This window comes from Miscanthus floridulus, chromosome 5, assembly GCF_019320115.1.
Source record: "Miscanthus floridulus cultivar M001 chromosome 5, ASM1932011v1, whole genome shotgun sequence".
Lineage (NCBI taxonomy): Eukaryota > Viridiplantae > Streptophyta > Magnoliopsida > Poales > Poaceae > Miscanthus > Miscanthus floridulus.
Window position 1 is genome coordinate 78,119,955 of NC_089584.1, and position 72,089 is coordinate 78,192,043.

The following is a 72,089-nucleotide window of genomic DNA, read 5'->3' on the forward strand; positions in this document are numbered from 1 at the left end:
ACTGGCCCACTCTAGCGCCTCGCGCGTGCGCACACTCGACCCACCAGCGCGGCCCACGCGACGCGGCCCAACTGTGCGTCGATGGCCCACGACAGGAATACCCACGCGCGCTGGACATTTTGCGAAAACGCCCTCAGCCTACCTGGTAATAGCACGAGCACTAAGCGCACTATTCCTTCAGTCTGCGATTACTCAAAACGGCCCCTAAAACAACCTGTCTTCACATCGAGCACCGACGGCCCCCACCGGGCACTCAGGACCCTCCTCATCCTATCTAAGGAGCCGATACCTGCCTAGGCATGAACGCGAAACACTGGGCGATAAAAGCATGAGCCAGGACATCATAGTAAAGCTAGACCATGGTGGCAAAGCTCTTGTAGCAAAACGTTGCCATTCTGGTTAGCCACAATGATGCCAGAGCAATAGGGGTAGCACATGAGCTCAAGGTACTCACCATGGACCCAGATGAGGTGGTGGTTCGACCAGAGGCGGCCTGAGCCAAGCTAGCCGCGTGCGCACAGACGGTGCGGTGGTGCACCATGGTGTCAAGACTACGTCAGGGGTGGCTAGGAGGTGATAGCAACTTGGTAAGGGTGTGTCAGGTGATGAGTAGGTGGAGGCAAAGCGGGTGATGCAACGGATCGAGCGCAAGCATCTCTAGAGAGAGGGCCTTGTCGCCAACGCATGCCGACATGGTCTTATTGACCCGACAGGAAGGAAACTCCAAATTGGAGTATGGCACGACAAGAATCACTGCAAGCTAGGGTTGGGTGGCTGGCTGACTACACAACGAAGCAGCGGGCAAGGTTAATTAGACCAAGGTGACTCCACCAAGCCGAATTAAAGGCGTGGGTCCAGTGACCATGGCGATAGAGGAAACAGGGGAAGGGCCGGCATGGCTTGGCTCAATGTTGCCATGTAAGGACATGGTAGTCAACTCAGAGTTCAAGCGCACATGTGCTACAGGCCATTGGGGAATCAACCAAACATGCTCAGGGACAGTTGGCCACAATTTCATAACTAGCAAGCCAACGGCAGCTAGGCCCTTTTCGCTGCAGTGGCTGGCACCGGTCAGGGAAGAGGCAGCAGCGCAGCGTCGCATCGAGCGTGGATGTGATGGCAAAGGCAGGTGGGGCAAGCCCATGCATGTGTAGCTGTGAAGGGTCAGCAGCAGCAGTGGACGCACGGCAGCAGCAGTCGAAGCACAACATGACGGGGGACGCAGCACGACGCGATGGCGAGCAACTGTGGCACCACATGATAGCAGTCCGGACTAGCCAAGTGTGACCACACATGCATGGTACCGCATAGGTGAGCAACTATGGCACCGCATGATAGCAGTCCAGACTGGCCAAGTGCGACCACACACGCGTGGTCCCGCACAGGCGAGCATGAGGTGGCAGAGTGGCCCGGCTCACCGGGCCCCAGCGTGCCGCTGAGCGCGGCGTGCGTGTGAGCGTGTGCGTGAATGTGGCAATGGTGGGGTGAAGCCCATGTGGCGGTGCACATGGGTGCACGCATGGGTGAGCGGTGATGCCAGCCGAGGCACGGTGACCGCGCCCAGACATTGCAACCCTCCGAAAATGTGTCATGCACGCTTTTTAAAGTGTCCCAAAAATCCAACTCAATGCTTCAATTGTTAAACCACCTATTCCATACTCAAGAAGGCATGTTAGGCTATCAAAACCCACCATGAAACCCTACCACTACTTAATCCAATTTGCCTACAAAAATTGCCAAACTTGGCATTTTCAAACCGCTTCCCGACTTAGGAAATTCGACTAAGTCTCGATCGGATTCACGTCGAATTCGGTTTCCAAGCTATTCAATACGCTAGCTAGTGAATTTCCTTCGCGACCTCAAGTATTTCATCATCACCTATGAAGCTTATACTACAAACTTTATTGAAGTGTTGTATATGCATTCTATAGTATTTTTGTTCAATAAAAATTCATTTAAAACCCTAAGTGATATAACGCGACATTGAATGTATCTTTTGTTTCGTGTTTCCATTGATCGTTTCAAGTTATGTACATTGCTTTACACCCTATATTACACACATTTACACATAAATATGATGCTCATGCAATGTTTTAGCAAAAAATTATACAATGTAACACCGAGGGTGTTACATCCACTCAGTTGCACACTTGATTTCATCATCTTGAGTGAGATTGGAGAGCCTCTAGTGCATTGCTTAGTGTTCTAGAATCCTGTGGCACTAGTTGGGCGTTTTGGGCTGGTGGAGTTCTTATTACTCTTGGTGTTTGCCGACACCTAGACGGCCTAATGATTGGTGGATCGTTGAGCGAAGGAAGGTGATTGTCTCTGGCTCCAATCATTGTGATTATGAGGGGTTTTGTGCCTTCCCCGGCGGAGCGCTAAAGGCAACTCTAGTGGATTACACGTGGCTTGTGGATCCTCATCTTGTGTTGGTTGTGTAGCACCCGATTGCGGGTTAGGCGTGTGATGCCTATTAATGCGTGAACCATCAAGTGTGTGAATCGCCACAACGGGTACTAGCTTGCCGGCAAGCAAGTGAACCTCGGAGGAAAAATCATTGTGTCTTGATTATCTCCTCGGTAATCATTGATATTCATCGATCGATCACTTGCCACAGTGGTATATCACTTCTACCCTTCTTCCTCATTACTTTGTAATCACCTTGTGTAGTGCTTGTAGCTTGTGTATCTCTTTAGTTGTAGTTATCGAGCTAGCTTTGTTCACCTAGGTGTAATTTAGCGACATAGTTGTATGACATACTAGGGATCATAGAAATTAGAATTGGGTAGGTGGCTTGCAACCCCAAGTGTAGTACTAGCGGAAAATTTGCTTCAACATCTTATTGACTAATCACTTGCTTTAGTGTTGTTGTAGAAATTTTTAATAGGCTATTCACCCCCCTCTAGCCATTAGAACTTTTTAGGGGCTCATGACATTCTCTTGCTTTCTTCTCGCGTCATGCCAGATCTACGATCATCCTTTGTCGTCCTATCGATCCAATGAATCACGCACATTTTACCCTTGTAGGCCAGCCCTTAGGCTAAGATATGCATTCGCAGGCATAGACTCAGGGGGGTGAGGCACATTCCAATTCGAACGGAGAGTAAGTAAAAGAACAGCTAATGGCAAGCAAATACGCCAACCACACTCTATGTGCAAAGACCCCAAGCACCATTTGTCATAGAATGAGGGACCTGCTTCAGGCTTCTCCACGTGTACTCGTGGTGGGATGGAACAAGAACTGTTTCCCAAACTCCTTACCTCAACAAGACGCCTCTTAGACCAAGCCTCCTGAACCAGCTCCAGGGTGAAGTCAGGCACTCACGTGGATAGAGAGCAAAACAAAACGAAGCGCTGCTCTGCCCAAGCGGGTGAAACGGGCAAAATCAAAGCTAACGCCTCGACCACAGTGTTGGGCCGCATAACGTCTAGCTTTGTGGGCCAGCCCCCAGGCCAGAACATGCACCCGCGCTCGCAAGGCTAATGGAGAAGGAGCACATTCCAACATGAACAAGAGGAACATAGTCGACAACGTGACGAGATGGGATCACATGCCCCAAGAAGCATGACCCGCTTGAGAACGCTGGGTGCCTCGGCACACACTCGAACGGCATATCAGGGCCATTCCACCAGGGTCCGTGGCAATCGCTCCCCTAGAGGGAGGCCAAGCGGGGAGCGACAAGCATGACGCCCCTCTAGATTGTGGCAGAGCACACCATGGCGCACAGGCACAAATCCCCACAACCCAATAATGGCTCAATAATGAGCCAAGCCAAACAAAATGATTCACGAAGGTTGACAACACGGAGATTAAATAGCTTAGGCAAAAAACCCTTCATGCTAGGGATCATCGAGACAAGTTGGTCAAACAACTAACATTTGCAATGCCAAAGGGGAAATCAGAAAGGGAAACGCATATATCACAGCCTCGGGGGCTTACGCATTTGCTGATTACAACATTGTCCTAATCATTAGGATCATTGGCTTCTAAAGTTGTGAACAAAAACATCTAGTCTAGTGCGTTATAGGACTAGATGGACCTGAGGTTACAATAATTGTCGGATCCCCCCTACTTGCAATGGGCATCTCATGAAGTGGAGAAACCGGTACAAGGTGTCTCTAACCTTCAAAGCTACACCATAAGCAGAAGAGGACTGTAGAAAGAAGCCTTGGGGACTACCGCCTCATAGAGCTTCCTCTAACATCTGAGGAAGAGGAGCCCACTAGAAACCACCCTGACGCTACTTTGGGTAGAGCAGGAGAGGTATGCCTAGCGACGAGCTAGTGAGCGAGCCACCAAGTCAATGCTCAAATGCTCCTAGACCTAGAGCTAGGAGCAGTGTGCCCGCCAGCCATGGGGAAGCCTAGTGGCCTAAGCCTCCCATGGCATCGTTCCTCCCCATCTTCATGGAACTTCCTCTAACACCTGTGGTGGACAAACGCCGGCAAGGTGTAGCGGAGCCTGATCTCCGAAGGTCCCTCCCAGCAGCGATGAAGCCATCGAGACAGACCGTGAACCATGACACCTAATGGAGACAGTCGTTCTCTCACTCGGATTGGATGTCGGGGAAAACTTGGAAGACGGGAAAGAAGTGGGGATGAGGCGCACTCCCCTCATCTCCCTTGACTTAAATAGACAGCACAAAGATGAAGGCGGAGAAGACGGTGGTCGACGTTCAAGATGGGCGCAAACCCCAAGATGCACTTGCAATCAAAAGGCAAAAGACGTGGTGGTTCAATTTCCTAGATGACACAAGACCTAGCAACGGTCATAGGAGGTACATCAAACGCATGCGTACACTTTGCCATTTACTAACCACCTTCTCATAGCATAAGGGAGGCAGAGGCGGCCGAGCGAAAGATTGAGCAGTGGGTGCCAGTGCAGCAACATATCCTAAGTAAGCCTCATAACCATTTACAAGAGGGCACCACCGAGACACAACATGGCTAGGGGAGGTCGACAACCCCTAGGTTCACACGTCGCGCGACCCTCCGCATCCACGACACACGTCGTGCTTAGTAAATCTTCTCTTGGGCTAGCCCTTAGAAGGGCTTGAGGCCACAAAAGGGATAGGGGCAGGGAGGAGATGGGCCCCTATAGCTCTAATCGGTGGTGCTAAACCACATGACCATCTCTCCCTATGTTCGAGTCGTTTGCTTCGAAGTCTCTAGGGTTGACCCCCTCTAGGGGAGGCATCTTGCCCTCTGACCACTACGAAGGCAGTTGGGGACCAATGGGATTGATGGCCAATGATTTATGGGATGTCCCACTCGAATTACCCTAGACTCTAACAAGGTGCACCACTCCGACCACGTGGTTATGGTGGACAAGCCTCTCCCCGCATGCGGTGAAACCAAACTCGCCTGTAACAAGGCAACATGACCTCCTAGGGTTGACAAGGGCGCTAGGGAAAAACGGAGTCGAGTCCCCGTGACCCCAAAAAAGGTCAGGGCTAAGCCCCAACCAACTCTACCCTGTGACCCAGGTTTCTAACCTAAGGCCTGCACCGAAGACTCATAAACCATTAGGGGTCCACGACCTCTCTAGGAGAGATCAAGGAAGCAAAAGGCCGGGGTGATGTGCAATGCGAAACCCAAAAGCGTGATCATGGCTCGGTCACGTGGAAGAGACAGAAGGTCCATGACCTATGAGCCAACACACAATCGCAGAAAACCTCACAACCATGAACGAAGAGGTCGAGAAAACACTTTCTCGCGTCAAACCAAAAACCATGACCCTAACCTCATGACCTGGGGGCTCACCACGGGCACCAAGGGAGCATACAGAAAAGGGTCATTCTTTTTGCCCAACTTCGGGCAGTATAAAAGCGGTCGAGCCACTTGAGACGCACTGAACCACGACACCATTGCCAAGGCAGCACTATCGGGGGCCCAGGAGGCACCTGCTATAGGTGCGGGATGGAAAGAGGCGAGAAATCGCCTCCCGCTCCTCCCCGTAACACCGCAGCCCTACAGGAAGGGGCGCACAGGGACGAAAGAATGGGGCGAGAACAAGCCCTTAGGCCACCACCATCATGCTTCGAAAAGCATGAAGGGGACACCATGGGACGGCAACGCCTCCCCCAAACTTAAGGTGGCTTTCCAAAGTTGTCTACAAGTATGGGGAGAAATTGGAAGTTTTCCTTAGTGCTCGTGCTTTAGCAATTCGAGACCTGCGGGTTTGGGTAAGCGCTTGAATCACGAGACCCCATGGTTAGCCTGAGCACCACCCCGGTCCTTCCCTATTCACAAAGTCTCTTCTAGCACCAGTTGTTGGAAGGACAACGCCAGCTCCGGCCACCATAGGAGACCCCAAAAGGAACACTCAACGGGAGCCACGTGATCCCCCCCTAAGCTCTTCTCTCCCATTTCCTCTCTCACAACAGGAAGGTGGGAGACGATGTGTAGACATAGCGACATGTGATTCAAACGGTGGGGGACTAGTACTTATAGGCCTAGGAGGGATAGAGCAGCTTGAGACCCCCTTGCCGCATGGTGAACCATGAAAGGTCATGAACAAGTAGCAAATACCCACATAAGGCCGAGAAAATCGAGACCCTCGCGAAAGCAGGACTAGTACAATGTCGACGAGACCGGTCGATCCTGCCTAGGTCACGGGTGCGTACTCCACCGTTAGGATGACCTAACAAAGCAGGACAAGGCACAACATCGACCTACCGCATTGAATGTACCAGCCCACAAGGGGTTGAGCGCGCGAAGCTCAGAAAGGTCGTTACTACGAACCTGCACTCTAGCACACACATGCATCAGCGCTTTCACGATCACTTCATGATCGCAAAAACGCTCAGGGGCTACTGTCGGGGTTGTAACCCTAGGGTGTCTCAAGGCACCAATTAGTTAGTAGGCCGCGTGGCCCATAACACAATGGCTAATAAAGGCCTGAACGATCAAGGCCCATTGAAAAGCCGAGCGAAGTGGGAAAGGCACCAAGGCCAGGGTCATCCCTGACCTCTTCCACCCGCCTTAGCACACAGTGCTTGCAAGAAGCACGACCTCTCCCCGTCACAACCCCTAGGAGGGATGGGGGAAGGTCGAGCACGACTAGGCGCGCGTACTCTAAAAAGAGCAAGCATGCCGCACTGACCCCGCAAGGACCAAGGGAACAACAGTGATGAGGACATCGCCACGCTGGACACACCGACGCCATGGTCTTCCCCAAGTTGCAATTCATTTCCAACTCAGCTGCCACGTCGTCCTCGGATTCAGCAGACACGTCGTCACTGTTTCGGTCATAACTTCCTCATACGACATCAAAACGGGCCGTTCTTGGATGCGTTGGAAAGGGGACGACGATGCCGTCGTTTTGGATCTGGTCCCAGCTCCAGAAGGTCTGTGGATCATTCTGTGTGACCACGGCAAGGTGCTGCGTCACCTATTTGGGCCAACTTGGCCATATATCATGTCGGGCCTTAAGCCCAAGTTGTGGGCGCCCAACCCCTGGCCGTCCCCAGCCCTAGGTCGAGTCTTAGACTATAAACACAGCCGCCGCTGCTGCTACACAATTGGGTTTTGTTTAGAGTTTAGTTTTCCATCGAGAAACTAAATCGTTCATTGTAACTGTGGTGACAAATCCTTTTACAGTGATCCAGGGCCCCCGTTCTTGATCTCCTCCACTGTGTCGATTAGTCCTTTGGAACCGAGTTCTTGAACCCTCTATTGATATTCGTGTCATTCATATTTGCAATTTCAGATTGCGTGTTTTACCTTCTTGCTTGTGCTCTTCGATTCGCTTGCAGGAAAAGCCTTCTTGGCGAGGTCAATCAAGTTGTGCTTGGTTGATAACCAACGGAGCAGTGGTGTAACGGTTGCAGGGTTCGAATCGTGTCTGATTTGAAGCCGGATCGCCAACATTGAGATCTCCACAAATCGAACTTACCGGCTACCTCTCGGAAGATCGGGCCTGTACTCATCAATTGGTATCAGATATTTCAGGTTTACCGCGAGGTATAATCTCGTTTGCCTTAGATTCATATTTGTTCATTACCTAGAGTCCACAAAAAGCCCAAAAATATTTCAATTTCCGCTGTCCTATCGCCCTTTGTGCCTTTGCAATTTCGTTTCAGATTCGTGTTGTTGAGTTTGTGTCCGTGGTCGAGTCTTGTTGCTGGTTTAGGATTGTGTTCGTGGTCGTAGTTCAATCGTCCGTTGCTGTGATTTTGTTTTCCGCCGCTATCCCATCCACCGTTCCCAAACAACAAGTCGAAGCCACCACATTACTCGACTTGCCCCGCTAGCCGCCTTGTGTAACTTCTCGCCGTCGCGCAAACCCTAGATAGGTTGCCAGCCGCTCTTATTTTGCCTGCATCGCAGCTCTCCTTACATCATCAGGCGAATACCTACTGCTGTGATCGGTGTTAGAGTTTAGGGACGCTTTGCCCTAACTGCCGCCGCTGTGTTGTGCCTCCTGGAAAACATACCTTGAGATACCTTCGGTAAAACAGGCATAACTTTTCGCTCGTTTATTAGAAAAATCTAAAATTTTTTGTGCAGCTTCTTGACACCATTTGGACCCGACCCAAACTCGGCTTCGCCCTGTTTGGTTTCATCAAAATTGCCAAAAAAATTCAGGAAAATATAGAAAAAAAATTGTCAAAGTTTTTGCACGCTTTTCAGAGAACGTGCTGAATTTCTGTAGACCACATCCCACCTCAGTTGTAGGTGCCAATTTTTGTGGTTGCATCTTTTGTGATCCTTGTTCAGAGAAAAGTATAAAAAAATAGTAAAAAAAAAGTTTGTTTCCTACTAGTGCCTTTTGGAAAAATCCGGAAAAAATTCAGGAAAAATGAGAAATCCGGGCTATTTGCTTGTTCTGTGAGTTCTTTCGATCGTCCTTTGTTTTCACCTTGTTGCGCTACGTCTCGACACGTCTTAGCCAGCACCTGTGATTTGTACTTTGGATCCAGATTGAACAATCGCTACTCTGCACTCGTTAATTGCTAATCCTTGCTGTCATATTGTGTGCCTACCCATAGCTCCACATATTCTTCTGTCAGCATAGGTTCATCTTGCAACTGTTACCCACGCTCAACAACAGATTGCTTCGCCACTTTGGTTTTGCTCCTGTTTGGCGTTGGTAAGAATACAGGCAAGACGGTGGTAAGCCGCTTGTGATTTTGCATTCCACTTTCACCACCACCACTTGTTTCCTTTTAGTTGATAGGGATAATACTTTGGTGTTGTCTTTTTCTATCTTCTAACCATGGCAGGAACTCCGACGGACTTCAATGAGTGCGTGTCCAAGGGCGAGCTTGCAACGTTCATGACTGAACAACGCAATCTTATGACCGAGTTGACGCGCAACGTAAACAATCTGGTCACCCGCATTGAACAGCTTGAGCAACGCCCTCCACCTTATCGTGCTGATGATGAAGATGCTGGTGATGAAGATGCGTATGCTGACGTTGGTGCCCGTCGCCGCCTCAACTTCAATCGTCGTGGTATGGCAGGTAATAATCATGGTAATAATGATCCTTTTGCTAAAATTAAATTTAGTCTACCACCTTTTGCTGGTAATGTTGATCCAGAGGCATATTTAGATTGGGAGCTTGCTGTTCAACAAAAATTTGATTCTCATAATGTTCCTGCTGAGCATAGAGTTAGACTTGCTACTAGTGAGTTTACTAATTTTGCTTTGTTCTGGTGGAGTGATCTTTGCAATGCCAATAATGCTGCTGTTGTGCCTCAAACTTGGAATGTTTTAAAGCAACGTATGAAATCTCGTTTTGTTCCTCCTTATTACCAACGTGATTTACGTTTGAAACTACAAACTTTAAAACAAGGTGATAAAGGAGTAGAAGCATACTATCAAGAATTGCTTATTGGTTTAGCACGTTGTGGTATAAATGAAGATGATGATGATGCTAGTGCTAGATTTTTTTGGTGGTTTAAACCATGATATACATAACATACTTGATTACAAAGAATGGCGCAATTTTTCCCAATTGTATCATCTTGCTATTAAGGCCGAACGAGAAGTACAGGGACGCAAACAACACCAGCCTTTTAGGTCTAACAATGGGAGGAATTTTCAGCAGCGTTCCGAGCCGGAGACGCCCAAGCTTCCTGTTGCACCACAGCCATCTACACCTCCATTTTCTTCCGGGGTAAGTAAATTGTCTAATGTGCAGTTTCCACAGCTGAAGAAAGGTGGCACTCCGGGTGCTTCTACTAGCTCCTCTTCGTCTAGCTCTAAAATCATTTGCCACCGATGCAAAGGCATGGGACATGTCATGAAGGAATGCCCCAGTCGTCGCGCTTTCATTGCTACCGAGGATGGATATGTAAGTGCTAGTGATGTTGATGATGATTTAGCCCTTGCTGCTAACATTGATGCAGATCCCACCGAGGGCGATCATGACAAGGAGGCCATCACCATTGACTCTGTGGCTGCTGCCACGGACTACCCTAGCCTTCTTGTGCAGCGTGTGTTGAGTATACGTGTGGGTCATGGAGAAGAGATGAAGATCCAACGCCACAATTTGTTCCACATGTATCTCATTGTGCAGGGTTGTCGTGTTCTCACTATCATTGATAGCGGGAGTTGCAACAACTTGGTGAGTTCAGATTTGGTTGACAAGCTTGGCTTGACCACACGACAACATTCGTATCCATATAAACTTCAATGGTTCAATAATAGTGGTAAGACTAAGGTAACTAAATCAGCACGCATTAGCTTTTTCACAGGCTCTTATCATGATACTGCTGATTTTGATGTTGTCCCTATGCAAGCTTGTTCCATTTTGTTAGGTCGCCCATGGGAATTTGATAATGATGCCTTACACCATGGTAGAACTAATACATACATTATCATACATAAGGACAAGAAAATTACATTGCTGCCTTTGTCTCCTACGGATATTATTAAACATGCTAATGAGATCAAAAATAAACCTCCAACAGACATTGCTAAAAATAATGGGATTAAGTTAAAAGGAGGTGCTTTTCTTGCTACAACTCCTGCTACTGCTGAGTTATGTGATAATCCTGATGCACCATGTTATACTATGTTTTGTCAACCTTTTATGTCTGGTGCATTGCCTGCTGTCACTAACCTTTTGCAGGAGTTCGCTGATGATGGGATGGAGTCGAGGACGACTCCAATTCTACAAGGAGGGGATAATGAGGACATCGCCAAGATGGAGTCGAGGACGACTCCAATTCGAGAAGGGGAGGATGATGAGGACATCGCCACGCTGGACACACCGACGCCATGGTCTTCCCCAAGTTACAATTCGTTTCCAACTCAGCTGCCACGTCGTCCTCGGATTCAGCAGACACGTCGTCACTGTTTCGGTCATAACTTCCTCATACGACATCAAAACGGGCCATTCTTGGATGTGTTGGAAAGGGGACGACGATGCCGTCGTTTTGGATCTGGTCCCAGCTCCAGAAGGTCCGTGGATCATTCTGTGTGACCACGGCAAGGTGCTGCGTCACCTATTTGGGCCAACTTGGCCATGTATCGTGTCGGGCCTTAAGCCCAAGTTGTGGGCGCCCAACCCCTGGCCGTCCCCAGCCCTAGGTCGAGTCTTAGACTATAAACACAGCCGCCGCCGCTGCTACACAATTGGGTTTTGTTTAGAGTTTAGTTTTCCATCGAGAAACTAAATCGTTCATTGTAACTGTGGTGACAAATCCTTTTACAGTGATCCAGGGCCCCCGTTCTTGATCTCCTCCACTGTGTCGATTAGTCCTTTGGAACCGAGTTCTTGAACCCTTTATTGATATTCGCGTCATTCATATTTGCAATTTCAGATTGCGTGTTTTACCTTCTTGCTTGTGCTCTTCGATTCGCTTGCAGGAAAAGCCTTCTTGGCGAGGTCAATCAAGTTGTGCTTGGTTGATAACCAACGGAGCAGTGGTGTAACGATTGCAGGGTTCGAATCGTGTCTGATTTGAAGCCGGATCGCCAACGTCGAGATCTCCACAAATCGAACTTACCGGCTACCTCTCGGAAGATCGGGCCTGTACTCATCAAACAGTCACCTTGGCCCAGTCAAAACACCGTCACTATGCCATGCCGCACCGACAAGACAACACCGTACTATGGTGGCAATGGGTACGACACCCACCGTCCATATATGAACCGACTAGACGCTTGTACGATCCACCCACTATGGGACCCACTGTGCCCCCCGCCTGCTGCCACACACACGCACCCCCACTGCCCCAATCCGCTCACCCCTCGCATGCGATGCCCTAGTCCGCTCACCCCTCACACGCCGATCGCCCCCCTTCTGCGAGCGCACGATGCTCCACCGTTCGCCCCTCATGCGGCACCCCCTTCTACGACCGTGCGCATTGCTGCTCCATTCACACACGGAGGAGGAACACCAGTGTGTGGTGGCGCACGACAGCGCCTCCCAGATCCGCAGCGTATGTTATCCCACATCTACATCCTTTGATTCTTCCCCACTCCCGACTCTAATCCTAGAAGTTAGGGTGCTCTGAGCCGCTCAGGCATGCATTAGCAGGGAGGAGACGGCAACACGACCATAGCCAGGCAGGCTGCAACACCCAGAGATGACACCACAGTAAGCAAGTAGCGCACAGGACTGCAGCACCAGCAAAGCAGCAGGTAGTCATTCCCCATCTAGGTAATTCTTATTATAGGATCTGAGTTAGGCTCCAGGCCTAAAGCAGTCCAGTCAGTAGGAGATCTTGGCAGAAATTAGGCTCAGACTTATGTGAAATAGAGATGTTTTATTACGTGCATATTGCCACAATGCACTTTACTGGTTTTATTTTATCTAACCTTATAAATCTCTGTTGTTCTATTATCTTTTTTGCCAATCAACTGTATCGAGCTAGAAATATAGATATCTAGATTTCTAGGAGCTACGAATATATATATAGATTTCTAGGTTGGCTAAATACTATGGAAGAAGTCAGGTTACCCACATCCTTTTCCGTTGGTTAATTGTGCATTGCTCAATGTCCGTAGGGATCTTAAGCTAGGAAATTTACTATTAAATGAGGAACCTTTTGGATTAAGTTCTAATCCTTGAATTTCCTTTATGTCAGTAGGATTAAGTTCTACTCCTTGATTGTTCAATTCTCTTTTTGTAAGTCAAAATCTTTAGCCATAGTTATAACAATGTTTCCAGAGTTGTATTATGCATGTAACATATTTATTTTTCATACCTGATAAATGCTCTTCACAGGTGACAGGTTGAGGAGTGAATCTATGAATGCTTGGCTGAAGACAAAGTGAAGTTCAAATAGCTTCTGATCTCGATTGATGCAGACTTTACTAATCTCAGCCTTAAAACCTCTGATTACTCATCTAGGCACGTCCTGCGTATGCTCCACTGCTCCTCCAATGCCAGAGGCAGATCTAGGCACATCTCCTTCACATCCCCCTCCATCCCCATCTCCTTCCCCTCCCCTTCCCATTCTTGATACGATTCAATTGCAAGCTGCTACTCGGCGGCGCCATGGTGCTCCAGCTCCCCACTCCCCTGATCTCATCCGCATCACCCCATTACTCTTTTCTCGTTGCTAGTTCTTCCTCTGTGGTTGCATCTGGAAAGGTCCTTCACTTTTGGTATTAGGCAACTTTGAATAGATTATAAAGAATAAGATTGCTGCTTCTTGAAGTAAACTATGTTTTGTTTACTAGGTGAAGCATGGATCCAAGGAGCTGGTATATGTGGAAGTGGTCATCATTGTAGAGGTTACCCCTGGTACAAAAATATCTAATAATCTCACGTACTAGCCTTTTAGATAGCCTTTCAGTTTTAGATCTGCTTTAGGTCCTCAGGTACAAAAATATACTAATTATTGTCATAGATTAAAAAATTCAAGCAAAAATGTACTGTGTGAAAAAACTGCTTTACCTGTATTAGTTTGCAATTTATACTATCACACTTCCTGTCCAATATATTGCCTCCACCCATCAAAGTTAGTTGAACTAAAAATTATGTGGTTCTATTTTCTTTCAACAGTATTAGTCTATGACACACCGATTTACTTTTACAGACTTGCTTGTACGAGTATCAGACTTTTCTATCAAGGTTGGTTTTATGTGGGAGTTAGTTGATTACTTGATGACAATGGTACCTACCAGATTGTTTTGGTCATATTCAATTAGTTGATTACTTTTCTCTCAAAGGCTGCAGCCGGTGATTCAATCATAGATCCGAGACAGCCAATTTCAGGCAAGTGCTACTCCTTTGCCGCCTCAATCCTTTGTTGTGCAAATCAAATTTGTTGATCTACAAGTTGTGCAAATTTGTACAATCAACTAGTGAAGTCTGAAATATTGAAACTTAAACACACAAACACCTTAGGGTCTGTCTGGCTACTTTGTGATTTTTTACACCTATAAGTAGCTTCCACTTCTATTTTTATGTGCACAGTAATACCACTGATTTCTTTTGCACCTGAAAATGGTGTTTGTATGAAAAATTTGCACCGCTGCTGTTAGTGCTTACATCTACCGGAAAAATGAACACATCTATTGGACCTAACTCAGATCAGGCAAACTAGAGCACAAACAACATATCATCTTATCAAGCATGAGCCCATATGATAGATCAAAATTTTTAATCTATTGTTCAAATGAAATGTCTGGATTAGATAGATGATAGCTTATTAGCTTGTCTTGTCTTGTCATCATCTTTCTTGGCTGCTCTAAGACTGTCATTGAATTGAAACACTAAAATATCTGAGAAACAATCAACTCAAGTAGTGAAATCTAAAATACTGGAACTAAAACACACAAACAACTAAGGGATAAGCACTGGATGTTTCATTTCTGGAGGCCAACTGAATTTGTGATTTATATTTGTGAAACTGTCTCATCTCACTCTCCTTGTAAGTTGTACATTAGAACCTGTAACTTTGTTAGATTACTCATTCCATCACTTTTTTCAGGAACTTCTGGGTGCTGCTGGACAGCAGCTTGTCAACAGCAAGCTAGTCATAGTGCTAATAGATGTAAAACCAAACATTCCATTTTGAGCTTTTGCCCAAGATGACTGCCATGGACAACATGTGCTTTGTTAAGCTAGGATTAACTTTATGTTCATTAGCTAGGATTAGCGACAATCATCAGCCATATGTTCAAACAAGGACCGGTACGATGTTAAGTGACATTGCATATATATATGTACTTGTTAAATATGTGCACATAATTTCAATATTGCATTGGTCTTGAATGTTTGATCCAATGTACATGAGTTTTAGATATACAAGGTTTTATTTTTTATCTTGTTTAATTGCTAAAAGTTCTTATTGTGATGAACTGTCGGTTGCTAAAAGCTCTAACATGTTGTTGGTCACTAAAAGTTGGACCGTTGAACTATCTGTCGCTAAAGATAATGTCCATCGCTAAAGATAATGTCCATCGCTGTATACATATAACGACGGCTTCATTAGCAACTGCAGGGGCCCAACGCTATAATCTTTAACAACTGATTGTCAATCCTGTATACCCCTCTCAACTCCAAATCAGTCAGCTGTGGTGAAGCAAAAATCGATGGTTTCTTCACGCCTTGAAGCAAGGGACGACCGTTTATGCTATTATTTTGTCTTTCTTCATTAATTTTGTGGACACGTCATCCATGTCATTCGATTCTATACTACGGAGTACTATAGTATAAAGTAGAAGCGACTAGAGCAACCGCGTTGGGACTGCCTTAGCATGTGTTTGGTTTGGAGACCAACTGGGTTGGGTTGGGTCCAACCTAGTTTTCTGGGTTGTGTCGAACCCATCTTGCGTTTGGATAGAGGGATGGAGCCATTCCAGTTTGTTGTTTGGTACAAGGAATTGGATGGGTTGGAATGGATGTCATTGTAAACACCGTGTGCTGATGTTAGACGTGGGACCTAGCTGTCAGCCAACCTTCCATCTTCTTCCCCCTCTCTTCCAACAGAGCACCACCGCACAACAGAGCACCGGCGCTGCCCATCCCCACGCCGCCACATAGCTCGCCCAGCACAGGCCGGCCTCGCGCCGCCGCTAGCTTGCCCGAGCCCGTGCTCTCCCGCTGTGGCCGCAACCTCCCTGAGCTCGAGCTCGCCTGCCATGGCCGCCACCTTCCCGACCTCGCGGTCACCTGCCATGGCCGCTGCTTGCCCAAGCCCAAGCTCGCCCGCCATGGCTGCCACCTCCCCGAGCACCGCCCTGGCCACGCCGTTGCTCCGTCGTGGCCTGGGGTCGCCGCGCCGGAGGAGGTCCTCCCGTGCCGCTGCTCGCCCAGATCCGGAGGAGCGCTACGGCCGGGGACCAGGGCAGGGCCGGCATGGGCGCCACCCTCCTTACTGCTCCCGGCCATCGTCCTCCCCGCAGCTTCTTGTTGCTGTCTCCCTCTCTATTTGTGCTGCCGCCCGCCCCTCCCTTCTCCCTGATGCCGGCCGCTACCCTCCTCCCCGCCGGCCTCCACCAGCCCCTGCCTCTCCCCATGCGCGGCTCGCCATGGCCGAAGCAGCCTCATGCGGTGCCGGAGGCCGAGGCCCGCGCCCCTCGCGCCAGCTCCTCCTCTCGCGCAGGAAACGGAGGACGCTGCCGTGCATGTGGGTTGGATGCGTCCGCTCGTTTTGAACGGATGCATCCAACCCGCATCTAAGGAGAATATTTCTTTACTGGGATAAACCCAACCCACTACCTTTTCAACCTAACACCTCTTCAACTGAGTCCAACCCATTCCACCCCTTCAAACCCTCAAACCAACGCACCCTTAGTAACCGCATCCCAGCCACGCCGTTGTCTCCCGACAGGACCACGACGCCACGCCCACCAAAATGCCGAATCCCAGCCGTCCATCCCGGCCAAAACCACGTAGAACCAACGGCCCAGATCGAACCAACAACCCCCTTCTCGTCCCCTTCGCGACGAAGCATCATCCTCCATTCCTCCCCTCGCTCGCGGTCTCACACGAGCTGCTTCTCCCCTGGAAAAACCGATTAAAAACAAAAATAAAAAAAATAAAAACACACCCGTAAAGTAATTAAACCAAACACGCGTTGCCACCGACCGATCAGGCGACCCCCCTCCTCGACGAAATCCACCACCGCGGCCGGGGCCTCCCAGATCTCGCCGGAGGCAGCGGCAGCGGCGGCGGTGGGGGCCGATGGCGCTCAACATGAAGACCCTGACGCAGGCGCTGGCGAAGGCGTCGGCGGTGATCGAGAAGACGGTGTCCACGACGGTGCAGGAGGTGACGGGCCCGCGCCCGCTGCAGGACTACGAGCTGCTGGACCAGGCCGGGTCCGGCGGGCCGGGGCTCGCGTGGCGGATCTACACGGCGCGGCCGCGGGACGGCGCCCCCTCGGCGCCCTACCCCGTCGTCTCCGTCTGGGTGCTCGACAAGCGCGCCCTCGCCGAGGCGCGGGCGCGGGCGGGGCTGTCGAAGGCGGCCGAGGACGCCTTCCTCGACCTCGTCCGCGCCGACGCGGCGCGGCTCGTCCGCCTGCGCCACCCGGGCGTGCTCCACGTCGTGCAGGCGCTAGACGAGACCAAGGCCGCCATGGCCATGGCCACCGAACCTGTCTTCGCCTCCGTAGCTAACGCGCTTGGGTGCCTTGACAACGTCGGCAAGGTGCCCAAGGAGCTCAAGGGCATGGTACGACTTTGACATCTCGTGTTTTTGTTTTAACTCTGCCTGTCAGTGTATATACTACCTAGCATCGACCTTAGGCAATTTAATTTACTGCTAGGAAGGCTACAAGACTGAAGGATAAAAGTTTTTTCATGTTTTCTTGTTACTTGTTGCTACTGCATTCAAAACTGGCTAACAAGTTTAAGGTGATTAGTGTTGGTATGGGAGTGGAAAACTGGCGATTGTTTCTAGTTTTAGCTGTTCATGCCATTATTGATTAGCAAATGTCATAGAATTACAGAGGCATGATCTAAGAAGATATCGTTTATGTTTCTAATGCAGCATTTGGCAGTGTCACATCCATAAAACCTGCAAAATGAGTATAGTTTTTGTACTTCTAAAATTTTGCAACTAACCTTCCTTAAAAAATGGCATCCTTGTTGGACCGATGTATCAAAACTTGTAATTTTTCCTGGGAGTTTACATGGTTCTTTTGCTTCCTAAGTTATACACCACTGATTTGTAAAAATCTTCTGAGATTATCTAATCTCACTTGTTACCTACTGGCGTTTGGTAGGACTTGAGATAATCAGAATTGTATCCAAACATGAGGTTTGACTGAGATTCTTGCGATTTTCGACTGTAAAACTTCTATTTTACTATCTGGTATCCTGTGGAGTTGGAACTTCTCAGGTCATATAAGTGGTTAATGGGGCCTGTAGATTATATGTTCCTTGTATTTCTGTGTATCAAGTGGTGCCTTAGTCATGACAATTGTTTGTATAGCCAAATTATGATCACATCTTTCAATCCAGCAATTTGCTAATTTCTTTTTTGCGTTTCAGGAAATGGGGCTACTTGAGATTAAACATGGACTGCTACAAGTTGCGGAGACGTTGGATTTTCTTCATAACAATGCTCATCTTGCCCATCGAGCTATATCGCCTGAGGTTACTATGCATGACCATTCTTCTGCCTTATAATTTTCTGCTTGTTCTTTTTCTGTTATTGATATAATTGATTTGCTCTGTCCTTTTCCTATTACAATCCTAAAGTTTTTGTGTTCTCTTGTGATTTTAACGTAGTTATTCTGCCTTGCCGCCGTCCCCCTTGGTGATCCTAAGGTCACTCTGTGATTTAGGCTTGCTATGTAGTATATGATGCTTTTTTTTTGTACTTGCACTTAGTTGCTGAAAAACTCAATGCTTTGTTGGAGATAATTTTTTTCCTTGAATTGCAATTTCGTTTGTTCACTATATATGGAGCCTTGTAATGTATGTTGCTCTCTGAACTGATGGTTTAGCACCACATGGTATCTAATATATCTGCAAATGAATCTGCATAATACCTAATGAGTTCGATGTTACTTGCTTGTTATCCATTACGCCAACATTTGAGTTCTACACTAGTGTACTGTACTGATCTTACTTCTTTTTCAGACGGTCTTTATAACTTCTAATGGATCTTGGAAGCTTGGTGGGTTTGGTTTTGCTCTTTCGGTTGATCAAGCCACAGGTGGTTTGACTTCATCACAGCTATTCCATTATTCGGTTAGTAAGTAATCTACATTTAGTTTGTCATTTTGGTGGCTTTAATTTGCAGATTCTTTTACCATATTTTGAGAACATTGACTAATCTGTATTGTCCCTTTGAAGCTTGCTGTAGCAGAAAATATTCCACCGAATTTATATGGTTCAAATTTATTTCTAAACTGTCAGGTAGTTCTGCATGATAAATATTTTTTCTGGCATAGAGTTTCTTCTAGACATGAACTGATCTTTTCGTATCAACTTTAAAAATATACCACTACTGTCATGTGGCGATTGCGTGTAGCACATTGCTACTGCTGGGATTTTTAACTGCATATACAATGTGCACCACAAACCTATGCTAGTCATTATTAGACCGCTCCATGGTTAAGTTATTAATGGACAACTAAGCATATTTAGTGCTTCATTATACCCATGGCTCAGTGCTTTAGTGACATCTTCTGTGATTGGTGACTTTATGATCTGTTTCGTGAACCCTGCTTGTTTTTGCATTCCAATGCTCTGAACTGTTGCCAATTTATCTGCTTGGTTTCTTTCTAGGACTATGATGTCGAGGATACAGCTTTACCTCTTCAACCATCGTTGAACTATACTGCACCAGAATTGGTCCGAAGTGGAGATTCTAAAGTTGGCTCTGCTTGCGACATGTTTAGCTTTGGATGTCTAGCTTACCATCTGGTTGCTCGTAGACCACTTCTGGACTGCCATAACAATGTTAAAATGGTATGTTTTAAAATCTGATCGATGGCATTTACCCAATATAGATTTGTTCTTTTAGCATCAATGGTCTGAACTGTATATTTTACACTTTCTCCACTTCAGTTTTGCAAGTAGACCATCTTGTTCGGGTTGTATCCACATTCTACAGCACCTATTCTGATGTTTCCCCCTATTCTTGCAGTACATGAATGCCTTGACATATTTAACAAGTGAAGCCTTTTCTAATATTCCTTCTGATTTGGTATCGGATTTGCAAAGGATGCTATCGATGGATGCAGTATCGCGTCCTAGTGCTATGGCCTTTACAGGTGTGTTAACACCTTTCTTTCCCTCATTTAAGGGAAAATCAACGGAGATTTTGTGTCGCCCACTGGTGGGGTAAATCATGACCACCACTGATAAGTTTCACGAAATGATTTTTAAAATGCTACCTTTTCTGCAGGTTCTCCTTTCTTCCGGGATGATACGAGGTTGCGCGCTCTTCGTTTCCTTGATCATTTGCTTGTATGTATTTGTTATTCCCCTTTAGTTTATTTTCCTGGATAAGTCCAAAGGTTGCAATCTGGTGTGCTTCTTTGCTGTCTGAAAATCACCTTTGACTAGATTGTTGAGTTATAGCTGTCAACACAGCAGCAAGAATCTTGCCTTCTTGACTAGAGAATGAAACGACACAATTTGGTACCTAAAAATGGTTCTAATTTTTAATATACCATTCCTTTCAGGAGAGAGATAATATGCAGAAGACAGAGTTTTTGAAGGCATTATCAGATATGTGGAAGGATTTCGATTCCCGAGTTCTTCGATATAAAGTATGTTCAGTACTGAAATCCATTCTGTCTTCTTCCGATCAATGCTACCCCCATGTGTCTACTCTCTGTGAGCATCATTTTGTTATGTATCACTTCATTGAAGCTACTGAAACCTGCATATGTCAAATTAAACTGATACAGCTACCCAGATCCCATAATGTTTGGTTGCTATCGCCATCAGCATGTGGTACTCCCTGTATGGAGAGTTGGAAATAAATAAAAGAATATCTAAACCTCAATTTCTAGATCTTAAATTTGTCACAAATATGAATCAATTCTCTGGTTGACCCATTCTGACATTGTGATTCTGTTTTTTTCCTGTTTGTTCCTTTCAAATTGTTTTGTCTAGGAAAAAGAACAGCCTTGTATTTATTTGATCCATTGGTTATTTCAAAGCTGACTCACACTTTGCAACCAGGTTCTTCCTCCTCTTTGTGCTGAGTTACGCAACATGGTTATGCAGCCAATGATTTTGCCTATGGTTCTAACGATAGCAGAATCTCAGGTTATTTCTGCTGTTTCTCATTTGTACCATTTTAATGCATGAATAGAGTTTCTGTCCATTCAAAGAGTATTATGGAATCCCATCCTTGTATCTGTTTTTGAAGGGCAGGCCTGGTGCAGTGGTGAGAGCTGTCTCACTGAGTCACCAGGTCATGGGTTCGAAGCAGCCTCTCCGCAGATTTGCGGGGGGAAGGCTTGCCTCGGTTTTTCCCTTCCCCAGACCCCACTCATGTGGGAGCCTCCGGCACTGGGTCTGCCCCTTTTTTTTATCCTTGTATCTGTTTTTAACGCTAGTGCTTTCCATGTCAAATATGCATCACTGTAGTAAAGTTCTAAGTCCTAACTACATGTGGTTTATGTCATTCTATGTGCAAGATCCACAAGTAGAATTGAATACTAGGGTTTTTTTTTAAGCAAATGCATTTCAGGATATTTTATGTACTGACCTTTTTTATGTGACTATTCTGAAAAGGCGGTTACTTTTGGCTCTTTTACAGGATAAAGGGGATTTTGAACTCGCAACACTGCCTGCGCTTGTTCCAGTGTTTACTTCAGCATCAGGTGAAACTCTACTTCTGCTTGTGAAGCATGCAGATCTCATCATTAACAAGGTAATTAGGGTTACTTGTGAAATATCGATAGACTACATTATTCCTTTGTGTTATCTATGGGGCCGTTTGGGAGAGCTCCAGCTCCAGCTTCTTCGAAGAGAATCACTCCCAACCAGCCAAACGCTCAAAATGCCAACTGATTCAGGTGGGCATCGGCAAAGAATCACTTCTCCATTTACACTACGAGTTGGGAGCTAAAAAAAACTGCTTCACCCTGCTCCCTGTTATATTCTAGTGGGGATCAGCAAAGAATCAATTCTCATCAGCTCCACACCCTGCTCCCTCCAAGGAATCCAATGGAATCACTCCATCGAAAAATCAAGGAGCGGAGCTGAAGAATCAGGGAGCAGAGCTCTCCCAAATGGGGCCTATGTGACTGAATGGAATGGTGCCCTTAATCCACAAATGATTATTATTAACATGTAGTTTAATTAGTTTTTTTTTTTTTGCATGGTGCTTTGTGACCAGGATATTTGTCTTCTGCAGGCCACACAGGAACATTTGATATCACATGTTCTTCCAATGTTGGTCCGGGCTTATGATGACAATGATCCCCGGTTACAGGAAGAAGTTCTGCGTCGAACAGTAGCACTGTCTCGTCAACTTGACACCAAGGTTACTGTTTTGCTATACTAAAGAATGAAGATTAATCATTTGATTGACCAGTACAAAAATGATAGCCCTTTTTTTAAGACTGTTTGAACTCACTTGACCAATGGGTTACAGTGTATGTGCAAGGCATGCATGTTATGTGATCATGTAATAAATTTTTTCTTGTGCAGCTAGTCAAACAGGCTGTGTTTCCTCGTGTGCATGGATTAGCTCTAAAGACCACAGTTGCTGCGGTATGCACAGTATATACTATAGTCTATTATATTTGGCAATGTACTTATTATCTGTAATCATATGAACACACATTAAAGCATTGGAATACCGCAAACTTTTATAAAATGGAATGCTACTGCCTCTTTTGTGTTCTAGCAGGCTCATACGAGAAAAGCAAAGGATAGGAACCCTTTAACACTGAATGCTTGTTTTCTTATGTTATTATGAACTTTCATGCTGTTTGTTACTTTCCTGTGTCTCTGGTCTGCTCTTATACCAATATATCTTACTGATGGCCGGTGGCCCTAAGTTTAGTAATGCTGCATAATAGGTGTTTATTGAAGTAGTAGTGCTTTACATTTTGTTTTTTCTCAAGTAATATTAGCAACATGTAGTTTACCAATGCATAGTGATGTTTTAGTTGACCTTAATTATAATTCATTCTTGTTGAACAAGATTGACATTTTAGAATTCCATTGTTGCATTGTTCTCTCTCTCACACACACACGTTTTCTCTATCTACTCGTTTTGCAAATATTTGATGTTTTTTTCTTATGTAGTGCTGTACTTGTGAGCTCCTGCCTCACTGTTAGAAATACATCATTCTGTACTTTGTACTGTAACTTATCTTATGTTCTTAATTGTTCCTGCATTATAGGTGCGTGTGAATGCATTGCGCTGTTTAGGAGATCTTGTGCCATCCCTGGACAAAGAAGGTATACTGGGTATCTTGGAGACTGTTAGGCGTTGCACAGCTGTTGACCATACAGCGCCAACTCTTATGTGCACACTTGGTGTTGCTAATGCAATCTATAAACAAGTTAGTCTTGTCTTCTTGACATGTTCTTTTTTACCATTGCTTAATTATGAGCGGTTTTTTCCCATGCCATTTACCTCAGTAATACTCAATTTACTCTCTTGTCATTGATCCAGTGCGGTGTTGAGTTTGCTGCGGAATATGTGATTCCTCTCATCTTCCCATTGCTAACAGCACATCAACTGAATGTACAACAATTTGCCAAGTATATGCTTTTTGTCAAGGACATTACAAGGTATCATTTATCCTTGCATCGCTCTCCACATGTCCATCAATATGTCAACTAAACTACTACCTATTTCTACAGCAAGATTGAAGAGAAGCGTGGTGTGACTGTTACAGATAATGGGAACACAGAGGTAAAAGCGTCACCTTCATTGGCAAATGGGTTCCATTCTGAACCTATGTCAGGACAAATACCAGCTGCAAAGAGCAGCCCTGCATGGGATGAAGACTGGGGTCCTAGTAAGAAAACCGGTGTTCCATCTCTCTCAGTTGATTCTAGTGCACAAACAAAGCAACCCTCAGTAGACCCTTTTGACTTCAGTACTCAAACAAAGCAATCCACAACACTCCCCTTTGATTTGAGCACCCAAGCAAAGCAGCCATCATTAGTTTCTCAGGTTACAGCGGCTACAATCCCACCTGCGCAACCACAACCATCACTACAATCTCTTGTGCCCAGTTCAGGACCTCAAACTTCTGGCTCATGTGTCCCTGTTGACATTGAGTGGCCTCCTCGAAGAAGCTCGTCATCCGACTTCAATGCACCCTTGTCTATTAGCAAGGAGAATGATTCTGGAAGGTTGTCTAGCGATGGACTTGATGATATTGATCCTTTTGCTGATTGGCCCCCAAAACCTAGCAACGTTACTAGCATTTCAGCAACCGAGCATCGACCAAGCACAAATCAAAATATTTCTGGATTTGGCTCAGGTAACATAGGGTTTGGTGGCAGCGGGAATTCTATAGGGCAAATGAAAAGCAACCAAATGAGCTGGTCAAACACGTCTAATCTAATGGGCATGAACTCAACTGGCAGCTATTTGAATCAGGGTAATGCAGCTCTAGGTTTTGGAAATCCAATTGGAGGATTGAGCACAGGTCTCTCCAATCCAAGTAGTTCCAGTACAGGTCTGAGCATGATGCAACCAAAATCTGATTTTGGATCACTGTCCATGTCGGCCAACAATGCCGCACATGGCCCACCCAGACTTGCCCCTCCTCCATCCACTTCAGTTGGAAGAGGGCGTGGTAGAAATCAGGGACAGTCAGCACTCTCCCGAGCATCAAGGCCGCCTCATTCCAACTCGTCATCAGGACAACAACCTATCCTGGATTTACTTTAGTAACAGAGGCTTGCCGCTGTTTTTTCTGTTCCGATTGTCAATGTGTACATCTTCAAACCTTTGTAAGGTGAGCGTCATACTGTTCTTTTGGACATGCATGTGGCGAAAGCATATCTATTTTGTTCATTTTGAAGCTGGATGACCTTGGTTTATAGTCTGAAGGAATTCTACTTCGGGGAAATCGGGATCTTGCAGAGGTTACCTTTTCACATGCTCCCACTTAGGGTTTTGATTTGAGCATTGAGGCCATCTTCATATTGGTGACAGAAGAAATGTTGTGTATATTTCTGTCCAAACTCGGCTGTAGCTTGTAGAGTTGATGAATATAGTTGACATGTTTATCTGGGCTGTGAAGTTTTGAATGTTTACATTGTACCACAATGTTTATAATGGGCCTTATAGGTGCACCTTGCTCATGTACTCTATGCTCCCCCAACATCATGTAATTCATTAGTCAAGGCCCGTGTTGTGTACGTAGTCTGTTGAATTAAGGCCTATCTGCTATTCTGCTTCTATTTTGTTTGGAGAAACCGTTGCTGGTACAAGCACATCTGTTATGAATGATATCCCACAACTGTTTGAAGTTGATCTTCATCCTTGGCCTTTTCCCTTCACCATTTCTAGCTGATTAAACAAACTTGGTCCCGTTTGCCTTTATCCAGCATGATATATTTGGTAATGCTGACAAAAGCCATATATATTCCTATCCTTGGTTGGATTCTTGTGTCCCAAATCTCTGATGTTGACCTTGTAAAGAGCTGGGGTCCAACTGCAGTGGTCATAACACCCGTGCATGCGCTGGACAACACCGATCGAGCATTTTGGATTCGATACACGGTCCTACAGCCCTGTGTGTGTACCACTAGCTCGCTTGCAGTGTACCATGATGGATGATGCGTTTCTGCTTGGATGGCGCATGCATAGCAGGAACATTTGCAGTTGATGAGCGCCAGATCAGTTGCTCAGGGAAAATTGAATGGCGACCTGGACATCATCACTCACCGGAGTACGTATGCGTACGTATCATCAGACGAAGTCAGAAGCATGCGGGTAGTGTCCCTGTTTTGTCTACCCTTCTCTCATCAACATGGGATGGCCAGAAGAACCAGCTGGTGCTTGGTTGGTCAGCTGAGCGTGCGGTCAGGCTGCCCACCGGCTTGGAGAGCTGATACTCGCTCAGGTGCCTCACCTGCGGGATTTATTCTATGTTAATTTCGGTTGCCTTGCACAGATGAGTATCACTGTCATATCTCTCAGCCGTGTACTTTTAACTTTAGATATAAGTTGTAGATCTAGCTTACGCATTAGAGGTGTGAGTGTGTTAGGGCGTGTGTGTCTATAGTGTGAGTTAGTGCGTGTGTTCAGATACTACAACTTGTATTCGAAGGTTAAGGCAATAAAAAACATGGGATGGCCATATATGCATAGTACGAGTACTTGGAGCTATCCTCTCTTATCTCGCTCCTCATGAGTTATGATCTCTCCCTTGCAAAGCCTTGGCTTTGGCAGGGGGACAAGTGGATGTGGAACTTTGTGATTTTTTACACCTATAAGTAGCTTCCACTTCTATTTTTATGTGCACAGTAATACCACTGATTTCTTTTGCACCTGAAAATGGTGTTTGTATGAAAAATTTGCACCGCTGCTGTTAGTGCTTACATCTACCGGAAAAATGAACACATCTATTGGACCTAACTCAGATCAGGCAAACTAGAGCACAAACAACATATCATCTTATCAAGCATGAGCCCATATGATAGATCAAAATTTTTAATCTATTGTTCAAATGAAATGTCTGGATTAGATAGATGATAGCTTATTAGCTTGTCTTGTCTTGTCATCATCTTTCTTGGCTGCTCTAAGACTGTCATTGAATTGAAACACTAAAATATCTGAGAAACAATCAACTCAAGTAGTGAAATCTAAAATACTGGAACTAAAACACACAAACAACTAAGGGATAAGCACTGGATGTTTCATTTCTGGAGGCCAACTGAATTTGTGATTTATATTTGTGAAACTGTCTCATCTCACTCTCCTTGTAAGTTGTACATTAGAACCTGTAACTTTGTTAGATTACTCATTCCATCACTTTTTTCAGGAACTTCTGGGTGCTGCTGGACAGCAGCTTGTCAACAGCAAGCTAGTCATAGTGCTAATAGATGTAAAACCAAACATTCCATTTTGAGCTTTTGCCCAAGATGACTGCCATGGACAACATGTGCTTTGTTAAGCTAGGATTAACTTTATGTTCATTAGCTAGGATTAGCGACAATCATCAGCCATATGTTCAAACAAGGACCGGTACGATGTTAAGTGACATTGCATATATATATGTACTTGTTAAATATGTGCACATAATTTCAATATTGCATTGGTCTTGAATGTTTGATCCAATGTACATGAGTTTTAGATATACAAGGTTTTATTTTTTATCTTGTTTAATTGCTAAAAGTTCTTATTGTGATGAACTGTCGGTTGCTAAAGCTCTAACATGTTGTTGGTCACTAAAAGTTGGACCGTTGAACTATCTGTCGCTAAAGATAATGTCCATCGCTAAAGATAATGTCCATCGCTGTATACATATAACGACGGCTTCATTAGCAACTGCAGGGGCCCAACGCTATAATCTTTAACAACTGATTGTCAATCCTGTATACCCCTCTCAACTCCAAATCAGTCAGCTGTGGTGAAGCAAAAATCGATGGTTTCTTCACGCCTTGAAGCAAGGGACGACCGTTTATGCTATTATTTTGTCTTTCTTCATTAATTTTGTGGACACGTCATCCATGTCATTCGATTCTATACTACGGAGTACTATAGTATAAAGTAGAAGCGACTAGAGCAACCGCGTTGGGACTGCCTTAGCATGTGTTTGGTTTGGAGACCAACTGGGTTGGGTTGGGTCCAACCTAGTTTTCTGGGTTGTGTCGAACCCATCTTGCGTTTGGATAGAGGGATGGAGCCATTCCAGTTTGTTGTTTGGTACAAGGAATTGGATGGGTTGGAATGGATGTCATTGTAAACACCGTGTGCTGATGTTAGACGTGGGACCTAGCTGTCAGCCAACCTTCCATCTTCTTCCCCCTCTCTTCCAACAGAGCACCACCGCACAACAGAGCACCGGCGCTGCCCATCCCCACGCCGCCACATAGCTCGCCCAGCACAGGCCGGCCTCGCGCCGCCGCTAGCTTGCCCGAGCCCGTGCTCTCCCGCTGTGGCCGCAACCTCCCTGAGCTCGAGCTCGCCTGCCATGGCCGCCACCTTCCCGACCTCGCGGTCACCTGCCATGGCCGCTGCTTGCCCAAGCCCAAGCTCGCCCGCCATGGCTGCCACCTCCCCGAGCACCGCCCTGGCCACGCCGTTGCTCCGTCGTGGCCTGGGGTCGCCGCGCCGGAGGAGGTCCTCCCGTGCCGCTGCTCGCCCAGATCCGGAGGAGCGCTACGGCCGGGGACCAGGGCAGGGCCGGCATGGGCGCCACCCTCCTTACTGCTCCCGGCCATCGTCCTCCCCGCAGCTTCTTGTTGCTGTCTCCCTCTCTATTTGTGCTGCCGCCCGCCCCTCCCTTCTCCCTGATGCCGGCCGCTACCCTCCTCCCCGCCGGCCTCCACCAGCCCCTGCCTCTCCCCATGCGCGGCTCGCCATGGCCGAAGCAGCCTCATGCGGTGCCGGAGGCCGAGGCCCGCGCCCCTCGCGCCAGCTCCTCCTCTCGCGCAGGAAACGGAGGACGCTGCCGTGCATGTGGGTTGGATGCGTCCGCTCGTTTTGAACGGATGCATCCAACCCGCATCTAAGGAGAATATTTCTTTACTGGGATAAACCCAACCCACTACCTTTTCAACCTAACACCTCTTCAACTGAGTCCAACCCATTCCACCCCTTCAAACCCTCAAACCAACGCACCCTTAGTAACCGCATCCCAGCCACGCCGTTGTCTCCCGACAGGACCACGACGCCACGCCTACCAAAATGCCGCATCCCAGCCGTCCATCCCGGCCAAAAACACGTAGAACATACGGCCCAGATCGAACCAAGAATCCCCTTCTCGTCCCCTTCGCGACGAAGCATCATCCTCCATTCCTCCCCTCGCTCGCGGCGGTCTCACATGGCACATGGCACACGAGCTGCTTCTCCCCTAGAAAACCTATTAAAAACAAAATAAAAATAAAAACACACCCGTAAAGTAATTAAACCAAACACGCGCTGCCACCGACCGATCAGGCGACCCCCCTCCAAGAGGAAAATCCACCACCGCGGCCGGGGACCTCCCAGATCTCGCCGGAGGCAGCGGCTAGCGGCGGCAGGATTGGGGGCGATGGCGCTCAACATGAAGACCCTGACGCAGGCGCTGGCGAAGGCGTCGGCGGTGATCGAGAAGACGGTGTCCACGACGGTGCAGGAGGTGACGGGCCCGCGCCCGCTGCAGGACTACGAGCTGCTGGACCAGGCCGGGTCCGGCGGACCGGGGCTCGCGTGGCGGATCTACACGGCGCGGCCTCGGGACTGGCGCCCCCTCGGCGCCCTACCCCGTCGTCTCCGTCTGGGTGCTCGACAAGCGCGCCCTCGCCGAGGCGCGGGCGCGGACGGGGCTGTCGAAGGCGGCCGAGGACGCCTTCCTCGACCTCGTCCGCGCCGACGCGGCGCGGCTCGTGCGCCTGCGCCACCCGGGCGTGCTCCACGTCGTGCAGGCGCTCGACGAGACCAAGGCCGCCATGGCCATGGCCACCGAGCCCGTCTTCGCCTCCGTAGCTAACGCGCTCGGGTGCCTTGACAACGTCGGCAAGGTGCCCAAGGAGCTCAAGGGCATGGTACGACTTTGACATCTCGTGTTTTTGTTTTAACTCTGCCTGTCAGTGTATATACTACCTAGCATCGACCTTAGGCAATTTAATTTACTGCTAGGAAGGCTACAAGACTGAAGGATAAAAGTTTGTCATGTTTTCTTGTTACTTGTTGCTACTGCATTCAAAACTGGCTAACAAGTTAAGGTGATTAGTGTTGGTATGGGAGTGGAAAACTGGCGATTGTTTCTAGTTTTAGCTGTTCATGCCATTATTGATTAGCAAATGTCAGAGAATTACAGAGGCATGATCTAAGAAGATATCGTTTACGTTTCTAATGCAGCATTTGGCAGTGTCACAGTCCATAAAACCTGCAAAATGAGTATAGTTTTTGTACTTCTAAAATTTTGCAACAAACCTTCCTTAAAAAATGGCATCCTTGTTGGACCGATGTATCAAAACTTGTAATTTTTCCTGGGAGTTTACATGGTTCTTTTGCTTCCTAAGTTATACACCACTGACTTGTAAAAATCTTCTGAGATTATCTAATCTCACTTGTTACACTAACCCTGCTACTGGCGTTTGGTAGGACTTTAGATAATCAGAATTGTATCCAAACATGAGGTTTGACTGAGATTCTTGCGATTTTCGACTGTAAAATTTCTATTTTACTATCTGGTATCCTGTGGAGTTGGAACTTCTCAGGTCATATAAGTGGTGAATGGTGCCTGTAGATTATATGTTCCTTGTATTTCTGTGTATCAAGTGGTGCCTTAGTCATGACAATTGTTTGGATAGCCAAATTATGATCACATCTTTCAATCCAGCAATTTGCTAATTTCTTTTTTGCGTTTCAGGAAATGGGGCTACTTGAGATCAAACATGGACTGCTACAAGTTGCGGAGACATTGGATTTTCTTCATAACAATGCTCATCTTGCCCATCGAGCTATATCGCCTGAGGTTACTATGCATGACCATTCTTCTGCCTTATAATTTTCTGCTTGTTCTTTTTCTGTTATTGATATAATTGATTTGCTCTGTCCTTTTCCTATTACAATCCCAAAGTTTTTGTGTTCTCTTGTCATTTTAACATAGTTATTCTGCCTTGCCGCCGTCCCCCTTGGTGATCCTAAGGTCACTCTGTGATTTAGGCTTGCTATGTAGTATATGATGCTTTTTTTTGTACTTGCACTTAGTTGCTGAAAAACTCAATGCTTGTTGGACATAATTATTTTCCTCGAATTGCAATTTCGTTTGTTCACATTGTTCTCTATATATGGAGCCTTGTAATGTATGTTGCTCTCTGAACTGATGGTTTAGCACCACATGGTATCTAATATATCTGCAAATGAATCTGCATAATACCTAATGAGTTCGATGTTACTTGCTTGTTATCCATTACGCCAACATTGAGTTCTACACTAGTGTACTGTACTGATCTTACTTCTTTTTCAGACGGTCTTTATAACTTCTAATGGATCTTGGAAGCTTGGTGGGTTTGGTTTTGCTCTTTCGGTTGATCAAGCCACAGGTGGTTTGACTTCATCACAGCTATTCCATTATTCGGTTAGTAAGTAATCTACATTTAGTTTGTCATTTTGGTGGCTTTAATTTGCAGATTCTTTTACCATATTTGGAGAACATTGACTAATCCTGTATTGTCCCTTTGAAGCTTGCTGTAGCAGAAAATATTCCACCGAATTTATATGGTTCAAATTAATTTCTAAACTGTCATGTAGTTCTGCATGATAAATATTTTTCTGGCATAGAGTTTCTTCTAGACATGAACTGATCTTTTCGTATCAACTTTAAAAATATACCACTACTGTCATGTGGCGATTGCGTGTAGCACATTGCTACTGCTGGGATTTTTAACTGCATATACAATGTGCACCACAAACCTATGCTAGTCATTATTAGACCGCTCCATGGTTAAGTTATTAATAGACAACTAAGCATATTTAGTGCTTCATTATTACCCATGGCTCAGTGCTTTAGTGACATCTTCTGTGATTGGTGACTTTATGATCTGTTTCGTGAACCCTGCTTGTTTTTGCATTCCAATGCTCTGAACTGTTGCCAATTTATCTGCTTGGTTTCTTTCTAGGACTATGATGTCGAGGATACAGCTTTACCTCTTCAACCATCGTTGAACTATACTGCACCAGAATTGGTCCGAAGTGGAGATTCTAAAGTTGGCTCTGCTTGCGACATGTTTAGCTTTGGATGTCTAGCTTACCATCTGGTTGCTCGTAGACCACTTCTGGACTGCCATAACAATGTTAAAATGGTATGTTTTAAAATCTGATCGATGGCATTTACCCAATATAGATTTGTTCTTTTAGCATTAATGGTCTGAACTGTATATTTTACACTCCACTTCAGTTTTGCAAGTAGACCATCTTGTTCGGGTTGTATCCACGTTTGACAGCTCCTATTCTGATGTTTCCCCCTATTCTTGCAGTACATGAATGCCTTGACATATTTAACAAGTGAAGCCTTTTCTAATATTCCTTCTGATTTGGTATCGCATTTGCAAAGGATGCTATCGATGGATGCAGTATCGCGTCCTAGTGCTATGGCCTCTACAGGTGTGTAACACCTTTCTTTCCCTCATTTAAGGGAAAATCAACGGAGATTTTGTGTCGCCCACTGGTGGGGTAAATCATGACCACCACTGATAAGTTTCACGAAATGATTTTTAAAATGCTACCGTTTCTGCAGGTTCTCCTTTCTTCCGGGATGATACGAGGTTGCGCGCTCTTCGTTTCCTTGATCATTTGCTTGTATGTATTTGTTATTCCCCTTTAGTTTATTTTCCTGGATAAGTTCAAAGGTTGCTTCTTTGCTTCCTTGATCATTTGCTTATTTTCCTTGATCAACGGAGATTTTGTGTCGCCCACTGGTGTGCTTCTTTGCTGTCTGAAAGTCACCTTTGACTAGATTGTTTGAGTTATACCTGTCAACACAGCAGCAAGAATCTTGCCTTCTTGACTAGAGAATGAAACGACACAATTTGGTACCTAAAAATGGTTCTAATTTTTAAGATACCATTCCTTTCAGGAGAGAGATAATATGCAGAAGACAGAGTTTTTGAAGGCATTATCAGATATGTGGAAGGATTTCGATTCCCGAGTTCTTCGATATAAAGTATGTTCAGTACTGAAATCCATTCTGTCTTCTTCCGATCAATGCTACCCCCCATGTGTCTACTCTCTGTGAGCATCATTTTGTTATGTATCACTTCATTGAAGCTACTGAAACCTGCATATGTCAAATTAAACTGATACATCTACCCAGATCCCATAATGTTTGGTTGCTATTGCTATCAGCATGTGGTACTCCCTGTATGGAGAGTTGGAAATAAATAAAAGAATATCTAAACCTCAATTTCTAGATCTTAAATTTGTCACAAATATGAATCAATTCTCTGGTTGACCCATTCTGACATTGTGATTCTGTTTTTTTCCTGTTTGTTCCTTTCAAATTGTTTTGTCTAGGAAAAAGAACAGCCTTATATTTATTTGATCCATTGGTTATTTCAAAGCTGACTCACACTTTGCAACCAGGTTCTTCCTCCTCTTTGTGCTGAGTTACGCAACATGGTTATGCAGCCAATGATTTTGCCTATGGTTCTAACGATAGCAGAATCTCAGGTTATTTCTGCTGTTTCTCATTTGTACCATTTTAATGCATGAATAGAGTTTCTGTCCATTCAAAGAGTATTATGGAATCCCATCCTTGTATCTATTTTTAACGCTAGTGCTTTCCATGTCAAATATGCATCACTGTAGTAAAATCCTAAGTCCTAACTACATGTGGTTTATGTCATTCTATGTGCAAGATCCACAAGTAGAATTGAATACTAGGTTTTTTTTTGAAGCAAATGCATTTCAGGATATTTTATGTACTGACCTTTTTGATGTGACTATTCTGAAAATGCGGTTACTTTTGGCTCTTTTACAGGATAAAGGGGATTTTGAACTCGCAACACTGCCTGCGCTTGTTCCAGTGTTTACTTCAGCATCAGGTGAAACTCTACTTCTGCTTGTGAAGCATGCAGATCTCATCATTAACAAGGTAATCAGGGTTACTTGTGAAATATCGATAGACTACATTATTCCTTTGTGTTATCTATGTGACTGAATGGAATGGTGCCCTTAATCCACAAATGATTGTTATTAACATGTAGTTTAATTAGTTCTTTTTTTTTGCATGGTGCTTTGTGACCAGGATATTTGTCTTCTGCAGGCCACACAGGAACATTTGATATCACATGTTCTTCCAATGCTGGTCCGAGCTTATGATGACAATGATCCCCGGTTACAGGAAGAAGTTCTGCGTCGAACAGTACCACTGTCTCGTCAACTTGACACCAAGGTTACTGTTTTGCTATACTAAAGAATGAAGATTAATCATTTGATTGACCAGTACAAAAATGATACCCCTTTTTTTAAGACTGTTTGAACTCACTTGACCAGTGGGTTACAGTGTATGTGCAAGGCATGCATGTTATGTGATCATGTAATAAATTTTTTCTTGTGCAGCTAGTCAAACAGGCTGTGCTTCCTCGTGTGCATGGATTAGCTCTAAAGACCACAGTTGCTGCGGTATGCACAGTATATACTATAGTCTATTATATTTGGCAATGTACTTATTATCTGTAATCATATGAACACACATTAAAGCATTGGAATACCGCAAACTTTTATAAAATGGAATGCTACTGCCTCTTTTGTGTTCTAGCAGGCTCATACGAGAAAAGCAAAGGATAGGAACCCTTTAACACTGAATGCTTGTTTTCTTATGTTATTATGAACTTTCATGCTGCTTGTTACTTTCCTGTGTCTCTGGTCTGCTCTTATACCAATATATCTTACTGATGGCCGGTGGCCCTAAGTTTAGTAATGCTGCATAATATGTTTATTGAAGTCGTAGTGCTTTACATTTTGTTTTTTCTCAAGTAATATTAGCAACAAGTAGAAGGGCGGGCCTGGTGCAAGCGGTAGAGTCTTACCGTCTGTGACCGGAAGGTCCCGGGTTCGAGTCGCGGTCTCCTCGCATTGCACAGGCGAGGGTAAGGCTTGCCACTAACACCCTTCCCCAGACCCCGCACAGAGCGGGAGCTCTCTGCACTGGGTACGCCCCTAATATTAGCAACATGTAGTTTACCAATGTATAGTGATGTTTTAGTTGACCTTAATTCTAATTCATTCTTGTTGAACAAGATTGACATTTTAGAATTCCATTGTTGCATTGTTCTCTCTCTCTCACACACACGTTTTCTCTATCTACTCGTTTTGCGAATATTTGATGTTTTTTCTTATGTAGTGCTGTACTTGTGCGCTCCTGCCTCACTGTTAGGAATACATCATTCTGTACTTTGTACTGTAACTTATCTTATGTTCTTAATTGTTCCTACATTATAGGTGCGTGTGAATGCGCTGCGGTGTTTAGGAGATCTTATGCCATCCCTGGACAAAGAAGGTATACTGGGTATCTTGGAGACTGTTAGGCGTTGCACAGCTGTTGACCATACTGCGCCAACTCTTATGTGCACACTTGGTGTTGCTAATGCAATCTATAAACAAGTTAGTCTTGTCTTCTTGACATGTTCTTTTTTACCATTGCTTTATTATGAGCGGTTTTTTCCCATGCCATTTACCTCAGTAATACTCAATTTACTCTCATTCATTGATCCAGTGCGGTGTTGAGTTTGCTGCGGAATATGTGATTCCTCTCATCTTCCCATTGCTCACAGCACATCAACTGAATGTACAACAATTTGCCAAGTATATGCTTTTTGTCATGGACATTACAAGGTATCATTTATCCTGCATCGCTCTCCACATGTCCATCAATATGTCAACTAAACTACTACCTATTTCTACAGCAAGATTGAAGAGAAGCGTGGTGTGACTGTTACAGATAATGGGAACACAGAGGTAAAAGCATCACCTTCATTGGCAAATGGGATCCATTCTGAACCTATGTCAGGACAAATACCAGCTGCAAAGAGCAGCCCTGCATGGGATGAAGGACTGGGGTCCTAGTAAGAAAACCGGTGTTCCATCTCTCTCAGTTGATTCTAGTGCACAAACAATGCAACCCTCAGTAGACCCTTTTGACTTCAGTACTCAAACAAAGCAATCCACAACACTCCCCTTTGATTTGAGCACCCAAGCAAAGCAGCCATCATTAGTTTCTCAGGTTACAGCGGCTACAATCCCACCTGCGCAACCACAACCATCACTACAATCTCTTGTGCCCAGTTCAGGACCTCAAACTTCTGGCTCATGTGTCCCTGTTGACATTGAGTGGCCTCCTCGAAGAAGCTCGTCATCTGACTTCAATGCACCCTTGTCTATTAGCAAGGAGAATGATTCTGGAAGGTTGTCTTGCGATGGACTTGATGATATTGATCCTTTTGCTGATTGGCCCCCAAAACCTAGCAACGATACTAGCATTTCAGCAACCGAGCATCGACCGAGCACAAATCAAAATATTTCTGGATTTAGCTCAGGTAACATAGGGTTTGGTGGCAGCGGGAATTCTATAGGGCAAACGAAAAGCAACCAAATGAGCTGGTCAAACACGTCTAATCTAATGGGCATGAACTCAACTGACAGCTATTTGAATCAGGGCAATGCAGCTCTAGGTTTTGGAAATCCAATTGGAGGATTGAGCACAGGTCTCTCCAATCCAAGTAGTTCCAGTACATGTCTAAGCATGATGCAACCAAAATCTGATTTTGGATCACTGTCCATGTCGGCCAACAATGCCGCACATGGCCCACCCAGACTTGCCCCTCCTCCATCCACTTCAGTTGGAAGAGGGCGTGGTAGAAATCAGGGACAGTCAGCACTCTCCCGAGCATCAAGGCCGCCTCATTCCAACTCGTCATCAGGACAACAACCTATCCTGGATTTACTTTAGTAACAGAGGCTTGCCGCTGTTTTTCCTGTTCCGATTGTCAATGTGTACATCTTCAAACCTTTGTAAGGTGAGCGTCATACTGTTCTTTTGGACATGCATGTGGCGAAAGCATATCTTTTTTGTTCATTTGAAGCTGGATGGCCTTGGCTTATAGTCTGAAGGAATTCTACTTCGTGGAAATCGGGATCTTGCAGAGGTTACCTTTTCACATGCTCCCATGCTTAGGGTTTTGATTTGGGCATTGAGGCGATCTTCATATTGGTGACAGAAGAAATGTTGTTGTGTATATTTCTGTCCAAACTCGGCTGTAGCTTGTAGAGTTGATGAATATAGTTGACATGTTTATCTGGGCTGTGAAGTTTTGAATGTTTACATTGTACCACAATGTTTATAATGGGCCTTATAGGTGCACCTTGCTCATGTACTCTATGCTCCCCCAACATCATGTAATTCATTAGTCAAGGCCCGTGCTGTGTACGTAGTCTGTTGAATTAAGGCCTATCTGCTATTCTGCTTCTATTTTGTTTGGAGAAACCGTTGCTGGTACAAGCACATCTGTTATGAATGATATCCCACAACTGTTTAAAGTTGATCTTCATTCTTGCCTTTTCCCTTTACCATTTCTAGCTGATTAAACAAACTTGGTGCCGTTTGCCTTTTATCCAGCATGATATATTTGGTAATGCAGACAAAAGCCATATATATCCCTATCCTTGCGCCATGTTTAGTTCCCTGGAATCGGCGCCGCCGAAATCACTTACTGTAGCATTTCGTTTGTATTTGGTAATAATTGTCCAATTGTTGACTAATTAGACTCAACGTTCGTCTCGTAAAGTACAACCAAACTGTGCAATTAGTTTTTTAATTTCGTCAACATTTAGTACTTCATGCATATACCACAAGTTCAATGTGACGAGGAATCTTCTTTTTTTATAGTGCCAAAGTTTGGATTTTGGTGGAACTAAACATGCCCTTGGTTGGATTTTTGTGTCCCAAATCTCTGATGTTGACCTTGTACAGAGCTGGGGTCCAACTGCAGTGGTGTTATGACCCGTGCATGCGCTGGACAACACCGACCGAGCATTTTGGATTCGATACACGGTCCTACAGCCCTGTGTGTGTACCACTAGCTCGCTTGCTGAGTGTACCATGATGGATGATGCGTTTCTGGTTGGATGGCGCATGCATAGCAGGAACATTTGCAGTTGATGAGCGCCAGATCAGTTGCTCAGCGAAAATTGAATGGCGACTTGGACATCACTCACCGGAGTACGTATGCGTACGTATCATCAGACGAAGTCAGAAGGGTAGTGTCCCTGTTTTGTCTACCCTTCTCTCATCAACATGGGATGGCCAGAGAACCAGCTGGTGCTTGGTTGGTCAGCTGAGCGTGCGGTCAGGCTGCCCACCGGGTTCGAGTGCTGATACTCGCTGGGGGATTTATTCTCTGTTAATTTCGGTTGCCTCGCACGGATGAGCTACTACTGTCATATCTCTCGGCCGTATACTTTTAGCTTTAGATATAAGTTGTAGATCTAGCTTACGCACTAGAGGTGTGAGTGTGTTAGAGCGTGTGTGTCTGTAGTGTGAGTTAGTGCGTGGGTTCAGATAGACGTGTGTGTCTATAGTGTGAGTTAGTGCGTGAGTTTAGATACAACTTGTATTCAAAGGTTAAGGCAATAAAAAACATGGGATGGCCATATATGCATAGTACGAGTACTTGGAGCTATCCTCTCTTATCTCGCTCCTCATGAGTTATGATCTCTCCCTTGCAAAGCCTTGGCTTTGGCAGGGGGACAAGTGGATGTGGATGTGGATGTGGGTTCATGCATGATGTGGCCGTTGATCGATTGGGAAACGAACACTGTGGGAGCGTACACGCAACGGCCATCTGTAGGCTCTGGATCAGGAATGCAGGGCTGGCTACAAAGGCGACGGAGGAATGGATGAATGGGGTGCCACGTGATCACATTCACGGTGGCGGGCATGTAGAGAGAGAACTCTGTCAGTGGCCCCGTTCGCTGGTTTGAAACTTGGCTGAAACTGGCTGAAAAACACTGTTTCTGCTGAATTGTTGTGAGAGAAAAATATTATTCCGATCTAAAAAAGAAACCAAACAAACCGAATATAGGATAATCCAAACAGAGCCACTGGAACCATGGGTTGGATTGGATGAGTGACACATCTTGCAATGGACTGAGCTGCATTGCAACCTCCTCCTCTCTCTCTCCAATACTGAAACATCATTACGACTGTATCATGTTTGTTGTCTTGGCACGGATCAGGAGCAGTGCAAACACAATACTGAGCTCATCAATCACTTGTCGCAGCCAGATGCATTCGATACTAAGGCCTTGTTTAGATCCTAAGGTTTTCAATGTCACATTAGATGTTATATGAGGTTGTCGTATGTGGTGTTCGGATACTGATAAAAAAATAAAGGGTTAAGTCCAATTTACACCCTCCAACTTGCAGCAAAGTTCGGATTTCAACCTCGAACTTCAAAACCAGACAACTTTGGCCCTCCAACTCTCGAAAAAGTTCAACTTTCAACCTTCTGGGCGGTTTTGCGGGTGAACAGTAACTTTTGATATTTTCGGGAGCGCCGAAATTTTATATTATTTTTTTGAGCATCTTAACGTCCTCAAATGAAAAAGCTCAAAACTACAAAGTTGTAAATCTCATCGAGGTCTACAATTTACATAAAAAATTATCTTCATCCAACATCGTATTGAAGAGTTTTTTATTTTTTGAAATTTGAGTCTCATCACGCGATAAAATATGGTGCTGAAATTTTATATTATTTTTTCGAGCATCTTACTGTCCTCAAATGAAAAAACTCAAAACTACAAGTTGTAGATCTCATCGAGGTGTACAATTTACATATAAAACTTATCTTCATCCGACATTGTATCGAAGAGTTTTCTATTTTTTAAAATTTGAGTCTCATCACGCGTGAAACAATTTTGTCGCGTGATGAGACTCAAATTTCAAAAAATAGAAAACCCTTCAATACGATGTCGGATGAAGATAATTTTTATATGTAAATTGTATACCTCGATGAGATCTATAACTTTGTAGTTTTGAGTTTTTCCATTTGAGGAGAGTAAGATGCTCGAAAAAATAATATAAAATTTCAGCACCATATTTTATCGCGTGATGAGACTCAAATTTCAAAAAATAGAAAACCCTTCAATACGATGTCGGATGAAGATAATTTTTATATGTAAATTGTAGACCTCGATGAGATTTACAACTTTGTAGTTTTAAGTTTTTTCATTTGAGGACGTTAAGATGCTCGAAAAAATAATATAAAATTTTGGCGCTCTCGAAAATATCAAAAGTTACTGTTCACTCGCAAAAACGCCAAGGACGTTGAAAGTTGAACTTTTTCGAGAGTTGGAGGACCAAAGTTGTCCAGCTTTGAAGTTTGAGGTTGAAATCCGAACTTTGCTGCAAGTTGGAGGGTGTAAATTGGACTTAACCCAAAAATAAATTACAGAATCCGTAAGTAAACTACGAAACGAATTTATTAAGTCTAATTAATCCGTCATGAGCACACGTGTACGGTAGCACTTTGTTGTCAAATTATGGACTAACTAGGCTTAAAAAAATTCGTCTCATAAATTAATCGTAAACTGTATAATTAATTATTTTTTAGTATATATCTAATACTTTATACATATGTCTAAACATTCGATGCGAGACCTAAACGAGGGCTAAGTCAGGGGCCACCGGGCCTGCGGCGATCGAGGACGTACTGCGGCCGGGCTCTGGCTAGTGCCCCCGCCGCAGCTTCAGCTTGCGCGTCGCGCGCCGGGACTTGTACAGTACAGGGGCACATGGGTCTTGTTTACATGACCTCCAAATTTCAAGTTTTTTCACTCTCTCTATCACATCGTTTTTTAGCCGCTTGCATGGAGCATTAAATATAGGTAAAAAAATAACTAATTGCACAGTTTAGTTGGAAATCACGAGATGAATCTTTTAAGCTTAGTTGGTCTACGATTGGACAATATTTATCAAATAAGACGAAAGCGCTACTATTCATCGGGTTGTAATTTTTTGCAATCTAAACGTGGCCATGGCATAAGTGTACTGCTGTGTGATGGCAATGCAAGTACTCGTACGTCGTCGTCGCACAGTAGATTCGGGGGTATATTTTGTGAGCCCGGCCCGTGCACCCGTCAAATTCCAAGGCACTGTGCAGGCGTCGCCTACAGCAGCTACAGCCTACAGGGGGGACTTCCGTGTGTCTGCATACGTATGCGTTTCCGTGTGTTACGTGAGGCAGTAATTGTAGTTACCGGCAGGAGCGGTGGCCAATTAAGTTTGTACAGGACCACCACGGCATGCCATGAACGGATAACTCCAGGTTGACGTGGCGCTGGAACTTTCTCGTGCATGCTCTACAGCTCTCGGGAATCCACCCAGTCTGTGAAGTCACTGAAGAGAGAGAGAGAGCGCGCCACAACAACGGTCACTCACCATTCAAGTTGCGTTATTATTCCAGTATGCAGATTATGGGCAGGCAGGTAGAGGTGTGTACTCTTTAGTAGCAGCGTGTACTCCCCTAAATGTTTGTCGTCTTCTCTTCCTAATAAATAACTTTGATTATATATATATATATATATATATATATATATATATATATATATATATATATATATATATATATATATATATATATATATATAATATTATAATACATAATTAATATTATTGATAGATATTTAAATCTACTTTTTTAATAAATTTATTTAGATATAAAAATATTACATATATTTTTTATAAATTAAATTAAAAATTATCGGTACGTAAATCATGACGATAAACGTTTAGAGACGAGGGAGTAATGCCCTGACATGAATGCTGTACCCTCCCTAGTGCGTCTATTGCCCTTGCCATGGCCGCCGTGCATGTGCGTGGTTCTGTGTGTGCGTGTGTGATGTGAGACTGTGAGATATCTAGAGCAGGACATGAGAGAAAGTAGATTTTTTTAGAGGAACAAGGGAGAGTAGATAAGAACTGGATAGGGCCCACGTGTAGAGAATCCGATGCAAGCAAGTCAGCCTGGGCATTCAGTTTTAACTGACATTTCGATTCGGTTTAATCGGTTTATAAAAAATTCGGTTTTCAGAAAGTAACACCCAATCAGTTTTTCAGAGCAGCTAAAACCGACAACTTCAGTTTCGGTTTGTTGGTTTTAACCAAAAAAACCGATGCAAACAGAAGCACAGTGCACGAGCGCTTGAACCTCCATCTCCATGGCCGCGTGGCCGTCCTGCTCGCGCCCCGCGTTGCTCCCACTCGCCCTTGCTCGCGCCGGCTGAGCGACGCCGCCCCGCGCGCGCTTATCTGCTCGCGCCGGTGTCACCGCTGCAGCCCTACCCCGGCCGCCCGCAACGTTCGCTAGCCTTCGTGCCCCTAAGCCGCTGCGCGCGCTGCTCTAGGGTTTGGGGAAATCGGGGATAGGGACTGTGGTCTGGGGCTGGGCGCTAGGGGCAGCCTGGGCTTCTCGAGGTGGTGGGTTGGGGGTGCCTGGTTGCGCTAAATGGGCCACCAAGGTGGGCTTTGTGCTGCAGGGCCGAGGGGAAGCGGGGAGGGAAGACGATACGAAGAGAAACTTCGGTATTATATCGGTTCTCCATTCGATTAGCACTAGAAAACCGAAGCCGTCACCGAAAACCGTAGTTCGCAGAAATGAAAACCGAAACCGAACCGAACCGAAAAACCGATATTTCGGTTCGGTTCGGTTCGGTGTTCGGTTTTCGACTAAAATGTGCCTAGCCTGACAAGCAAGGGACCCTGTTCTAAACTCCAAATCCATGTGTTACTGTTACGCGTCGTCTGCCTCTCCCTAACTATAAATTACAGCGTGTGTGATCAAATCAGTTAATGGATGCTAGTATCTCAACTATCCAACCACCTACTGGATGTGCTGGATCAAATGGTCCTAACAACAAGCAAGCAAAAGCAAAGCAAAGTGCAGGTCACCGCAGTCCTTGACCATCGGCATCCCCGGCATCGAGGAGGAGAAATTCCAAAAGCTCACGTCACCGTGTGGCGCCGCACGTGCCGCGACGCCACACTCACGTGGCGACTGGCGAGCGAACCGGGCCGCCCGACGGCCGGGAGACCGGGAACCGGTGCGGGAGGGGAGGGGACCCCGCGCGCCTACGGGCTAGGGCCGTAGGGCGTCATGGTGCGGGCTGCTGCGGCCGCGACCCCGACCCCGCCGCCGGCCTTTTCAGCGCCGGTGCCGTAGGTGGTGACGTCACTGGCACCCGCTCAAGCAAAGCAACCTCGGCCCGCGTAACTACCCCGCCCATCGTCATGCAGCCACGGCCTGCTGTTATGTGCTGGAGTATCTTCGCGGCCGCTTCTGAGATGCTCGACACTCGTCAGTCTCCAGGGAAAAAAAACATGTACAGTAGGGTAGGAGTATATATATTGTTTTAGGGATGTACTTCCCTCCATTTGTGTTTACTTATATGTAAAAACTTGATGTATCTAAAAAAATCTTTTGTAGAAAAAAACGTATGATTAAAATTGCTACAGTAAAAATTCGGTGGCAAGTAAACGAAAACGGAGGTAGTAAAGTTTAGCCAAGGTACAGCATATATCCAGGCATTGTGGCATGCTCTTTATTCCAGCCTCGCTCCTGTAATGGGCGCAAAAGAATCCATGGAACCAGTGTTAGATCAGGTAGCAGCACAACGACTGCAGCAGCTCAGGCAGTTTTTTCTTTTTCATTTCCTTTTTCTTTTTTCTTGACTAGGGTTCGTGCTCGTACGTTGCTACGGAACAGCTAAACTTTTATACTAAAAACACTAGGGATCGCATAATAAGATAACAATACTGTGAAATTAAGTACCGACTGTTAAAGTGACATTTAATCCAAAAGGCAAAGATCGTGATATTAACACGGTCGCAAGAGAGCAGAACGTCGCAGGCGCACAAACTATACTGTATATACCTTGCCGTGATGCGGCTAAGATAACGTTTTATATCGGCAGAAAGAAATCTTCGATATCAATTTCTTTCGTGCGCCAATAAATCCACGAATAAGTTCCATTGCATCTGCATTGCCCATGCTAACGCTATGAGATGTTTCGTAATGCAAATCAAACAAGCAAAAATAATACACATCTTGGTATTCAAGCATAGAATGAGATATATTAAGGTACATGTAAAGAGAAGAGAGAGAGAGAAAGCGCGCGCGCTATTATATTTAAAGTCCCCCAAAAAAGCATGAAAGTCCCTTCAAATATCATAAAAACTAGCAGGCCATTGATCTGACCAATTTCATGAACAATCACTGGTCACGACTCATATGGCCAAGATGGGGGGACAAACTGGTTGTCGGCTTCAGATTTCATGGAATACACGTTACTCTAATGTTCTGTAGTATTTTTCCAAAAGTAAAACAGTGCTAAACACATAAGAAATCAACAAATAGGTTGAGGTATTGTAGAATATGTTTTCTTTTCTCTAAGTCCAGCACCACGCCGTCCACTGCCAGCCTCCATCCTCTCAAAGGTGCCATGTTGGTAGCATCCCCTTTCATAAATTCAAAATTTGAATTTAGCACAATGCAAGAATGAAAGTACTATTATAAAAATTGAATCCACAGTATCATTATTTTTTTGAAAACATGGTAAACAATCATGAAGGAACCTAAGCCAGCTAACAAAGGAAATTAGCGCATGTGATGAGGGGCTATCACATACGCGGATTGTCTAAACGCGTCTATGATAATGAATTGATTTTTTTAAAAATATATATTAATGCCAGGTCACACATGATACTATACAATTTGTTTCATCATCATCATACAGACAAAATGCCAGGAATGTACTTTATTAAATATTGTCTAATACATGCAATGCAAAGATCAAAACTTCATGCATGTGTTTATGTACTATCATAACAAGTGTGAATTTAGGTAGAACAAGCCACAAATTGGTGAAGGGCTCCAGTGGCTCCCTGGGCTTCTTTTCTGAGTTTCACTTGCTTCCTGCAGGGCACATATTAACCTCAAGAACATAGCATATATTTAACTCAATGATTACTTAACTTGTTTACACTCAACAACCTCACAGCCTCACAGTATACTTAATAGGACAACTACTTAACAAGGTTTTTAAAGGAGACTTCATAAACATTATGACGAAAATCAAAGTATACTACAACATCTAGTTCTGCTATTTGCTCTGAATTTAAGTTATGTGCATGCCAGGGAGCTAGGAGCTGCATAAACCGTGGCTAAAATTAAACTGCACACTTTATACAGAGAAAGAATATAATTAACATTTGACCAATAGATTTAAGTATTTTCATGGAGTGTCTAGGCAAACAAATTATCACAATATGGCTAAAAGAATATATGTATCATACTTCTGTTGGAAGCAGAACAGGCTCACTGTTGTTACTTTGTTAGCAATCCCAACATTAACCACGATGGTTGTAAACTCAGTGCCACCTTCAAGGAAAACCGCTTGTGATAACCTTATCATCAATTCCCTGTCAACCAGCAGAGGATTTTAGGTCTCAAAATTACTACTGTGTTTAACCTGAATGATTCTAGAAATACAGTAGAAAGAATTTTACACCTTAAAAATATTTGGATTTAAATAAGGGCAGAAGAAACAAAATAAACTGTGCACAAAGTATATTATAGTTTCACTTAGTAGTTCATCCATTTCCCCTATCTCATAAATATTAGTTAATATAGCAACATGTAGTTTACCAATGTATAGTGATGTTTTAGTTGACCTTAATTCTAATTCATTCTTGTTGAACAAGATTGACATTTTAGAATTCCATTGTTGCATTGTTCTCTCTCTCTCACACACACGTTTTCTCTATCTACTCGTTTTGCGAATATTGATGTTTTTCTTATGTAGTGCTGTACTTGTGCGCTCCTGCCTCACTGTTAGGAATACATCATTCTGTACTTTGTACTGTAACTTATCTTATGTTCTTAATTGTTCCTACATTATAGGTGCGTGTGAATGCGCTTGCGCTGTTTAGGAGATCTTAGTGCCATCCCTGGACAAAGAAGGTATACTGGGTATCCTGGAGACTGTTAGGCGTTGCACAGCTGTTGACCATACTGCGCCAACTCTTATGTGCACACTTGGTGTTGCTAATGCAATCTATAAACAAGTTAGTCTTGTCCTCTTGACATGCTCTTTTTTACCATTGCTTAATTATGAGCGGTTTTTTTCCCATGCCATTTACCTCAGTAATACTCAATTTACTCTCATTCATTGATCCAGTGCGGATGTTGAGTTTGCTGCGGAATATGTGATTCCTCTCATCTTCCCATTGCTCACAGCACATCAACTGAATGTACAACAATTTGCCAAGTATATGCTTTTTGTCATGGACATTACAAGGTATCATTTATCCTGCATCGCTCTCCACATGTCCATCAATATGTCAACTAAACTACTACCTATTTCTACAGCAAGATTGAAGAGAAGCGTGGTGTGACTGTTACAGATAATGGGAACACAGAGGTAAAAGCATCACCTTCATTGGCAAATGGGATCCATTCTGAACCTATGTCAGGACAAATACCAGCTGCAAAGAGCAGCCCTGCATGGGATGAGACTGGGGTCCTAGTAAGAAAACCGGTGTTCCATCTCTCTCAGTTGATTCTAGTGCACAAACAATGCAACCCTCAGTAGACCCTTTTGACTTCAGTACTCAAACAAAGCAATCCACAACACTCCCCTTTGATTTGAGCACCCAAGCAAAGCAGCCATCATTAGTTTCTCAGGTTACAGCGGCTACAATCCCACCTGCGCAACCACAACCATCACTACAATCTCTTGTGCCCAGTTCAGGACCTCAAACTTCTGGCTCATGTGTCCCTGTTGACATTGAGTGGCCTCCTCGAAGAAGCTCGTCATCCTGACTTCAATGCACCCTTGTCTATTAGCAAGGAGAATGATTCTGGAAGGTTGTCTTGCGATGGACTTGATGATATTGATCCTTTTGCTGATTGGCCCCCAAAACCTAGCAACGATTACTAGCATTTCAGCAACCGAGCATCGACCGAGCACAAATCAAAATATTTCTGGATTTAGCTCAGGTAACATAGGGTTTGGTGGCAGCGGGAATTCTATAGGGCAAACGAAAAGAAACCAAATGAGCTGGTCAAACACGTCTAATCTAATGGGCATGAACTCAACTGACAGCTATTTGAATCAGGGCAATGCAGCTCTAGGTTTTGGAAATCCAATTGGAGGATTGAGCACAGGTCTCTCCAATCCAAGTAGTTCCAGTACAGGTCTAAGCATGATGCAACCAAAATCTGATTTTGGATCACTGTCCATGTCGGCCAACAATGCCGCACATGGCCCACCCAGACTTGCCCCTCCTCCATCCACTTCAGTTGGAAGAGGGCGTGGATAGAAATCAGGGACAGTCAGCACTCTCCCGAGCATCAAGGCCGCCTCATTCCAACTCGTCATCAGGACAACAACCTATCCTGGATTTACTTTAGTAACAGAGGCTTGCCGCTGTTTTTCCTGTTCCGATTGTCAATGTGTACATCTTCAAACCTTTGTAAGGTGAGCTGTCATACTGTTCTTTTGGACATGCATGTGGCGAAAGCATATCTTTTTTGTTCATTTGAAGCTGGATGGCCTTGGCTTATAGTCTGAAGGAATTCTACTTCAGTGGAAATCGGGATCTTGCAGAGGTTACCTTTTCACATGCTCCCATGCTTAGGGTTTTGATTTGGGCATTGAGGCCGATCTTCATATTGGTGACAGAAGAAATGTTGTTGTGTATATTTCTGTCCAAGACTCGGCTGTAGCTTGTAGAGTTGATGAATATAGTTGACATGTTTATCTGGGCTGTGAAGTTTTGAATGTTTACATTGTACCACAATGTTTATAATGGGCCTTATAGGTGCACCTTGCTCATGTACTCTATGCTCCCCCAACATCATGTAATTCATTAGTCAAGGCCCGTGCTGTGTACGTAGTCTGTTGAATTAAGGCCTATCTGCTATTCTGCTTCTATTTTGTTTGGAGAAACCGTTGCTGGTACAAGCACATCTGTTATGAATGATATCCCACAACTGTTTAAAGTTGATCTTCATCCTTGCCTTTTCTTTTTACCATTTCTAGCTGATTAAACAAACTTGGTGCCGTTTGCCTTTTATCCAGCATGATATATTTGGTAATGCAGACAAAAGCCATATATATCCCTATCCTTGGTTGGATTTTTGTGTCCCAAATCTCTCTGATGTTGACCTTGTACAGAGCTGGGGTCCAACTGCAGTGGTGTTATGACCCGTGCATGCTCTGGACAACACCGACCGAGCATTTTGGATTCGATACACGGTCCTACAGCCCTGTGTGTGTACCACTGGCTCGCTTGCTGAGTGTACCATGATGGATGATGCGTTTCTGGTTGGATGGCGCATGCATAGCAGGAACATTTGCAGTTGATGAGCGCCAGATCAGTTGCTCAGCGAAAATTGAATGGCGACTTGGACATCACTCACCGGAGTACGTATGCGTACGTATCATCAGACGAAGTCAGAAGGGTAGTGTCCCTGTTTTGTCTACCCTTCTCTCATCAACATGGGATGGCCAGAGAACCAGCTGGTGCTTGGTTGGTCAGCTGAGCGTGCGGTCAGGCTGCCCACCGGGTTCGAGTGCTGATACTCGCTGGGGGATTTATTCTCTGTTAATTTCGGTTGCCTCGCACGGATGAGCTACTACTGTCATATCTCTCGGCCGTATACTTTTAGCTTTAGATATAAGTTGTAGATCTAGCTTACGCACTAGAGGTGTGAGTGTGTTAGAGCGTGTGTGTCTGTAGTGTGAGTTAGTGCGTGGGTTCAGATAGACGTGTGTGTCTATAGTGTGAGTTAGTGCGTGAGTTTAGATACAACTTGTATTCGAAGGTTAAGGCAATAAAAAACATGGGATGGCCATATATGCATAGTACGAGTACTTGGAGCTATCCTCTCTTATCTCGCTCCTCATGAGTTATGATCTCTCCCTTGCAAAGCCTTGGCTTTGGCAGGGGGACAAGTGGATGTGGATGTGGATGTGGGTTCATGCATGATGTGGCCGTTGATCGATTGGGAAACGAACACTGTGGGAGCGTACACGCAACGGCCATCTGTAGGCTCTGGATCAGGAATGCAGGGCTGGCTACAAAGGCGACGGAGGAATGGATGAATGGGGTGCCACGTGATCACATTCACGGTGGCGGGCATGTAGAGAGAGAACTCTGTCAGTGGCCCCGTTCGCTGGTTTGAAACTTGGCTGAAACTGGCTGAAAAACACTGTTTCTGCTGAATTGTTGTGAGAGAAAAATATTATTCCGATCTAAAAAAGAAACCAAACAAACCGAATATAGGATAATCCAAACAGAGCCACTGGAACCATGGGTTGGATTGGATGAGTGACACATCTTGCAATGGACTGAGCTGCATTGCAACCTCCTCCTCTCTCTCTCCAATACTGAAACATCATTACGACTGTATCATGTTTGTTGTCTTGGCACGGATCAGGAGCAGTGCAAACACAATACTGAGCTCATCAATCACTTGTCGCAGCCAGATGCATTCGATACTAAGGCCTTGTTTAGATCCTAAGGTTTTCAATGTCACATTAGATGTTATATGAGGTTGTCGTATGTGGTGTTCGGATACTGATAAAAAAATAAAGGGTTAAGTCCAATTTACACCCTCCAACTTGCAGCAAAGTTCGGATTTCAACCTCGAACTTCAAAACCAGACAACTTTGGCCCTCCAACTCTCGAAAAAGTTCAACTTTCAACCTTCTGGGCGGTTTTGCGGGTGAACAGTAACTTTTGATATTTTCGGGAGCGCCGAAATTTTATATTATTTTTTTGAGCATCTTAACGTCCTCAAATGAAAAAGCTCAAAACTACAAAGTTGTAAATCTCATCGAGGTCTACAATTTACATAAAAAATTATCTTCATCCAACATCGTATTGAAGAGTTTTTATTTTTTGAAATTTGAGTCTCATCACGCGATAAAATATGGTGCTGAAATTTTATATTATTTTTTCGAGCATCTTACTGTCCTCAAATGAAAAAACTCAAAACTACAAGTTGTAGATCTCATCGAGGTGTACAATTTACATATAAAACTTATCTTCATCCGACATTGTATCGAAGAGTTTTCTATTTTTTAAAATTTGAGTCTCATCACGCGTGAAACAATTTTGTCGCGTGATGAGACTCAAATTTCAAAAAATAGAAAACCCTTCAATACGATGTCGGATGAAGATAATTTTTATATGTAAATTGTATACCTCGATGAGATCTATAACTTTGTAGTTTTGAGTTTTTCCATTTGAGGAGAGTAAGATGCTCGAAAAAATAATATAAAATTTCAGCACCATATTTTATCGCGTGATGAGACTCAAATTTCAAAAAATAGAAAACCCTTCAATACGATGTCGGATGAAGATAATTTTTATATGTAAATTGTAGACCTCGATGAGATTTACAACTTTGTAGTTTTAAGTTTTTTCATTTGAGGACGTTAAGATGCTCGAAAAAATAATATAAAATTTTGGCGCTCTCGAAAATATCAAAAGTTACTGTTCACTCGCAAAAACGCCAAGGACGTTGAAAGTTGAACTTTTTCGAGAGTTGGAGGACCAAAGTTGTCCAGCTTTGAAGTTTGAGGTTGAAATCCGAACTTTGCTGCAAGTTGGAGGGTGTAAATTGGACTTAACCCAAAAATAAATTACAGAATCCGTAAGTAAACTACGAAACGAATTTATTAAGTCTAATTAATCCGTCATGAGCACACGTGTACGGTAGCACTTTGTTGTCAAATTATGGACTAACTAGGCTTAAAAAAATTCGTCTCATAAATTAATCGTAAACTGTATAATTAATTATTTTTTAGTATATATCTAATACTTTATACATATGTCTAAACATTCGATGCGAGACCTAAACGAGGGCTAAGTCAGGGGCCACCGGGCCTGCGGCGATCGAGGACGTACTGCGGCCGGGCTCTGGCTAGTGCCCCCGCCGCAGCTTCAGCTTGCGCGTCGCGCGCCGGGACTTGTACAGTACAGGGGCACATGGGTCTTGTTTACATGACCTCCAAATTTCAAGTTTTTTCACTCTCTCTATCACATCGTTTTTTAGCCGCTTGCATGGAGCATTAAATATAGGTAAAAAAATAACTAATTGCACAGTTTAGTTGGAAATCACGAGATGAATCTTTTAAGCTTAGTTGGTCTACGATTGGACAATATTTATCAAATAAGACGAAAGCGCTACTATTCATCGGGTTGTAATTTTTTGCAATCTAAACGTGGCCATGGCATAAGTGTACTGCTGTGTGATGGCAATGCAAGTACTCGTACGTCGTCGTCGCACAGTAGATTCGGGGGTATATTTTGTGAGCCCGGCCCGTGCACCCGTCAAATTCCAAGGCACTGTGCAGGCGTCGCCTACAGCAGCTACAGCCTACAGGGGGGACTTCCGTGTGTCTGCATACGTATGCGTTTCCGTGTGTTACGTGAGGCAGTAATTGTAGTTACCGGCAGGAGCGGTGGCCAATTAAGTTTGTACAGGACCACCACGGCATGCCATGAACGGATAACTCCAGGTTGACGTGGCGCTGGAACTTTCTCGTGCATGCTCTACAGCTCTCGGGAATCCACCCAGTCTGTGAAGTCACTGAAGAGAGAGAGAGAGCGCGCCACAACAACGGTCACTCACCATTCAAGTTGCGTTATTATTCCAGTATGCAGATTATGGGCAGGCAGGTAGAGGTGTGTACTCTTTAGTAGCAGCGTGTACTCCCCTAAATGTTTGTCGTCTTCTCTTCCTAATAAATAACTTTGATTATATATATATATATATATATATATATATATATATATATATATATATATATATATATATATATATATATATATATAATATTTATAATACATAATTAATATTATTGATAGATATTTAAATCTACTTTTTTAATAAATTTATTTAGATATAAAAATATTACATATATTTTTTATAAATTAAATTAAAAATTATCGGTACGTAAATCATGACGATAAACGTTTAGAGACGAGGGAGTAATGCCCTGACATGAATGCTGTACCCTCCCTAGTGCGTCTATTGCCCTTGCCATGGCCGCCGTGCATGTGCGTGGTTCTGTGTGTGCGTGTGTGATGTGAGACTGTGAGATATCTAGAGCAGGACATGAGAGAAAGTAGATTTTTTTTAGAGGAACAAGGGAGAGTAGATAAGAACTGGATAGGGCCCACGTGTAGAGAATCCGATGCAAGCAAGTCAGCCTGGGCATTCAGTTTTAACTGACATTTCGATTCGGTTTAATCGGTTTATAAAAAATTCGGTTTTCAGAAAGTAACACCCAATCAGTTTTTCAGAGCAGCTAAAACCGACAACTTCAGTTTCGGTTTGTTGGTTTTAACCAAAAAAACCGATGCAAACAGAAGCACAATGCACGAGCGCTTGAACCTCCATCTCCATGGCCGCGTGGCCGTCCTGCTCGCGCCCCGCGTTGCTCCCACTCGCCCCTTGCTCGCGCCGGCTGAGCGGCGCCGCCCCGCGCGCGCTTATCTGCTCGCGCCGGTGTCACCGCTGCCCTACCCGCGCCGCCGCTGCCCGCAACGTTCGCTAGCCTTCGTGCCCCTAAGCCGCTGCGCGCGCTGCTCTAGGGTTTGGGGAAATCGGGGATAGGGACTGTGGTCTGGGGCTGGGCGCTAGGGGCAGCCTGGGCTTCTCGAGGTGGTGGGTTGGGGGTGCCTGGTTGCGCTAAATGGGCCACCAAGGTGGGCTTTGTGCTGCAGGGCCGAGGGGAAGCGGGGAGGGAAGACGATACGAAGAGAAACTTCGGTATTATATCGGTTCTCCATTCGATTAGCACTAGAAACCGAAGCCGTCACCGAAAACCGTAGTTCGCAGAAATGAAAACCGAAACCGAACCGAACCGAAAAACCGATATTTCGGTTCGGTTCGGTTCGGTGTTCGGTTTTCGACTAAAATGTGCCTAGCCTGACAAGCAAGGGACCCTGTTCTAAACTCCAAATCCATGTGTTACTGTTACGCGTCGTCTGCCTCTCCCTAACTATAAATTACAGCGTGTGTGATCAAATCAGTTAATGGATGCTAGTATCTCAACTATCCAACCACCTACTGGATGTGCTGGATCAAATGGTCCTAACAACAAGCAAGCAAAAGCAAAGCAAAGTGCAGGTCACCGCAGTCCTTGACCATCGGCATCCCCGGCATCGAGGAGGAGAAATTCCAAAAGCTCACGTCACCGTGTGGCGCCGCACGTGCCGCGACGCCACACTCACGTGGCGACTGGCGAGCGAACCGGGCCGCCCGACGGCCGGGAGACCGGGAACCGGTGCGGGAGGGGAGGGGACCCCGCGCGCCTACGGGCTAGGGCCGTAGGGCGTCATGGTGCGGGCTGCTGCGGCCGCGACCCCGACCCCGCCGCCGGCCTTTTCAGCGCCGGTGCCGTAGGTGGTGACGTCACTGGCACCCGCTCAAGCAAAGCAACCTCGGCCCGCGTAACTACCCCGCCCATCGTCATGCAGCCACGGCCTGCTGTTATGTGCTGGAGTATCTTCGCGGCCGCTTCTGAGATGCTCGACACTCGTCAGTCTCCAGGGAAAAAAAACATGTACAGTAGGGTAGGAGTATATATATTGTTTTAGGGATGTACTTCCCTCCATTTGTGTTTACTTATATGTAAAAACTTGATGTATCTAAAAAAATCTTTTGTAGAAAAAAACGTATGATTAAAATTGCTACAGTAAAAATTCGGTGGCAAGTAAACGAAAACGGAGGTAGTAAAGTTTAGCCAAGGTACAGCATATATCCAGGCATTGTGGCATGCTCTTTATTCCAGCCTCGCTCCTGTAATGGGCGCAAAAGAATCCATGGAACCAGTGTTAGATCAGGTAGCAGCACAACACTGCAGCAGCTCAGGCAGTTTTTTCTTTTTCATTTCCTTTTTCTTTTTTCTTGACTAGGTTCGTGCTCGTACGTTGCTACGGAACAGCTAAACTTTTATACTAAAAACACAGGGATCGCATAATAAGATAACAATACTGTGAAATTAAGTACCGATGTTAAAGTGACATTTAATCCAAAAGCAAAGATCGTGATATTAACACGGTCGCAGAGAGCAGAACGTCGCAGGCGCACAAACTATACTGTATATACCTTGCCGTGATGCGGCTAAGATAACGTTTTATATCGGCAGAAAGAAATCTTCGATATCCATTTCTTTCGTGCGCCAATAAATCCACGAATAAGTTCCACTTGCATCTGCATTGCCCATGCTAACGCTATGAGATGTTTCGTAATGCAAATCAAACAAGCAAAAGATAATACACATCTTGGTATTCAAGCATAGAATGAGATATATTAAGGTACATGTAAAGAGAAGAGAGAGAGAGAAAGCGCGCGCGCTATTATATTTAAATCCCCCAAAAAAGCATGAAAGTCCCTTCAAATATCATAAAAACTAGCAGGCCATTGATCTGACCAATTTCATGAACAATCACTGGTCACGACTCATATGGCCAAGATGGGGGGACAAACTGGTTGTCGGCTTCAGATTTCATGGAATACACGTTACTCTAATGTTCTGTAGTATTTTTCCAAAAGTAAAACAGTGCTAAACACATAAGAAATCAACAAATAGGTTGAGGTATTGTAGAATATGTTTTCTTTTCTCTAAGTCCAGCACCACGCCGTCCACTGCCAGCCTCCATCCTCTCAAAGGTGCCATGTTGGTAGCATCCCCTTTCATAAATTCAAAATTTGAATTTAGCACAATGCAAGAATGAAAGTACTATTATAAAAATTGAATCCACAGTATCATTATTTTTTTGAAAACATGGTAAACAATCATGAAGGAACCTAAGCCAGCTAACAAAGGAAATTAGCGCATGTGATGAGGGGCTATCACATACGCGGATTGTCTAAACGCGTCTATGATAATGAATTGATTTTTTTTAAAAATATATATATAATGCCAGGTCACACATGATACTATACAATTTGTTTCATCATCATCATACAGACAAAATGCCAGGAATGTACTTTATTAAATATTGTCTAATACATGCAATGCAAAGATCAAAACTTCATGCATGTGTTTATGTACTATCATAACAAGTGTGAATTCAGGTAGAACAAGCCACAAATTGGTGAAGGGCTCCAGTGGCTCCCTGGGCTTCTTTTCTGAGTTTCACTTGCTTCCTGCAGGGCACATATTAACCTCAAGAACATAGCATATATTTAACTCAATGATTACTTAACTTGTTTACGGTCAACAACCTCACAGCCTCACAGTATACTTAATAGGACAACTACTTAACAAGGTTTTTAAAGGAGACTTCCATAAACATTATGACGAAAATCAAAGTATACTACAACATCTAGTTCTGCTATTTGCTCTGAATTTAAGTTATGTGCATGCCAGGGAGCTAGGAGCTGCATAAACCGTGGCTAAAATTGAAACTGCACACTTTATACAGAGAAAGAATATAATTAACATTTGACCAATAGATTTAAGTATTTTCATGGAGTGTCCTAGGCAAACAAATTATCACAATATGGCTAAAAGAATATATGTATCATACTTCTGTTGGAAGCAGAACAGGCTCACTGTTGTTACTTTGTTAGCAATCCCAACATTAACCACGATGGTTGTAAACTCAGTGCCACCTTCAAGGAAAACCGCTGTGATAACCTTATCATCAATTCCCTGTCAACCAGCAGAGGATTTCAGGTCTCAAAATTACTACTGTGTTTAACCTGAATGATTCTAGAAATACAGTAGAAAGAATTTTACACCTTAAAAATAATTTGGATTTAAAATAAGGGCAGAAGAAACAAAATAAACTGTGCACAAAGTATATTATAGTTTCACTTAGTAGTTCATCCATTTCCCCTATTCTCATAAATATTAGTTCCCAAGTCCTAGTATCAAACAAGTCATTGCATACAAAGAATTAGGAGGGCTGAGCTGAAACGCAGACCTGCAGTAGAAGTCGGCAAGAAGGGATATCTAGAAAGTTTCTTTCAGGTGAGATCACATCATTTTGAAAGCCAGTAAATAATAAAAAAGATGGTGCATGCCACGATCACTGCTGAAAGAATTATAGTGTCCTTCGATTTCTTCCACTTAATGGCGCCTGCAAGGATGGATAGGCATAATTATATGGATGTAGTAACACAGTGGTTGCAGGGAGTCCATTGGGAAAGTAATATTACACAACAACGAGTAATACAATTGCATCATAGCATAACAAAAAATCAGTGCCTGCAATGTGCAAAGGGATCAAAATATTACCAAGAAGACCTTTGATTATCGGGAACTTTTCACCCTAGCTGCTTGACTTTTCCTTGAATATCTACAAACAAGGCTATCTGATTGGAAAGGACCACCAGAAACCACAGAAAACTCTAGGGAGAGATCCTGCTTCCAGCGAAGATCACAGGCCAGAATTAGCTCGGAGACCATATCACCATAGAAGCTCTCCCTTGAATCTCCGCCACTTTCTCCTTCAAAATTGGTTGATACTATCTTGCATAAGATAGTCCAACTCTACGCCATGACGGCCACTTTGTGAAAGAGTATCTCCATAATCTGCCACCCAAGCTTCTGAAAACATATGTCATTTATAAGTTTCCACAGAGACCAGCAAGCTGCTGAGGTAATAACATTAAGCACATTGTTATTGTTTCTAAGCCAAAATTGTCAAATGGAATCTAAGGAATTACCCAACTGTATATTGAAAATATCAGAGATGATGCACCATAGCTGTTGGACCACTACACAACCAAAGAACAGATGACTAACAGACTCATTTTCACAGCATAAAAGGCAAGTCAGATCTTCTACCGTTCTCCTTTTACAAAGATCGTCTCTAGTCAAAGTTTCTTCTTGGTTAACAACTATAAAAAATATTGCACTAGTAGGGGCCAATTTATAGGGTGCAACACAGCTTTGCGCCGATCGATGCTAGGTCCCAGCACAGGCACAGAGCCATACCAAAGCGATGCAAATCGGTGAAGCACCTACTCAAGAACAGAAGTGCATAACAAAATTCCTTGACCACGAGGATCATGTTCCAAAATGGAAGGGTGTACTTTTGAAGTTGGCTGGGAGAGCCACGTTCACCAAGCCACGCTTCCGGCCTTTCCAGTGCATGTCACAAAAAGATAATGATGAAACATGCATGATAGATCACGTATAGAATTAAGCCATCAAATTCTAGCTATCAGGCACCAGGTAAACTACCATGCTTGCATGCAAAACATAGATATCTGAAATCAACTACAAGGTCATAGGGCCTTGATATTTACTCAGATGACTAAGATGCTTGTGCGGATCCAGGTATTGTAACTTTCAGAGGTCTTCAATGATATACCCCAAAACGGATCACTTTGCAATGTTTGTCCTACTTTTAAATTTTAACGTAGCATTAACTGAATAGAAAAACAAGTGTGATATTTTCAGACGAAGCGTAGGTGTAAAGAAAGAATTACAAAGACTGAATTGACGGTTATGAAGCTGACTTTTCGTATTCAAAAGACTAAAGTTCACAAGGACATGTATAGAGTAATCTATCCAAAAGACCGTCAGGGTTTTGAAGCTGACTTTTTGGATTCAAAAAGTGTTCCTAAACCAGCTAACACCTTGCTTAGGACAATCATTGAGACAAGCATGTCGTCGGACAATCAATTGATCACATACCTAAAACAGTGGCCACTTATTCAAATGTCCTACTGAAAAACTTGCTGCCACTTTGTGCTGCCTGATCAATCTCGACACTACAACAGTTGGTAGATCCCTTATTCAGTTGATAGAACTGCTAATTCAAATTTGGCAAATTGCAAACAATTTGGACCAGTTTTGGATTCTAAGTTTTTGCAAGGCTTGCACCAAACAAAATTCTGAACAAAGCCATACAAAATTCTATCTAGATTATATATATGTAAACTAAAATTACACCGAGATAATTAATGACTGCAAAATGTGAAATGACTCATTTATCACATCTGAAATCTGAAACTACTCTGAAAGGGAACTGCACCTTCTTCTTCCCACTCTGAAGTCTCAAACTACAGTAACTATGATGCTAATTGGATGAGGGAATCTAATTTCTTGTGCACACATTTTGCAAGGCAAGTTATATACGACAAGGGCATCCCTTTATTGATGGAATCGTTAGAAAACAAAGATTGCAGAAAATCAGATCTGAATACAAATGACTCTAGGGTTTGTGTGCTCGGTTTCGCACCGCACGAAGGGAAGAGAAGGGTGGCCTAGGTGGGCATACCTGTTGGGTGCTCGTCGTCGACGAAGGGCCCGATGTAGACCTAAGCACCTTGCAGTGCGTGCGGCAGCATCTTCTCCTCCTCAGTGCTCCAGTCTAGGGAAGGGAATGACAGGTGCGGATCGGGCATGGGTGAGGCGGTGGCACAGGTCGGGATGATGGCATTTGGGCGGTGGCTCGGCCTTGTGGCGGCGGCGCGACAGAGCGGAACGGGGCACGGCGCATTGGTGACGTGCGGCGGTGCAGATAGGCGCCCCGGCCCAATTTCCCACGGCGAGGGCAAGGGCGAAGGGAGATGTACACGTACGTGTGGCGTGGGCGGCTGGACGCCTATATGGCTCACGCAGCGCGCGACGCAGCTCCTCCACGTACTCGGTGAACGCAGCACACAGCGTGTCCGACTGACCGCCGTCGTCGAACAGCGCCCCAACGTCCTGATCGGTTTTGACGGCGTCGGTGTCGGCGGGACGGAGCTTGAGGGCATCGCGTTAGGCGACGGGGGCAGGGCGTCCAGGTCGCTGTCGAGGTCGCGAGTTTCCTTTTCGCACGAGAGGGCATAGCGTGGAGGCCGCGGGTTTTCTCGTAGCACGGGCGGGCAGAGCATCTGTGGTGGAAAACTTTTTTTTTCGCACGGGGTGAAGCGAAGGTGGGGCGAAGTTTTTGTCAGCACCAAAACAAGTGTCTCCTCTTTAGTCTTTTTAGTTGTGGGAGACAGTACAGTCACACAGCTTGGTCCCTCCGTCGCTTCTCTCCAGGGAGTGTGACTACCTAGAGGAGGGACAAAGATATATGGTTATATTAATAAATATACCTGGTGGTTCTCCTTGTATTCCATTAGTTATGTTAGCCAGAAGAAACTAGCCAATAGGCTATAGTTGTGTTAGCTAGAAGAACTAGCCAATAGCTAATAGTTAGCTGGATGATACTCGCTCCAGTTCCAGGATGTAAGTCGCTTTGACTTTTTTATACATTCATTTTGCTATATATCTAGATATAATAATATGTCCAGATACATAGTAAAATAAATGAATCAAAAAAATCAAAGCGACTTATAATTTAGAACGGAGGGGGATAGATAAGGTATTAGTTGGCTTAGATCATGTTTGGATCCAAGAAGATAATTGTTAGCTGCTAATAATTAGTTTCTTGGATTTAAACATGTCTGGCTAATAGTTTAGCTAACTGTTAGCTGAATACTCAACTAACAACTATTTCACTAGTTGAACCAAAGTAATTAATGGCAGCTAATAATAGTTGTGGGCTATTAGCTAGCTAACTATTAGCAGCTAATGAATTCAAACAAGTATTTATTAGCTGAGGATCAAATATGATATAAACTAAATTTTAGCAGTTAACTTTAACTATATATATAAAAGGCCCTAACCCCTAACTAACCTCTGGGATTCCCTGCTGCACTCGTGCTGTTTAAAAAATCAGAAGCAAGAAAGCGAGAAACTCCAGTCACAAACTAGCCGGACATGCAGCAGCAAGTTGTCTCCTTTTTCGCAGTAAAGGAGTTTGTTTTTGCCGGCGCAGGTGCAAGCAAGCTGCCAATTTAGTTTCGTCATCATCAGTTATTAAAAAAAAAGTAGCCAATAACACATTGGTGGAGGGCTCATGCCCCACTCGGTGGGCTTCTCGCTCGGGGCCCATGCACGGAGACGGCGTGGGCCTCGCTTGGGCTTTGTTCATTGGCTCATCGCGCTGCCAAATGTTGGCACTTTGGCAGCCAACGTGCCCTGGCATCCCATATTGTATCCTCGGTCACACATTACCATTGCTACCCCAGCCGCTTTGTACTCTTGCTCACTGCTCACATTATTAGCTACGAGTAGGCATGTAAAAAAAAAGCTTTACAATTATGCACTGGCTTCTCTGATTGATAGCACCAGCTAGGTAGTGCTGCCACAAGCCCTACCAAGCATGAAAGAGAACTTGCATTGTGTCCTCATCGAGGAAAGGGACTACGCCTGCAGAAAACCAAGCGATGAATGGGATGTTGTCAAGCAGGCCCTGCTGCTCTTGTGCTGTGATGTCACCTTTCAGATCAGATCTAGCACTACCAGAAACACACACCAGCTTTCACACACGCCCTGTCTGTCACATTACATGCGTGGCTCACGTATGTCAAGCACAAGACACCAAGGCCGTACTTGCCACGAGCTAGCAAAAGCATTCAGCTTTGGTTTGTTCGGATGGTCTATAAGCCGTATGGATTGATTTATATGGCTGATTTGTTGGGAAAAGAAAATATTGTATCATGGCTGATAAGCTGGCTTATAATGGCAGCCGAACAGAGCTGGCTGATGTTGTTTTGTTGTGAGAGAAAAACACTGTATCATGACTGATAAGCACAGCTGATACGATCAAACGAACAGGGTGGGTGTGGCACCGTCACATTTACAGGTGGAGGGTGTGATCTGCATTAACTTGGACAGGTGTGCACCCATCTACCTTTTCTCCGATCTTTGGTTGCATGGTTCACAGGAGGTGTTACATTTGGCTCCCTCTCTTCTCACTCTCAACATTTAAGCCTTGGCCACTCACCTCACATGCATGCTTGGCTTCTTGCTTGCTCATGCCTTGCAACAACCACCACCACCACCATGGCCATAAACACCCTTGCATTGCACTGCACTACATTGCATATGACACCTTTTATTGGCATGCATGGATGGGTGCATGTGTGCAAGTGTTTGTTATGCTTATGCCCTGATGTGCTGGAAGAAATTCAACTAACAGGTTCAATTGTTTCACTTTCACCATGGCCTGGATCTGGGTCAGGCAGACCTGCCCCCTTGCAGGATGCTTGCTGTTACCATGCTCCAACTGATTCACCATTTGTGCCACCTTGCCCAAAACCCAGTGGCTGCTGAGTTCCACTCTGCAGGGCCAGAAACTGCAATGGATTCAAGCTTCACACACTGCCTGCTGCTGCAGCTTCCCTTTTATAATAATGGGATGCAATGATTAACAATGCGAGGGCAAGCTTGCTTTATCTTTCCATCTATGCAGTGCAGGCCACAGTGAACTATAAATATGCGCTGCTCTATTCAATGGGACACAAAAGGAGAGCTTCTTCAGCTGCATACACTGAACCTTCACATGAAAAGGCCTGAAATCTTTTTTCATGACACGCACAGATCTTGTCCTCCTCTAAAACCACACTTATCCAACTAAACCCACTTTATATGTGTATAACCATATGCTTTTTACATAGTTTATTATCACTTCAATTCGCTCCAGCCAATGGTTGCAAAGAGACAGCTCTGTTTCTTTTCAATGATGTCTTTGTTGTTAATCAAGCTCCTTTTTTTTCCCTTGGTACAGTGCAATGGAATCTATGGAGTGCTCAGTTATGGTAAGTGCACAGAATGAGGGCGCAGACCAGTTATCCCCTCCCTCACTCTGGGCCTGCCTGCTGACAGCCTGCACATGGCCTCATGGGATCAAATCTCATTGTTAAAGGCTTGCAAATCTTGCAAACATGGCTTGGCACACACTACTATAGTGTTTTCCCTTATTCCACTCCCAGCTGTTCCTAGAACTAATCTGGGTTAACTGCTTGGAGGGCTTTTCAAATGCTCACAGATCAGGGAAAGGTTAGAGCTATGAGGACACATGCATTGCTGCTTGTTCCTTCCATTTGATCTGCAAAATGTTCAGGAGTAACAAATCTAAGATGGATGCCCTCCACTACACTAGCTCTACTGCAGTTTTCTTCATCTCCAGCTCATAGAAATAGTTTCTCTTTCATATGACATATGAGGTAAGCTAAGCAGTTGGCATGCATGAACCTAATCTCTAATGCATCTAAGTATCTAACTTAAAAGACAGGCCTTGGGACCACGCATTGGATATTGTGAACTGCATCAGTATTCTCTTGTTCTCCATCAGAGAAGGTGATTAACAAAACAGCATGAGTTTCTCGCAGGTAAACTATTCAACTACTGGTGTAATTAACTAGTAATTTGCTTGGATTTAACAGCCAGAATGAGGTGAGTGACATGCACAGAGAGTAAGCAGCAGACATCTCTGGGTGCATCACAAACAGCAGCACCCTCTGCTCCCAGATTTGGTAGTATATCACCACTTGTGCTATCCACTGAAGAATAAGCTAGAGGCAAACTGAAGCGCGCACACCCATCTATACATGATTCCCCTGTGCACACTACGGCACTACTAAGACATTGCATCTCTGTTGCCCTGAACTGAAGGCCCTGCTACATACATGTATACAACCTGTTTGGTTGGCTGGTTCGTATCGTTGCTGGTTCGTGAAGAAGTACTGCTGGCTGGTTTGTGTGAGAAAAAAATACTGTTCCGGCTGGAAATTTACGATCGTTTACGACAAGCCACAGCCAAACGAACAGGCTGATATACAGCAGCCACACATCTCGATGCACCATGGACGGTTCCGGATCGCCGACGTGGCTGATTACTGATTAGCATGGCCTTTGCCTCTGTTTGTTTGAACTTATCAGCCGTACCGTTTCAGCGAAATAACAGTGTTTTTCTCTCACAACAAATCAGCATCAGCCATTTTTACAGCCAACCAAACAGGGCCAATTTGTCTTCCCTGATCAATGCAACTAACCAATCCAGTCACACATGCATGCACCTTGTGCGCGATTAAACAACAACATGCAGTGGCAGCTGGACGGCACATGATCAGCTAGCTGCTGATCCTGCCTTGTAATATTCCATTAGATCATGTCCAACTTTGGGCTTGGAAGCAGATTTGTCTTGGTGGGAGAGAATTGGGAGCAGGAGCAGGACGGAGCCACGGCTAGCTCTCGCATTGCATTGCTAACCCAGGGATTAGGGCGCTAATTAAGTATATTTTATAACTACCGACCAAGCCGAAAGGAGTAGGGCCTTGGGCTTTGAAAATAATCTGTCTCCCCTAAGCAAAACACATGCACGGCCAAGGATGAGACAGCCCTGTGTTTGTGTGCTGCCAATGAGCTTAGTTATGCCTGCATCTGGACTGAATTATAATAGTGCTGATGCTAGTGTAGTTTTCTTGCTTTGGACAACTGATGCATCCTAGTTAATTCGTTCTAGGATCCCATACAGTCAAACTACTCACTAGGAAAAATTATGTGCCTAGCTAGACGACTTGCCATTTCAAATCTAGCTCGGCTAGACTTGTTTTATATTTGTCGTAGCTTATTAATGCATATTTGTGCAAGTTGAAATGTGATATAGTTTTCTTTTTGTAACAGTCAACTACTTAACATGGATGCCATGCATCTCATCTCAATGTCTAAAACGATGCACACAGTGGTTATTGCTGTTAGCTGAATGATGAGTGCCTGCAAAACAAAAGTGTCATTTATACTAGGGCCTTGTTTAGATCACCTCCAAATTCCAAGTTTTTTAACTCTCTCCATCACATCAATTTTTAGATACATGCATGGAGCATTAAATGTAGGTAAAAAAATAACTAATTGTACAGTTTGGTTGTAAATCACGAGACGAATCTTTTGAGCCTAGTTAGTCCATGATCGGACAAAGTTTGTCAAATACAAACGAAACGTGCTACAGAGTCCAGATTACAAAAATTTGCAATCTAAACAAGGCGTAGTTGATCTTTTTTAGGGCATCACTTTCAGTTCTTGGACCTTTTGGGCAGCAGCAGCAGTTTAGCTAGCTAGCTAGGTCTAACAGCCCACAGAATCACACAGGTAGACAAAGGCTGGAAAACCGGCAACTAACGCGAGATGATGCTTAGTTTATTAGTGACTTTAATTTTGTTCGTACTAAACACGCGTGTTCGGTCGTGCAGTGCGTAACAAGAAGCCTTTGCTCGTGCCCTTCTTTTCATAAGACGCGAGTGGGAGCTGTAGTTAATTAGTACTCCGTCGTCCAAAAAAAAATATATAATTCTAGTACCCTACAAAAGCATGCATCTTGAGTTTAATTTTATATATAAAATAATATCAACGTTCACTATATCAAATAAATATTATTATTATTTTATAATAACACATTTATTTGATATGTAAATATTAATATTTTTTAGAGTTAAATTTCAGATAGTTTGAAAAAAAGCTAGAATTATACTGCATCCGTTTTTTAGAAAAGTCAAAAGATTGTAATTTAGAACGAAGCAAGTGTTTTTTTTCGGACAGTAGTACTACTGACGACTGAGACGTGTCGTGCTGTTAGTGGCCTCGTTTCCATCCCTCTTTATTAGAAATAATATTAATATTAAATAAAAGTGTGCAGGAGGACAGCCACACAGGTGCGGCACATCACGTTGAAAAACACCTTTGTTTGTTAAGGCTCCCTGAGCAAAAACTCGTCTTCTCATGGAGAAAGTAAAATTTGCCCCTAAAGAACATGTCCTAGTGCCGTGGACCACAAGATTCCTACTAAGATTCACGAATCTCAGTACAAATCTTACAGTTCAAAATAACAGGGCATGTGCTCTTAAGAAAAAAAAAACAGCATGTTCCACACATAGTACGATGTGTTGTCGTGTCCACACGTACTGTGTGTGTGGTAAGAAAAAGAAAAGATGGCGGTCTCAATTTTTCCCAGTCCCATGCTAGGTTACTCATACATTTGTAAAAAAGGGTGAGAACAAATGCACCAAACAAGCTAGTTCATGTAACAAAACCTGACCTGAAATTAACCTTTAGTTTGCTTCCCCGGCTCCGACTCAGTAGCAATTCAGTATCATCGTCTAACTATAAATCTGTATATCGCGTTCAAGGTTTTATTAACCAATCTCTTGAATCTAGATGGTCATGCACGCACGGCCGGGTGCAAACATCGATCGTCATATCAATCATATCATATACATAGAGATATGATCACTGAAAAATTTAGTAAGTATAGCTACGAATCTAGGTCGTCCAGGATGAATATTGTCGGGTACCTTAGAATGGGTACCCCAAACAAAACATCAAATGGGTTGCCCAAGTCCCATCTAAAAAATAATAATGATGATAAAAGCAAAAGGATAAGTCGTGGGCCCCTCCCCGTCGCGACCAGGCCCACTGGGTCCTCCTCCTCCTCGCCTCGAGCCCCGAGAAGGAGGTCTCGACGGCCTGGCGAGGCTCCCCAGGGAGGCCTCGGCAGGAAACGCCGTCTCCGCCTCGCCCGAGGCTCTCCACAGAAGGCCTCAGCAGGAGGCGCGTTCTCCGTACCGCGCGAGGCCTCTCGCGCGGAGCCTCGGCAAGGAGCCTGATCTCCGTCTCGCGCGAGGCCCCATTCTCCGTGTCGCTCGAGGCCGGCTCGCCCGCGGTCCGTCGCCCCCCGCCTCGGCCGACCCTCCCGACAGCCGGTCACGTCCCATTAATGCTTTCAACCACTCCCGTGATCTCAGCCGGACAGCGGCTCAACGTCACAGAAAGACCGACGCGACCCGAAGTCGCATCAGCACCATACCGGCCAGGACAGGGCACGGCGGGGATTACCGGCCACTGTGTCCAAACACTGTGACCACGATCAGCCGCCGTCAGCGCCTGGGACAGGATGTGGCGGGGGTACTGGCCACTGTGTTCACGATCAGCCGCCCGCTCAAGGCCTCGGCGCTGTACACCAAGGCATCGGCACTGTACATCAGGGCCTCGGCAATGTTGGGGTCCGCGCCTGCCGAGACCCCCCCACCGCAGTACCAGCCTCGGCCCCGACCAAGTTTCGGCCTCGCGCATAGTCCGTCCACAGCGGCTTATGGTCGCCGCCACGTCCACTCCGAGGCATTCCTGGGGCTTCCACGACGCACAGGACAGGAGAAGGACCGACGCGACCCGAGGTCGTATCAGCACCATACCGGCCAGGACAAGGCACGGCGGGGATTACCGGCCACTGTGTCCAAACACTGTGACCACGATCAGCCGCCGTCAGCGCCTGGGACAGGATGTGGCGGGGGTTACTGGCCACTGTGTCCTACCACTGTGTCTACGATCAGCCGCCCGCTCAAGGCCTCGGCGCTGTACACCAAGGCCTCGACACTGTACATCAGGGCCTCGGCAATGTTGGGGTCCGCGCCCGCCGAGACCCCCCCACCGCAGTACCAGCCTCGGCCCCGACCAAGTTTCGGCCTCGTGCATAGTCTGTCCACAGCGGCTTATGGTCGCCGCCACGTCCACTCCGAAGCATTCCTGGGGCTTCCACGACGCACAGGACCTGATGGGATGACCACGCCGCCCCAGTACTCCAAGGATGGGCCGCTCCGATGACCACGCCGCCACAGGAACAGGCCACAGGGCTTGGACATGCCGTCCCTGTCGGCACGACGCCGCATAGTAATACATGTACTGCCCTTGTCCCCCCTTCAACTATAAAAGGAGAGGACTTGGGCCACTTAGGGGGGACGCCCGGAGAACACACACACACGCACACCTTCCAGCCGCTTGAGAGCAACGTCTCAGACGGCTCCACGACACCCTGCCGAGACCTGGGACAAGTTCCCTCTCTCCCTTAGCTTGTAACCCCCTACTACGAGCACTTCGGTGCAAGGAATACAAGTTCTATCCCTCAGACTGGACGTAGGACGCTGATTGCCTGAACCAGTATAAACCTTGTGTCTCTTTGCATCACCATCCGGAATCGGGAGCACGCAAAACAAATTCACTAGTCGGTTGAGGACCCCCCGGTCCGAAACACCGACAGTTGGCGCGCCAGGTAGGGGGCGTCTGCGTGTCAGTTTTGTCATCCCAGCAGGTTCCGGATGGCAGACCCCGTGCGACCATTGCGTCTCGGCACCATAGTTTGGTTCGGGAGCCTAGAGTTCATGTCTCTAGGGCATGAGTACGACATGGTACTCCTCGCTCCTCGAGCCCCACCGCCCGACGATGAAGTTATGCACCGGCAGCCCAGGCGCAGGCGGCGCCCGAGCGGCCGCTCTCGCCGCGCTCGCCAGGCACGACATGAGCAAGACCACCCCGACGTTACGTGAACCCAGGGCGGCATGCCACTCCCCGCCGATATCCTACGACCAGCTGTTGGTACGGGGTCCCTGGCTGGGGACCTGTCTGGCCTGAGCTTGGACAAAGGGAAATCGCCGGTGGCTCGCGATGATGCCTAGTCGTCAAGCTCCGCTCCACCACTCCCTGAAGAACCGACCCCGGTGGAGCAGAATCTGGCAATGACATCATCCCCATACCCCTTTGGGTTGAAAAATGCCACCGCTTCCTACACCTACACGTACGCTGCTGCTCATGAGGGTCCCTCAGAACGCTGCCAGTGCTTTGATCTCGACCTAAGCACCCATGCTGACTCCTCGGATGAGGACGAGGCATGGCCCAGAGTGGATTTCTCCGGGCTCCATGACCCTGGGACTTTGCGCCAGTTCTTGGCCGCAAGCGACTACTGCTTCGGTTACTCCGACTCCGACGACAAAGGCACTTACGACCCCACTCGCGAGTGTTTTCACGTCGGGCTCGGGATGCCGAGGGTAGGCGAAGAGGATGAGGGGGCAGGTAGCCGCTCCCCACTTCGTCCAGGGGCGGGCGCCGTCACGCCCCCACGCAATGCCCTGCCGACCGCACGAAATGAGAACGTCGCTCTTGCACGACCTCAGCGCCCAGACCTAGAGTAACTCCGTGAGCTCCAGGCCAAGGTTGAGCAAGACCAACTCCTTCTGCAGCAGCTTTGAGACTCTCTCGAACAGGAACAGCGAGGCCGCGGCGAAGGTGGGGGAGCCCGACGAAGAGCTCGCGATGTGTATCACCGCATCCATGACGATGAAGGAAGCGAGCAACCCCCAGTCTTCAATCGCGCCAGCCAGAACATTGCGGCTATGGCAATGCTGGTTCGCGCAATGCCCGAGCCTTCTACCACGGAGGGGCGGCGGGTCCGCGGCGAGCTCCGTGATCTCCTAGAGACCACTGCGGTTCAGCAGGCCGAGAGTTTCGCCTCCCGACGGCGCGGGGGCGCCTCGAACCTTCTCACGGCACCACCTCGGTAGGACAGGGAAGCCCTAGCTCGTCCCGACCCTGACCGAGCACCGATAGCCCACAGGGTCCCCGTGCTTCTGGACCGCCTCGGCAATCGACACGAGGTGCAGGGAGACCATGAGGTGGTCAGCAGGCGACGACGCCACGACAACGAGGGGCCCGCTCGGGGCTACCACCCACACCGAGGCGGTCGCTACGACAGCGGTGAGGACCGCAGTCCTTCCCCTGAGCTGCCAGGCCCTCGGGTCTTCAGCAGGGCCATCCGTGCTGCTCCTTTCCCCGCCCGGTTCCGACAGCCGACCAATCTCGCAAAGTACAGCGGCGAGACCAACCCGGAGCTCTGGCTCGCCGATTACCACCTGGCCTACCAGCTAGGTGGCGCGGATGATGACCTGCTCATCATCCACAATCTCCCTTTGCTCTTGTCGGACTCGGCACAAGCCTGGCTCGAGCATCTCCCTCCCTCGCAAATCCACGACTGGCGCGACTTGGTTGGGATCTTCGTCGAGAACTTCCAGGGCACATACGTGCGCCCTAGGAATTCCTAGGATCTTAAGAGCTGTCGCCAGAAGCTGGATGAGTCTCTCCGAGACTTCATCCGGCGCTTCTCCAAACAGTGCACTGAGCTACCCAGCGTCGGCGACTCGGAGATCGTCCAGGCTTTCCTCTCCGGCACCACTTGTCAGGACTTGGTCCGAGAGTTAGGTCGCAACGTCCCGCGCTCTGCTGCCGCGCTCCTCGACATCGCCACCAGCTTCGCCTCAGGAGAAGAGGCTGTCGGAGCCCTCTTCCCCGACACCGATACCAAGGGTAAGCGGAGGGAAGAGGCCCCCGAGGCCTCAGCCTCCCACCTCCCTAAGAAAAAGAAAAAGGGGCGCCTGGGGAGGCAGGAAGTCCTGGAGGCTGATCTGGTTGCGACCACAGAGCGCAAGAATCCCCGAGGCCCCAAAGGCCCTAGGCCCTTCGACGACATGCTCAAGAAACCCTGCCCTTACCACCAGGGCCCGGTCAGGCACGCTCTTGAGGATTGCACCATGCTGCGGCGTTATTACAGCCAGGCTTGGGCTCCCCGATGATGACGCCAAGCAGAAAGGCGCCGGCGAGCGGGACGAAGACAAGGACGACGGGTTCCCCGAGGTACGCAACGCTTTCATGATCTTCGGTGGGCCCTCGGCATGCCTTACGGTGCGGCAGCGCAAGAGGGAACGCCGAGAAGTCTTCTCGGTCAAGGTGGCCACCCCCTAGTACCTCGACTGGTCTCAAGAGGCGATCACCTTCGATCGAGGTGACCACCCCGACCGTATTCTGAATCCCGGGCAGTACCCACTAGGTCGTCGACCCGATCATCGGCAACACCCGACTCTCCAAGGTGTTGATGGACGGAGGCAGCGGCCTCAACATCCTCTACGCCAACACCCTAGGAGCTCTTGGAGATCGACCGGTCGAGGCTACGAGGCGACGTCGCACCCTTCCACGGCATCGTGCTAGGGAAGCGCACGCGACCCCTCGGGCGCATCGACCTTCCTGTCTGCTTCGGCACCCCTTCCAACTACCGCAAGGAAGTCCTCACCTTCGAGGTAGTCGGGTTTGGGGGAGCCTACCATGCCATTCTAGGGCGACCGTGCTACGCCAAGTTCATGGCAGTGCCCAACTATACCTACCTCAAGCTCAAGATGCCAGGCCCTAATGGTGTCATCACAATCGAGTCCATGTACGAACATGCATACGACTGCGACAGTCGAGTGCATCGAGTACGCCGAGGCTCTTGCAGAGGCCGAGACCCTCATCGCCCACCTCGACCAACTCAGTGGCGAGGTGCCTGACTCCAAGCATCGCGCAGGGGCGTTCAAGCCCGCTGAAACCATCAAACTCATCCCGGTCGACCCCGCATGCCTCGATGACCGAGCGCTGAGGATGAGCGCCACCCTCGACATCAAATAGGAAGCCGTGCTCGTTGACTTTCTCCGTGCGAACGCCGACATATTCGCATGGAGTCCCTCGGACATGCCGGGCATACCAAGGGAAGTCGCCGAGCATGCCCTGGACATCCGGGCTGGATCTAGACCGGCGAGGCAACGCCTGCGCCGCTTCGACGAAGAAAAGCGTAGGGCCATCGGAGAGGAGGTATAGAAACTCTTGGCGGCTGGGTTCATCAAGGAAGTATCCCACCCAGAGTGGTTGGCTAACCCCATTTTAGTCAAAAAGAAAAGCAGGAAATGGAGGATGTGTGTAGACTACACCGGTCTGAATAAAGCCTGTGCAAAGGTCCCCTTCCCATTACCTCGAATCGATCAAATCATTGATTCCACCGCAGGGTGCGAGACCCTGTCTTTCCTCGATGCGTACTCTGGTTACCATCAGATCAAGATGAAAGAGTCCGACCAGCTCGCGACTTCTTTCATCACACCGTTTGGCATGTACTGCTACGTGACGATGCCCTTCGGCCTCAGAAACGCAGGTGCCACGTACCAGCGGTGCATGACCCAGGTCTTTGGCGACAACATCGGGCAGACCGTCGAGGCCTACGTAGACGACATCGTGGTCAAAACCAGAAAGGCTGAAAAATCTCGTGAATGACCTGAGGGTGACCTTCAAATGCCTTAGAGAGAAGGGCATCAAGCTCAACCCCGAGAAGTGTGTGTTCGGGGTCCCCCGAGGCATGCTCTTGGGATTCATAGTCTCGGAACGCGGCATTGAGGCCAACCCAGAGAAGGTCTCGGCTATAACCAGCATGGGACCAATCAGAGACCTCAAGGGAGTACAGAGGGTCATGGGATGCCTTGTGGCCCTGAGCCGCTTCATCTCGCGCCTCGGCGAAAAAGGTTTGCCTCTGTACCGACTCTTGAGAAAGTCCAAGCTGTTTTTCTTAGACCCCCGAGGCCGAGGAAGCCCTCGACAGACTCAAGAGGCTGCTCACCAATCCTCCCTGTTCTGATACCCCCGAACCTTGGACTGAGGCCCTCTTACTCTACGTCGCCGCAACAACCCAAGTGGTCAGCGCCGCCATAGTAGTAGAGAGGCAGGAAGAAGGGCATACTCTGCCTACCCAGCGATCGGTCTATTTCATCAGCGAGGTGCTCTCCAAGACCAAAGCGCGCTACCCCCACATCCAGAAGCTAGTCTACGCCGTGGTCCTAGGCCCGGCGCAAACTACGCCACTACTTCGAGTCGCACCCAGTGACTGTGGTATCATCCTTCCCCCTTGGGCGAGATAGTTCATAACCGGGAGGCCTCGGGCAGGATAGCCAAGTGGGCTGTCGAGCTTATGGGGGAAACCTTGACCTTTGCGCCTCGAAAGGCGATCAAGGTCTCAGGTCTTGGCCGATTTCATGGCTGAATGGACAGATACTCAATTGCCACCTGCTCAGATTCAGACGGAGTGCTGGACCCTGTACTTCGACGGATCCCTGATGAAGACCGGGGCAGGCGTGGGTCTGCTCTTCATTTCGCCCCTCGGAGTACACATGCGCTACATGGTGCGGCTCCACTTCGCCGCCTCCAACAACGTGGCCGAATACGAGGCCCTCATCAATGGCTTACAAGTCGCCATCGAGCTTGGGGCACGGCGCCTCGACGTCCGAGGCGACTCGCGGCTCGTCATAGACCAAGTGATGAAGGAGTCAAACTGCCTTGACCCTAAAATGGAGGCTTACTAGCAAGATGGTGCGACGCCTAGAAGACAAGTTCGACGGTCTCGAACTAAATCACGTCGCGCGAAAGTACAACGAGGCCGCCGACGAGCTGGCAAAGATGGCCTCAGCACAGGGCCCCGGTCCCCCCGAACGTCTTCGCCAGAGACCTCCACAAACCGTCCATCGGCTGCACCTCGACAATAGAGGAGGGCCCACCTGGGGAACCCATGGCAAAGCCAAACACCCCCTCTGCTGCCGAGACCCCCTCGACCAAGCCCGAGGTCATGGAAGTCAACTGCCGAGCCTCCGCAGAATGATCAGGACGCGGATTGGCGAGTCCCGTTCCTCGATTGGCTTGACCGGGGGGAGCTTCCCGACGACCGAACTGAAGCACGACGGCTTGCGCGCCGAGCCAAGACCTACGCCCTCTACAATGGCGAATTATACAGGCGAAGTCCCTCAGGCAGTCCTTCAACGATGCATCAGTTCCGAGGCGGGCCAAGCCCTGCTTTGGGACTTACACGCAGGCGCCTGCGGGCACCATGCGGCGCCTCGGACGCTCGTAGGGAACGCTTTCCGCCAAGGGTTCTACTGGCCGACGGCGGTCGCCGACGCTACCAAGCTAATACGCTCCTGCGAAGGATGCCAGTACTACGCTCGGCAGACACATCTCCCGGCCCTGGCCTTGCAAACCATCCCCATCACA

At 46.1% G+C, this 72,089-nt stretch overlaps 1 protein-coding gene and 2 pseudogenes across 3 annotated transcripts; all 3 read left to right on the forward strand.

Moving 5' to 3' along the window:
- The first annotated feature begins 16,945 nt into the window (after positions 1-16,945).
- LOC136450101 (SCY1-like protein 2 A) lies at positions 16,946-25,346 on the forward strand. Of its 3 annotated transcripts, XR_010758266.1 has the most exons (15): positions 16,946-17,591; positions 18,413-18,517; positions 19,007-19,117; positions 19,658-19,840; positions 20,019-20,145; positions 20,280-20,341; positions 20,560-20,646; positions 21,065-21,151; positions 21,648-21,761; positions 22,248-22,376; positions 22,544-22,606; positions 23,245-23,406; positions 23,520-23,638; positions 23,711-24,819; positions 24,908-25,346. XR_010758266.1 is itself a non-coding variant. In XM_066450387.1 (14 exons), exons 1-14 carry the CDS (start codon positions 17,100-17,102, stop codon positions 24,750-24,752), a joined length of 2,883 nt encoding a protein of 960 aa, XP_066306484.1. In that variant the 5' UTR covers positions 16,946-17,099; the 3' UTR covers positions 24,753-25,346. The 3 variants fall into 3 exon arrangements, 2 of the variants coding, with proteins under 2 accessions (XP_066306484.1, XP_066306485.1); XM_066450387.1 differs by having other exon boundaries at positions 23,711-25,346; XM_066450388.1 differs by lacking the exon at positions 24,908-25,346 and having other exon boundaries at positions 23,715-23,882.
- A 3,715-nt stretch (positions 25,347-29,061) lies between these two features.
- LOC136450102 (SCY1-like protein 2 B) lies at positions 29,062-37,061 on the forward strand (annotated as a pseudogene).
- Positions 37,062-42,673: 5,612 nt separating this feature from the next.
- LOC136454798 (SCY1-like protein 2 B) lies at positions 42,674-47,056 on the forward strand (annotated as a pseudogene).
- Positions 47,057-72,089: the final 25,033 nt, after the last annotated feature.

Excerpts from the sequence above, each read along its gene's own strand:
- LOC136450101 (XM_066450387.1), top strand. The coding sequence starts at position 17,100 with ATGGCGCTCAACATGAAGACCCTGACGCAGGCGCTGGCGAAGGCGTCG. Across the intron at positions 17,592-18,412 it reads CCAAGGAGCTCAAGGGCATG|GAAATGGGGCTACTTGAGAT; the intron begins GTACGACTTTGA and ends TTTGCGTTTCAG. Across the intron at positions 20,342-20,559 it reads GTTTCCTTGATCATTTGCTT|GAGAGAGATAATATGCAGAA; the intron begins GTATGTATTTGT and ends CATTCCTTTCAG.